The sequence below is a fragment of the Myodes glareolus genome, chromosome 20 (assembly GCF_982192425.1).
Source record: "Myodes glareolus chromosome 20, mMyoGla1.1, whole genome shotgun sequence".
In the NCBI taxonomy this organism is placed as follows: domain Eukaryota; kingdom Metazoa; phylum Chordata; class Mammalia; order Rodentia; family Cricetidae; genus Myodes; species Myodes glareolus.
Genome location: NC_142045.1, coordinates 30,265,183 through 30,336,271, shown reverse-complemented (window position 1 = coordinate 30,336,271; position 71,089 = coordinate 30,265,183). Strand labels below are relative to the sequence as shown.

The 71,089-nt window shown below is 41.3% G+C and overlaps 2 protein-coding genes and 1 long non-coding RNA gene across 12 annotated transcripts; 1 reads left to right on the top strand and 2 right to left on the bottom strand.

Annotated features, from left to right (window-relative positions):
* Positions 1-18,002: 18,002 nt before the first annotated feature.
* Supt20h (SPT20 homolog, SAGA complex component) lies at positions 18,003-52,030 on the top strand. Of its 9 annotated transcripts, none has more exons than XM_048424869.3 (26): positions 18,003-18,021; positions 19,993-20,079; positions 21,248-21,283; positions 21,786-21,844; positions 22,490-22,556; positions 23,679-23,808; positions 25,267-25,370; positions 29,673-29,789; positions 29,901-29,954; positions 31,133-31,272; positions 32,025-32,181; positions 32,269-32,325; positions 33,444-33,515; positions 35,082-35,239; positions 36,205-36,231; positions 36,680-36,712; positions 37,689-37,797; positions 38,174-38,276; positions 38,557-38,712; positions 40,354-40,660; positions 41,379-41,536; positions 44,526-44,581; positions 46,884-47,039; positions 49,240-49,345; positions 50,842-50,960; positions 51,582-52,030. In XM_048424869.3, the coding sequence occupies exons 2-26, from the start codon at positions 20,077-20,079 to the stop codon at positions 51,717-51,719; spliced, it is 2,622 nt and encodes an 873-aa protein (XP_048280826.3). In that variant the 5' UTR covers positions 18,003-18,021; positions 19,993-20,076; the 3' UTR covers positions 51,720-52,030. The 9 variants fall into 9 exon arrangements, with proteins under 9 accessions (XP_048280826.3, XP_048280827.3, XP_048280834.3 ...); XM_048424870.3 differs by lacking the exon at positions 18,003-18,021 and adding an exon at positions 18,032-18,054; XM_048424877.3 differs by lacking the exon at positions 18,003-18,021 and adding an exon at positions 18,220-18,360 and having other exon boundaries at positions 23,682-23,808; positions 38,177-38,276; positions 40,591-40,660.
* Positions 51,941-59,386, bottom strand: Exosc8 (exosome component 8). Of its 2 annotated transcripts, XM_048424879.3 has the most exons (11): positions 59,084-59,161; positions 58,377-58,413; positions 58,161-58,224; positions 57,666-57,739; positions 56,623-56,668; positions 55,483-55,588; positions 55,353-55,398; positions 54,424-54,520; positions 53,096-53,216; positions 52,421-52,527; positions 51,941-52,157 (listed from the first exon to the last, which is right to left on the bottom strand). In XM_048424879.3, the coding sequence occupies exons 1-11, from the start codon at positions 59,098-59,100 to the stop codon at positions 52,042-52,044; spliced, it is 831 nt and encodes a 276-aa protein (XP_048280836.1). In that variant the 5' UTR covers positions 59,101-59,161; the 3' UTR covers positions 51,941-52,041. The 2 variants fall into 2 exon arrangements, with proteins under 2 accessions (XP_048280836.1, XP_087755633.1); XM_087899507.1 differs by lacking the exon at positions 58,161-58,224 and having other exon boundaries at positions 59,084-59,386.
* Positions 59,387-66,610: 7,224 nt separating this feature from the next.
* Positions 66,611-69,832, bottom strand: LOC146890070 (uncharacterized). The gene is made up of 3 exons (XR_015735729.1): positions 69,591-69,832; positions 69,057-69,194; positions 66,611-68,205 (listed from the first exon to the last, which is right to left on the bottom strand). It is a non-coding gene; the product is annotated as an uncharacterized LOC146890070 (long non-coding RNA).
* Positions 69,833-71,089: the final 1,257 nt, after the last annotated feature.

The following is a 71,089-nucleotide window of genomic DNA, read 5'->3' as shown; positions in this document are numbered from 1 at the left end:
ATAGAACAATGTCATTTATTTCAATTAAAAACAACACTGACTGCCTATCTGCTGGCAGAAAGGTATTAAGCCGAAAGATTCGGAGGGCGATGAAGTGCAAGAAAAAGCTTTACTTGAGTTTAAACCAACAGCTGGTATTTGATTGATGAGATTAGGAAAAGGGCCCTCTGGGACAGAAACGCTTGGCGATGAAGCCCTGATGCATGGCTGGGGTTAGAACATGAGGCATGGGGCAGACCCAGTAATAAAGTGAGGAGGAACACTCTGGGACAGCTAGTGGCCCTGACTTGTGATACAGAGAGCTCACTGGAAGCAGTTCAGGTCCTTGTCAGCACTTCCCTCACTGATCCCCATCTGGAGACACTCCCAGAAGTCATAAGTGAACGGTCATACACCCGCCATTAGAAATCACATTTGCCTCTGTGCAGACAACACCCTTAACTGCCATAGAGAAACACACGGGTCTGCACAAACTTTTAACGAAGTACAATTAAGCTGCTTTAGTTTCAGAGTTGAGAAGCAAATTTACTTTTTGATTCAAGCTTTCCCCCAAGGACACATGATCTGTGACTTGGTGGAACATTGACTTCTTTGACACAAAGGTCACTTGAGTTTCAAGGCCATTTGTTAAAGCTGTATGCTAAGGCCACAAGGAAAGGGTTATACGGTCAGGTCATGAGAAGATGGTTCCTGAAGCAGATGCCAACGGAGACAGATGGGTAAATGTACTCTTGCTGGGAGTCAGATGGCCAGATCCACTTACCAATCACATGACCTGGGTGGCTGCTCTAACTTCCACAAGCTCTGGTTTCCTCCTTTGTGAAATGAGAAGACAGTCCATGATGGTACTGCATTGCCACCTGCCCGTGCAAAGAACTGTCCCCCACGTCTTTGGGCCTGACGATGGATGTGTTCTGTTAACTGAAATATGACATTTACCATATGTCCTGTTGGAAAGGTCAGCAAGCCCCTTGGAGGCTGCTCTGTAAGCCTGGCCTACAGGACCAACAGGACACAAGAAACAGAGCTATAAGGTGGCCTATAACTATATAAAATGTAAGTAGGTATTGCTATTGTGAGGCTTGGGCGCTTGGGCACCTGTTCCCACTTCAGTACCAAGCACTGCACCATGCAGGCAAGTGGTATCATGATAGGCATACAGTGGCACACTGGGTACATGGTGCCACATTGTGCAGGTGGTACCACCCTGAGCACAGGGTACTTTTGCTACATGTTAAATAAAACATTTCCCCTTAGATGTGTTGATACGTATCTATAATCCCGGGCTCCAGGAGCCTAGGTCAAGCTCAAGGCTAGCCTGAGTTATGTAATGAAGCCATGTTCAATCTCCAGCACTGCCAATACTACCACTAATAATAACTTCCAGTTACTTTATGTAGTTTTGTAGCTACACTTTTACCAAACTAGCTCCTTCTCAGTTGGCTGTGGTGACACGTGCCTGTAGTCCCAGATGCTGGGAAGACTAAAGCAAGGGACCACAAGTTCAAGGCACTGGGGGGCAATAGCCATGAAGCTGCTAACGTATTTTTTAAGTGTGCATGTTGTATATTGAGAAAAAGTCTTCTTAATATATACCTATTGCTTCTCATGGCACACATGCAGACATGTAGAAATCAAATCACATTTTTTTCAAATGTGTTACATCATCTTTTGTGTTTCTCCGGCCTCCAATTCTAAGTCCCTAGGAACTACCAAGAAGAAAAAGGGTTCCCCACCCAACAAGGAGTCATGTCGAGCGATTCCAAGGAACAGTAGAAACCCCGACTGCGTCCAAGTTTTAACTGCCACGTTTTAAATCTAAGCTCCTGTTCTCTACGTGTGACATCACTTAGAAACTTGCTTCAGGCACAGAGAATCACAGGTCTTAAAACATCTTGTCCCCAACATGTAAAATATTAATGGAAAAATCCAGGCATGTCATAAACAGCATAGAAATCACGTGAAGAAAAAGAGGGATTTGCAGAGTAGTATCTGCATCCTTCCAACCCTAAAGAGAAAAAGAAGGAATGGAACCTAACGGAGAACGGAGCAGCCAGTTCAGTGCTCTTCCCTCTCCAAGATGACAACAGACATTCAGACATCCAGTTCTCACAGCCTAGCAGGACCAGCAACATGTCCACACATCTGGATTTGCCCTCGCACATGTGCGCACACACACACATATATGCTTAAAATTTTTTTTAAGAACTCTCCACTGCATTTTAAAGATGGAATCTCGGGGGCTGGAGAGATGTGACTCAGAGGTTAAGAGCATTGCCTGTTCTTCCAAAGGTTCTGAGTTCAATTCCCAGCAACCACACGGTGGCTCACAACCATCTGTGAATGAGGTCTGGTGCCCTCTTCTGGCCTGCAGGCATACACACAGACAGAATATTGTATACATAATAAATAAATAAATAGAAATAAAGCTGGAATCTCACTCTCTAGCCCAGGCTGTCCCCAGTTCATTGTCCTTCTGCCACAGCCTCTGAGTGCCAGGAATGCAAGTCTGCACCTGTGACAAGCAGAGAAGAACGAAGCAACACTTTATTATTACTGATTTCTCTAGCAAGTCGTACAAGATGAGTTTCATCTGCTTACAGTAGCATGTGAACATGTTTTGATAAGCAAATCCCATCTGGGCATGGCTGTCATTCTCCACATGAGAAAACCAGAGGAAGCGAGTTTGCTTCAAGTGCCAGGTGGATTTCCTCCACTGACGCTGCCCGCCCTCCCTTCCCCTGTGGAGCTACACTGCTTCCAGCAGTGTCATTACACAACAGGGCAAGCAGGTTTTATGATTAGTTAGGTTTTATGTCTAGAAAAGGAAATTCTAGAGTCTGAACTGTCTGGTGTAGATTCCCAGAGGAGAGTTATGTTCAGACAACCTCTCCATTTGCGGTTAATGCATCACGGGTCTTTCTTCCCTTCCGAATGAGTAATGAGGGAGAAACCACGTTCACTGCTTCCATAATCCTGGAGCAGGGGGGTGGCGCCTAAGGGCTCAGGATCTGTGGTTGCAATTCCACTCCAGGCCAGCTCTGCTTCTGAGGAGCAGAAGAGACTCAGTCCCCTGATTCATTTCTGGAAAATTGGGTCAGAAATAGGACCGATCCGTGGGCTGCTGTGTGGACCAAATGACAAATGGCGCTAGGCATTCTGACCGGTGAACTATAAATGCTGAACACAACATTTGCAGAGCCTGGAGCAAAAGTACAGGTGGTAACATATATCAATAGACTAAATTTTCCAAAGGGAAAGAGCCAAGTCAATAACCCGGCAATTATAGTAGGTACTATCTGTGTCTATTCTATATTGCTGATTAGATTGTACCACAAAGGTCTAGGATCCCCCAGTTCTGAGTCTTGACATGGTAGTTAAGAGACAGGAAGTGCTCTTCTCAGGTAACCACCACTTGGCCTGGGTGACACAGGAGACACTCGGGAGAATGGACATGCACAGGAGGCCTAAAGAGGCCCTGCAGCCAGGCTCAAAGATATTTTGGGCTACATTTCCAGGGTCCCAGTGACTCCCAAGTGTTCTTGTCTCTAAAGAGAGCTCACTCATAGGCAAGGGGTCTTGAGGAGACCTCTGAAGCATGGTCCCCGGAAGAACCTCTTGAGGCAATGTCTGGAAGTTTTAGGTACTATTTTGAGTGAGTAAATTTTGTTTGTTATAGAGAAATAAAGTTCTATTAAAAGTTAAAACAAAACATTCAGAAAGTAAAAGATTAAAACGTGTCTGATTACCCATTTGTATTATTCTGTCCAAAATTAGAAGGTTAATCATCATGTTATTTTCAAATGATATATGTGGATTGTTGATGTATATAGACATAGAAATTTAATGGATGTATAGATAGATATATCTTGAACTAAAGAATGTCCTCCCTGAGTTCATGTGGAATCCCTAAACATCAACAGGGCTTCTATTTGGAGATAAGATCTCACTTTTAGTTCAATTTAGTTGAAATTTGTCTCAAACTCTGTATTTAGCTGAACCTGGGCTCAGACTCATGATCTTCCTGCCTTAAGCTCACCTGTGCTGACATTACCATGAAGCTGGCTAGAGCCAGGACCTTGAAGGAGTTGGCGGGGTTAATCAGGGTGAGATGAGGTCATAAGGGCAGAGGTCTTATAAGTGTCACTGGGATCCTTGCAAAAGGAAGTGGCACCAGGGATGGGCACATGCAAAGAAAACGCCGTGTGAGAACACAGCAGGAAGGTTCCTGTATGCCAGCCAAGAAGAGACACAGAAGAAAGGCCTACAGCTCTTCATCTGGAGCTTCCGGGATCCAGAACCATGGGAGATAATCTTAATTGTTAAGTGACTCACCAGGTGTTATTCCTATCACAGTCCTTGGCGAAATAGGGTGCTAGAGAGGCCACTGGGGGCTATGTGAGACCCTGTTGAAGAGGAAGAGGAGGGGAAGGAGGAGGAGGAATCAGAGTTCACTAGTTTCATTTTACAAACAAGGAATCTTCATAGTTAGTGTTGCTGTCATTTAAAATAATCATTACTTCTGTCCTCCCACAGAAACTGTAGAACAAAGAACTATCCTCTTAGATGAAAGTAAGATCCCCCTCGAGTCCTTCTGCATGAGGTCATCTAGAATTTACCATCCGCACTGGAACAGCTTTGTGAAGAGAGATGGTTAGCAATCAGACAAGGAGAAAGATAAAACGCGGGGCTGGTCCCCAGCTAGAATAGTGCGGCCCTGTTCTTACCTGCTCACTCGTGTTAGAGAGTATACCAGTTCCCACAGTGACAACTGAAAGGAAGCCAAATGTAGCCCACATTTGTTAACCCCTGGTCTTGAGGAGGAGTATGCAAGAAGACCCTACATTTAAGGTCAGCCTGGAAAATTTGGCAGATCCTGTCAAAAGAAAGGGAGGATAAAAGGAAAGCCATTTCTCTTACACCCAAGGAACTCATCAGCTACTAAATGAAAGCAGGACCACCTCCTGCATGTTTTAATCACACTGCAGTAACTTAGGTAGAGACATGTGTTCTTTTCATAGAACAGAAAGCTCAGCTAAGACACAGAGTGAAGTCTGGGAATATGGGAAAAGAAATATCCGGGAGAAACTTCTAGAAGGTGGCATCTCCGCAGAGAAATATGAGCATGAGGCTGTGTGGCCTTTAAGAGCTGAATAGTCTAATCAGAGCAAGCAGCATGGTCAAGAAGGTGTAGGGCATTCAGTCTCCAAACGAACAGTTCTCCGTACTGGAGAGGAGAGCTGCACCAACGTACAAGATTAACAGGACTAAAGGCCTTACAAGGCGGAAGCCCGTGCAACTCTTTGAGAAACACGGTTCTTTTCTGAAATGTCAGTAAACTGCCTGTGGTAGAATCAGGGAGTATTATCCGTCCCTCCTTGTTTGCTAACAAGTGAAGGTCCTACTCACACTAGAATCCAGCAGGACGTTTTTCATACCACACCCCTTCCCCCCAGACTCTGAATCAATTACGCATTACAGAAAAGGGCCTGGAGTATAATTCGGGGAGAGCACGCATGACGGCATGAATTCCGGTCTCCACAAAAGAGAGAGAAGGTTGGAGGCTTAGACGGGCATCAAATTGAGGCTTTATTGTTGGGAGAGAACTAGATGGGCCTCCATTGGAAAGACGAGAGAATGAAACTTTGTGTTTTAACTATACTACCAACACGAAGAAAACTCTGGACGCAAGATTGTTTCCTATCTAGAGAATTTAGCATGGGTAAGGTTGAGTTCAGAGGAAAAAAAAAAATCAATGAGGACAAGGTCAGTGGTTAATTATCACAAAGCTGGTGAGCAAATTCAATTTCCTATAGCAAATAAAATATTTAAGTTTAGCGAGCTGAGACAATTTCCTACGACAAACATTTGAATAAGCCTTGAGGTTACAAAGTCTTGCTATAGGTTATAACACAAGAGGATTACAGATAAAGTTACATTTCTTTAATCTTCCTCATCTGGAATGAGATTGTAAATACAAGTCTTAACCCTCGGAATTCTTAAAGCACTGTGTCAATGTTTGCCCTAACTTTGTATTGATTTAATGTTAAACAAGGTTGAAGTTATTATTCAAGGCAAACAAAACGGGCAGATAATCCATACAGAAGAGGCAGGGAGATGGTAGGAGGAAGGGAGGGGAGCAAAGGAGAGAGAGCGACTAGGGCAAGGAGAGGAGAAAGAAGAGGGGCAAGGGAGAGAAAATATCAAGGCTGAGTTTTACATTCAACCTCCCCAAAGGTTGGCGCCAGTTAAACAGACAAGTTAAGGCGTGCAGTTCTAGGGGAAGACGGGCTAGAACTGTGTGTGTGTTGGTTGTCACTGTCAACCTGAAAGGCTCCAGAATTATCTGGGAGATGGGCCTTTGGGCATGAGTGGGGGATGATTGAAATTATCTTGATTTTTGTTACCTGACGGAGAAGGACTAGCCCACTGTTGGTGGCACCATTCCCTGACAAGGACTGCAGACTGCAGAAATGAAGAAAGGGAGCTGAGAGACAGCGTGCATTCACTGCTGCTTCTGGGCACGGCTGTGATATAACCAGCTGTTTCAAGTTCCTGTTGCCTTCGCTCCCCTACTGTGATGTAACACACTGTACTCGTGACCTGGGACCCATAATAAACCTTTTCTCTCAAACAAACCAAAAGTTGGGGTTTTTTGTTTTTGTTGTTTTGTTTTGTTTTTGTTTTTGTTTTTGTTTTGTCATGGTATTTTTATCACAGCAACACATCTCAGAAAAGAAACCAAGACAGCGATCGAGTAAAACTTGCTCCCATGTGAATACTTCTAACTGGGGTAGAGGTACTGGTTTCCGCTTTGTGAGCAGTGGGTACTTAAAAAACAGGATGGCTTGATTCTCTTGTGGATACTATAGAGCTCAGTAAGGTAGAGCTTATAACACATTTTCCTTCTTTCCTGAAACAGTTTCACTATGTAGCCCAGGCTGGTCTTGAACTCCTAACCTTCCTGTCTGCACTCTGGAGTACTGGGATTATAAACTATGGCCACTAAGCCCAGTTCAATGCACAATCTTCATTAAGGGACTACAGAATCTATGGTATTTGGTGATCGAGATTCCTTCCATTTAATGTCTTTCTGATAGAAATGTACTTGACTTGGAGCTTCTGGGGAGAAACCTGTCTCTTCTACTGTCTTCCTGGCCATTCCTTCTCCTTCTGCTGCCTTTTTATTTCCTCCCAGGTCCCATCACTTGGCTCTTCTCATTCTTTATATTTGATGAAAATCAGAAAACAAATAATGCATTAATAGATAAGGTCAGGCATGCTGTACAAACTTCCAGCATTCCCATGGCTGAGACAGGAAGGTCAATCTTGGGACACAAAACAAGACAAAGTTTTAAAAATCCTTGTGCTGGAGGGATGGCTGAGTGGTTAAGAGTGTATACTGCTCTAACAGATGATATAAGTTCAGGTCTCAGCATTGAGTATAGTGTAACTGCCTATAACCCTACCTCCAGGGAATCCTTGTGAACCTACACTCAGATGAACATGTCATACACATATTTTTTTTTTTAATCTTACTCCAGGCCAGCCAGATGTTTTGTCCCTTAGAATCAGGGTCAGGTATTCGGTACACAGAGCTAAACAATCAATGACTTTCCAATCACTCTAAGCTCTGATCTTTTCAGAGACCTACTGTCCAGGGAAATCAAAATTAGACGTCGGCCTTCCTTAAAGTTTTGGCTCAGTCCTTAGAGGTCCTGAACTTTCCCCAAGTTCTCTTTGCTGGTGTATTAATAAGACCCTCTCTTTGTCTGTCTCCTACCTACCACTATGCCTCCAGGAATTAGGAGCCCTCCTGTGACTGAGGTTAGTCTTTCCCTTCTTCTCACAAGTCCTAGTCTCTCCACCTCACGTGATTCAATGAGGACTGACATCATCAGACAGCAGCCCTCCCACCCTAACAGGCACAAGACCCAGACTTGACTGTCAGCTCTTCCCATTCCTCAGTCTCAGTGACCATGTGATTGTTCCAGGATAAGCGTATGCAATGAACAAGATCAGTCGGACATGTATTACTTTGAGGGGGAAGAGAGAGAGAGAGAGAGAGAGAGAGAGAGAGAGAGAGAGAGAGAGAAGCCTGAGTAGAAGTATAGACAATTTTTGGTCTTAGTATACTTAGACCATCTTTCCTATAATTTTAAAGAGAACCTGGAAGAAAAATGAAGTCAACAAAAAGAAGAATCTATAGATGAAAAAGAGAGACCAAGTCACTGACAACATCATGTTAGTGTCTAGGTAGAAGCTTCTCTGAAGCAGCAATCCTGGGCTTTTCATTTACATAAACCAGTTAATCTCTTTTGCCTGAACCTTTTCAAACTAGGTAGCAGTCACTTGTCATAAAGAATCCTAACCAATCTACCTCTGCTCTCGCACATTGATCCTTCAAACACTTTAGGAGAAGGGACATTTCCTCCCTCCCTCCTCCCCTCTCTCCCTCCCTCCTTTTCTCTCACCTTCCCTCTTTCCCTCCCTCCCTCCTTCCTCCCCTCTCTCCCTCCCTCTTTTCCTCTCACCTTCCCTCTTTCTCTCCCTCCCTCCCTCCCTCCCTTCCTGTAACTAAATAACTTCAACAGGATTCTCAATTATCAAAAATTTGGCAGCTTTTTACATCATTGTTTTAATTTCAGGCTTGGGGGTTGAACCTAGACTCTTAGTACGGGCCAAGCAAGCACTAAGTGAGCTGGATGTGGTAGGGACTGGGCTGCAAAGAAAACTGACGGCCAGTGTAGGAAACATAACAAGGCTCTGTCTCAAAATGAGAAGTTTAAGAAATAGGGATGGCGGATGTGATTCAACAGCAGAAGGCTTACCTAGTACATACAAGGCTCTAGCTGGGCTCAGTTCCCAGCACCATATGCAACACTTGGAGGTGGGGGATAGCTCTGTATCTTCAAGTAATTGTAGAGGTTTGATCACATAGTGTAAAAACCCTGGTTCCAGTAGAGAGTCAAGGCCACCTTGCGTCTTTGTACACCATTCTTCAGTTTGCTTGATTTTTGCCTGTTTACTTGAAAGAAGGTATTTATTGCAAGGGCTGGCCTTGGATGACTAGGTGACTAAGAATGGCGAAGACTAACTCCTGACCCTCCTCAGCTTTGACTGACCATGCCCTGGGGTTACACCACCAGCAGGCCAGCATCATTCTTCTTGGTCTTTCATGACACTATATTTTAGTCAGTGGCCTGGAACTCAAAGGATGGCAACACATCACCGATCTCAACCTCTAATTCATCCCATCTGGGTTTTGCCATTTCCAGTGATGCTGGTCTTTGTCCTTGGCCAGGTGTGCTTGTCATGTGACTTGTTACTTCTTTGCTGCCCGTCTTGGGTCTGTTTGGAGTCACACTGTGCTTTCAGCTGCTCTTCACTGTGTGTTTGCTCACAATATGCTAAAATGTGCCTTGCTCCACGGTCCTCTGTGCTCTACCTAGGACCTTCTACTTGCTCATATCATCTGAATGTTGGTGACCCCCGTGCTAGCTCCCAATTTAGCGCTGGTAAGAAGCAAGACTTATCTGTTATGGTAGTGCCTTTCCCGTAACCCCAGCTCTCAGGAGGATCTTAAGTTCCAGGACAGCTTAGCTGACATAGTGAGACCATGTCTCAAAAATAAATGAATTAAAGAAAGAAATCATATCATAGTGTAACTCCTGAGAGATTTTATGATAAAGGAAAACAGAAAGCTATGCGGCTTGACATTTTTCATAAAAATGCTTTCTAGGATTCACCGTTCCAATTTATTAGTTATATAACACACTTAAATGCTCCCATCTGACGGTGACTTCATTTCTATGAACCAATAAAATTACTTAAACACATGCCAGGAGAGATTAGCCAGCTAAATCTGTGACTGTTGGATAGAAGAGTAAGTGTTGGCAGAGAGAGCAGAAGCCCCCAGCAGAAAGGTCAGAGAGGACGCAGTGAATTCCCAAATTCTCTTTAGACCCTTTAGCAGCAGTAAATGATGAGGTGACCAACTGAAAGATTCATTCTACAATTGCAAGCTTTTATCCTTCAAGCTCACTGAATCAGGAATATATGTTGGACAGGGATCCGAGAAAACATTTTCCAGATTTTTGTGCAAAATATCCCTAAAAATATGCACCCTACTACATTTGATTCAGCCACATGCTTGGATTCAGCTTTCTTGGGACAATTGTATCAACATTGTATTGCATCGTGTCAAGCATCTCTCTGTGAAAACTAACTGTTATAAGTCGTCTCTAACCACTTAGTCATTCTTGTCTTTATATAGTTATGTATTAATAGCAGAAAGTGTTAACCCTGCTAACTAAGAAGTGAATCAAAAATTATTTGAGGGGCAGGCATGGTGGTGAGTGCCTTTTAACCCCAGCACTTTGGAAGCAAAGACAGGCAGATCTCTCTGAGGTTGAGACCAATCTGTCCTACATAGTGAGTTCTAGGTTAGGCAGGGCCACTCAGGGAGACGCTGTCTCTACATGGTCCCAGGAACTCTAGACAAAGGATACTTCTTATGTCAGAGTTTCAGAGGTCTCTAAAACAGGCATAGAAGGAAGGGCAGGCATGGGCTCTACCTTTACATAGTTACCAAGTAGCTGAGCAGGCATGAAGCAGCATGCTTTCAAAATAAAACAAAAATCGGTAAACAAATGTCCAAGGAAGAGTGTCCGGCAAACCTTTAATCTACTTGGGCACTCTGTGAAGGAAAGGAAACATTTTTGAACTTGCAACCATGCATGAAGTTATACAGAGAACAGGAGGGTGACTTCCAACCTAAGAGCAATGTATGATCGATCACAAGACAGGGGAAGGTACATTTCAATGTCCTAGCATGATGTAGGAACAATTTCACTAGAACTGAAGAGCCATGGGGTTGATTTGATCCTGATCTTCTACTTTTTGGGGCTGTCTTATACAGGCCTGTGTTACAAGCTTCAAAGTTTACGAGAGCCCTTTGATAGCCAATTGTCATAATCAACATAGCCTTTTCCACCTCATAAAGTTCCATTTTCTTACTTCTTAGACATCTCACCATAGCATATTTTGTAACTTTTAGTCATTTCCCATGTTCATATTAATTATTTTTGTGTGGGGAAATTTAAAAAGGAAATATACGCTGTTTAAATCTCAACATAGTTGTTTAATTTGAAGTGCTGACACCAAACACATGTGACTCAGCCTCCTTCGTTGGCAGTCCATCTTTGTTTGGCTTCCTGGGGTAGCTATGCTAATATGGAGAACATTACTGCTTTGGGAAACGGGATTAGCTGAAGTCCAGGTGCTTAAAATATTCCCCAGCCCGAATACAAACATGTCCAAGTGTTTATCCATCAATCACTCTTGAGTGCTCCTGATGGGCTATTCTGCTCCCCTCTGTAGTTTACTCTTAGCAATCACCCTCTAATGCCCTAGTAAACTAGAGCAAAGATCTCCTTCTGGATGTTCTCTCACCATTAGCAAGCTATAAACACACTCCAATAGCTTTCTTTCTTTTTAATTTTTATTTTTGTTTTGAGACAGGGTCTTACCATGTAGACCTGGCTGATCTGGAACTCACTATGCAGGCGGGACTGTCCTCAGACTCAGAGACCTGCCTCCCTCTGCCTCCTGAGTGCTGAAACCCAGCTTTCATTCTCCTCTCTGCAGTCTGACTTCTAGTGCTATAGGAATGGTTACTGAATAAATTATAGAAGCAAATGAATGGATCCCTGTCGGAGTGCTTAACACTATGTGAGCGCCTAGTGTAGTGCTGTGTGCTTGTCACGGCAGTTCTAAGAGACTGGGTCTGAGACCATCCTCTACTACATAGTAAGACTGTCTCAAAATGCAAAACAGACAAAACCCCTAATGTTCCGTGAGTTTCATATTTCTATATTACACCTAATTCTAGAATTTTGAACTTTTTCTAAAAGGTGACCAAAAGAGAAAACATTAAATTTCATTTTGGAAGATAAGAGAATCTAGCAAAAGAGGGAGGAAATATGTGATAACTCATTAACTATACTGGGTAGCTATTTTATGTTTAGACAAAATGATTTACTTAATAAATTGTGATGCTGAGTCATTTGTCAGTAATCAGATACACCAAGGGAGGTAGATGAGTGGTGTGCACATCTCACTCCAGCACTCAGGAGGCTGGAGCTGCAGCCTCATGAAGTCTGAGCTAGCCTGACTACAGAGAGTCTGCAACAAAAATTAACTACTTAAAAAATACTAGAGCTATAGCTCAGTGGCAGATCCGCTTCTATGTAGTAGGACCTAGGTTCAATCTCCAGTACTGGAAAAAAGATGTCATACAAGATTTTTTTGAGTTGGGCAGGGTCTTTCAGCTTTGCAGGCTAGCCTGGAACATATATAGATCCTGATCCTCCTGATCCTCCAATCTCCAACGCCTAAGTGCTGGGATTACAAGTGTGTGCTACAACACCCTGGTCAAAACCCATAATCTATAAAAGTGCCCCGGGGCCAGGAAATGTAGCACACACATTGGTAGCCCCAAATATTATGGAGGTTGAGGAAGGATGGCCAGAAATTCAAGTCTGCAGTCCCAGTTCCTGCCGACTAAAGTAGAAGGAGCAAACCTTGACAGCCTGCTCACTGCAGAGTAAGTTCAGGGTCAGTCTGCTTAACTGGACAAGACCTCACCTCAAAACAATCTAAACAGGGATGGGTATACAAACCATGACAGGGTATGTTTGAGACCCTGGGTGTGATCCTCAGAATGTGATAGCTATTCTTGGTTGTCAACTTGACTACAATCCTGTAGTGTTTTTATTTTTTAACTTCTTGGGCATCCATCACACAGCTCCCAAATAAATACGTAGAAACTTATTCTTACTTGTGAATGTTCAGTCTTAGCTTGATTTATTCCTAGCCAGCTTTTCTAACTTAAATTATCCCATCCCTTTAACCACAGTTTTCCTCTGGGCTTTGTATCTTCCTTTATTTTGTATATCTTTTGGCTCCATGGCTGGCTGAGTGGCTAGGTGACTGCCCTTAGCATCCTTTTCTTCTTCTCCTTTTCTCACTCCTCCCCATTCCCTAGATTTCTCCTCCTATTTATTCTCTCTGCTTGCCAATCCTTCCTATTTCTCTCCCCTGAGTTACTACTGGGCATTCAGCTCTTTATTAGATCAATCGGGAGTTTTAGACAAGCATAGTAACAGTTTTATAGCGTTAAACAAATGTAGCTTAAAAGAATGTAATACATCTTTGCATCATTAAACAAATATTCCACAGAATAAATGAATGTAACACATCTTAAACTAATATTCCACAACAGCATCCAGAATTAACTAAAACCTCAAAATGGAGGACACAATTGTGAAATTTGTTGTTGTTGTTTTGTTTTTTTTTTCAAGACAGGGTTTCTGTAGCTATGGAGGCAGTCCTGGAACTTGCTCTATAGACTAGGTTGGCAGCAAACCACAGAGATCCACCCGCCTCTGCCTCTGCCTCCTGAGAGCTGGGATCAAAGGCATTCACCATTTAGATTAATCTGTAATAGTAAATTCCACTTCTAATCTGGATCTTTAAAATAGCAGAGACACCTTCACTCCAGATCTTTGAGCTGGAAAACCCACCTCTAATCTGGGTCACACCTTCTGCTGGAAGCCATATAAGGACGTGGAAGGAAGCTTTTGCTTTGCTTGCTTACTCTTGCCTTGCTAGCAGCAAGTCCATCCCTTCACTAACATCAGAACCTTCTTCAGGATTCCAGCATCTACTGGAGACCTGCTGAGACATTCAGCCTTCTGGATTCTTAGAACTTCCATTCAGAGACAGCCATTGTTGAACTAGCGGGCCTAGAGCTTGTATATCGTTCTAATAAATCCCTTTTCTATATAGAGAGAGATTCATTCATTAAGTTCTGTTACTCCAGAGAACCCTGACAAACACAAGGAACTATCAAAACCACGATTTTTGTGCCAACCCTTCATAAGACAAAAGTCGAAACTTATGAAAACCAGGGCAGTACTTATTTTAAAGTGAAGTTCTGACCTCTAGTGGCTAAACAGAATTAATAACGGAATCTATTAAATAATTTAATGTCACTATCTTAGTTGTGGTTTCTATTGCTGTGAAGAGACACCATGACTATGGCAACTCCAATAAAAGGAAATATTTAATTCAGTTGGCTTATAGCTTCTGAGGGTTAGTCCATTATTTTCATGACGAGAAGCATGGCAGGCATGCAGGCAGACATGGTGCTGGAGAAGGATGGAGAGTTCTTGGCCCATTGGTGACAGGAAGTGAACTACTTACCACATTGAGCATAGCTTAAGCAAAGAACACCTCAGAGCCCACCCCCACAGTGGCACACTTCCTCCAACAAGGCCATATCTACTCCAGCAAAGTCACACCTACTAATAGTGCCACTTCCTTTGGGGGATGTTTTCTTTCAAACTATCACAGTCACAGAGAGAAAATGACACTGTAACTTTCCTAATGCGAAGCCACGAGTAAAATTCAGATCCACCTGAAATACCCTTGAAACCAATCAAACTTATCGATTTAAAAAAATATCGACTTTGAGGTCAGGTGAGATGGCAAATCTCTGAAGTGACAGCAATTTGGGAGTTGGAGGCAGGAGGATCAGGAGTTCAAGGGCATCTTCAGCTACGTAGCGTTTGTTGGAGTTGGAGGACACCCTGGGAGATCCCATCTGGAAAGTAAAGAAAAAGCAGGTTTGTGACAAGATAAGGTGCTAATATAACAAAAGGCCAGTGTATAAATGGAGCAACTGTGGAAGACTCAGTCAGGAATCACGGGGGACCAGAGTACACAGGGCCTTAATGTCCTATGGGAACAGGGCCCAGATCTTAGCAGGCACCATCTATACAATAATGGAAGTACCTACCATTCAGGTCATAAAGCCAGCATGGAGCGCCACCTGCCAAAAACAAGAACAAAGACCTGATCATCCAAATCCATAGTTCTGGCAAAGTCTCTGAATGACTAGCTTTGCTTTTGGCTTTTGTGGCTTCATTTCTGGCTAACTGTTCTTGTTAATCGAAGTAAGTCAGTCCAGGACATGGTTTTTGTGCTTAAAATCAAGCCTGATAAAATGTGGAGCTACCCTGGGATCCTGAACACTGAGTGTAGTCGCTGGCTGGCTGACAAAGACTTTCTATTGGCTTAACCCCGTGTCTGAGAAGTTTTCTCTGGTGGGTAATCCGCAACAATAACAAAGACGAAGAGTTTATTTTGTGCACACCAGGGGCTCAGCAAAAGTATTTAACAGAGAAGATACAAGATGATCTGGGCATAAGAAGTGTGGAGGGCCTCTCACTAGGGAGAAACAGGCGGGAAAGACGGTCTCGTCCATCTACCCTTACGTTTACCACCTGACATCCACACATGACCCAAATCAGCCTCATTTGGGCTCCAGACAAGGTCCCAAGAAAAAGACCAAGTATGAAAGTGAAAGGAAGAGATAACAAATGGAAAGAAGCAGAAGCTGGGGCCAGGAGGGCTGCAAGGGGTGATGACCCAGGGCACCAAGTTTAGCAGCTGCAGAGCTTTTCTTACATCCCTCTAACGGGGAAGCGGGAAACACACCAGTAAGGAGCATCAGACAGCAGAACTGCACAGTGCTCAGAATGTCTCGTTTGCCCGTAGCAAGGTACTTTATGGAACAACAAATCAAGCACTTTACATCCCAGGGTCTGGAACATTTGACCACATGCATATGGTGGGTGCCAAGTGCCAGTTTCTGGACTACAGCCCCTCAAGCCCTGGTGCCAGTCCATGGGCCTTTCCTGGCATGACCCTGGATAGGTGAAGGGCAAAATGTGCACGTCCCATTAAGGCCTCCAGCCAATTTTCAATTCAGTCTGGGCCTCAACCCACAAAGGTGATACTCTATCTCTCCCAGCCTTCGCTCCCCACCTGTAGTGAGAGAGGCTTGAACTCAGTAACAAGGAGGGAACAAGGGAGAAAATGAAACTTAAGAAAACATCATTTTCCCAGGTTAGAGATGGGAAGCCACGCCTTCGACTTCAAAACAAAGCACCCACTAGTGTGTGGGCACTTAGGCACACTCAGGGTCAGAGAGGGTGGATCTCTGTTAGAACTGCTTTCTGTCTGATACTGTTAGATGCTGCTCTTTAAAAGCTCAATGTATAGCGCACACCTTTAATCCAGCACCCAGGAGACAGAGGAAGGTGGACTTCTGTGAGTTCGAGGCCAGTCTGGTCTGTACATTAAGTTTCAGGTCAGCCAGAGTCACATGTATAATACTAACTATAATACTGTCGAGGGCTTATGCTGGAACTTTGGTCTCTCTTTATTGCAACACCAGCTCAGTGCAGGCGGAACACAGGTACACTGTGAAACAAGGGCAAAGAGGTACAAGGATGCTAATGGTCCCCTCGCTTTCCAGAAAAAGCATGACTATCAAATCCTCACTCACAGAATAAAATGTGTATATATTCTACCAGTGCAGTAACAGTCTGCCAGCGTCTCCTTTTCCAACTACCCTGTCTGTGATGTAGTCTTTTGTGCTGTTTTGCTTCAGCTTCAGAACTAGGCTGTTTGATTTCTGACCCAAGACCAATGCTCACCTAGAAGCAGGGACAAAATCCCCTGGAGACAAATATCTGTCTTTGGGTGTGGTTTTTTTATTGGTTGTTTGTTTGAGGCAGTGTCTAGTTCTGTAATGCCAAGTCTGCAAGTCACTCACTACACAACACACAGGCCTTAGATTTGTGGCTGTACTGACGCAGTCTCCAGAGTGCTGGGATTATAGGCATGAACCACCATATCAGTCAAGGGCTGGCTTTGAATAAAACTCGGCTACCAATTCTGTCTCCTGAGTTCTAGGTGAGCCAAACGTTTGACTCCAGTAGTACAGAGACCCAAATACTTGTACGTAAGTGTTTCAGCAGCTTCAATACAGCAGCACGAAGGTAGAAAACAACCAAATGCCCACCAATAGAAGGTGGATAAAATTATGCTATCTGTATATACAACGGAATCTTAGCCCAAAACCGAATTAAGTGTGGGCACATGGTAGAAGAGTCCTAGGGCAGAAGCCCAGCTCTGGGGGTCCCCACAAACAACTGTAACGGCGAAAAGGGAGACTGGGGCAGGTGGAGGCAGATGCCAATCTTTACCACGACTCACTTAACATTTGCAGGCAAAAGTAACTGTCGCTGCTTTTAGTAAACACTGCTTCTACTTTTTTGACATGCATTTATGTGTGTGTGTGTGTGTGTGTGTGTGTGTGTGTGTGTGTAGGTCAGAGAACTCTGGTGTGGCGAAAATAAAGCTGGTATTGGGAGATGGATTAGCTGATAAAGGCGCCGCAAGCATACACATACACATACATATACACACACAGACGTAAAAACGTTCGGTGACCTCCGCATGCGCCGCATGCACACACATGCACACGTTCAGTGACCTCGCGCCGCATGTACACACATGTACACACACACACACACGTAAACCGGTGAAGGAGAAAACCGACTCCAGAAAGTTGTTCGGTGACCGCCACATGCGCCGCATGCATACACGCACACATCCCAAATAGGTGTAAAAAAGCTAAGGAAGACAGTGTAAAAAGGACTAAGGACTTTACTGAACTCCACAGGCACCGCGTGCATACACATACCAAAAATGTGTAAAGAACACTAAGGAATTCGCTAGCACTCCCAAAACTCACACCCATGCGCTCCCGCGCCACCCAAACAGGCCTGAGAACTTGCTCCAGGATTCCGCACACTCCTGAAGCTCCGCTAAAGCTATTGAAAAACCGCGGCACTCCCCAGCCCTCCCAGCCCATTCCAAAACTTCCGGCCACCGTCCCGCCTCCAACCCCGCCCGCCCGGCTCAGCCTGCCAATCAGAAGAACGGCCGCCGGAACCCGCTGGTGGAGGTGTGCGTGAGAGTCGCGTCGGGCCTCGCACCGCCTCAAGCCCCGCCCCTTCCACGCTCAACTCGCCAATCGGAAGCGCTACCGCCGGAAGTGGTGGTTGAAGGTTCGGGTAGGCGTTACGACAGGTCTGAGGCCAGGTCTGAGGCCAGAGGCCGCGGCAGGCGGTGGAGGTGGGCGGGTCGGCCGTGCTCGGGGTGTGGGTCAGGTGTCCCGGAGCTGCCGGGGTCGGAGGTGAAGGGGCGGAGGTCGATTCGCGTCTGGGAAGAGTCCCGGTTCGGGCGGGCCCTGCGTGAACGCCCCTCGGCTCCTCTCGGCCCGCTAGGCCTGCGCTGCAGCTGCCGCTGGTCCTTCGGGCTCCGCCACTGGTATTTCTGGAAACTCTCGGCGGGCTTGGAGGAGCACTTCTTCGGAGGCGGGGTCCTTGGGGAGGATTGAAGAAAAGCCGCTTGCTTCTCTGTGGAGTTGGCGTTCTGAGGGTAAAGCCTGGGTTAGAGACAAAAACCAAAAACCGAAAACGCAAGAAAGTGCAGTTGAGATCCAAGTTCACCGGGGAAAGCAGTGTAGCTAATGGATGGCTACCCTGGAAGCCATCTTTTATCGCTGTCAGAGTCCCTAGTTAGGACTTAACTAACTACTAACTCTACGCTTTTTGCCAAGTGCAAAAGCGTAGAGGAGCGCAGACTTAAGTTAGATTGAGTACGGATACTGTGATTGGCGTAAACTTAACATCAACATTAAGGGGGAACTACGTGAGCGTTGTCCACAAGTCAAGTCGTAATGCTTTGCTTAAGAAACCACGGGTGCGGGAGTGAGTGGTGTGGGCTGGAATAGTAACTATAACCAAAGCTGACACACTGAAATGGACAGGGAGTCTGTGATACTTTGGAGCGTCGCTTGCATCGAGTTCTCTATAAAATAGAGCTGTCGATAATGTTTATAATAGTTTTCACACGGGGCCTCGTAGATTATATTTACAAGCAGAATGTAAGAGATAACACGAAGTGTATGCTCGTTCTTCTGTGCAATAAAATAGTTTAAAAATACCCCTCCCTTCTAATTCAGTAAAAAAGAAGAAACTAATTTGAGCTACCGAATTGTGCTTGTAAGTCCATAGTATAGCTTCATATATAGATTTAGTGGTCAGAAGGCTTTCATATAAGTTCAACTTAGGCTTCCTCTAGCAATGCAAAGAGAGGATTAATGTCCTTCTTAAAAAGATTATTTCTAGAATCCACATTTAGGCTTTTAAAAATTAATACTGCCAGATAATATTTCTTTAGCCTTGTACTGACTTAAGCTTTGGGGTCCTTCCCTCCGAAAAAGAGTTTGGCCCATGAAATCTTGGTTTTTCATTCCTGGAATTTGTATTTATCAGAGTCGCATAGATAGGTGGCAGTAAGTACAAATGATGGGGGAAGAAGAGTAGTGAAACAGTCTTCATTATCTTCAGAGCACAGGGTATCACTCTGGTAGACAGGAAGAAGTAGAATAGTGGGCTTCCACTGTGGGTTCTTCAAATTTCTGGACCCTTACCCCATTCCAGTCTTTGACCAGAGTCCAGAGACAGGTGTGAGCATCCATCTTAACGCTGAGCGAGTATCCCTCCCTGCCATAGAGGAAAAGTTCTTCAGGGATGTGTCTCCTTTTCTTAAGGAAAAGGCTCAAAGCCTTCTGGGAAATGTAGCCTGGGGCTTGGGCGTGGGGAACAGAGGTTTTTTTGTTTTTGTTTTGTTTTGCTTTTGGATTTGCTTCAGGTGTGGTTAAAAACCGATTTGTAAAGTGACCTACCTAGCTGTCAAAGCCAGAGGGCAGGCTGTAGAAAGTGTAGGGAAAGGTACTGATGCTTGAAACCCCGTTTTAGAAGTGTTTTCTCAGTGTGCTCCATTTGGTGGTGGGGTTAGTGATTTGAACTTTGAGACCGGTTAGCCCTTCTTAATGAGAGCTGCTTTTCTCAGTGTGTGTGTGGGGGGGGGGGGGGTAGACCGTTTTCTTGTGGTTTGTTTTAAAAATGTGTTAGAAATATATGTGCCTTGAGGAATTTTCCTGATAATGACAGCCTTTCTTTTTGTGGTCTTAGGCTAAGAGTCTTACATTTTTGTTTTTTGCAGCATATGAGAAAGACATGATTTCCACTCCACTTCCACAACACATCTAAGTTTTATCTTCTTTTTGGATCTGTATCTTATGCCGCAATGGTAAGCTGTGACACAGCATGCTAAAATTTGTATTTTACAGGTATTCTCTTCCTTTAGCTCCATAAAGATAATAGTATACAAAAACACTGAAATAACTTAGCAGTCATGTCAAAATATTGTTTATAAAATAAATGGCTGGTATCTTATCAATCAGTGGTAGGATTATCACATCTGAATCACACAGATAAAAAGTTGATTTTGCCTTGATTTTGCCTTTCCATTTTTCTAAATCTTTAGCAAGGAGGTTGATATAAATGCAAATTATGTGGGAGGAGGGTTGAGTTTCTTGTGTTTTAAGTTCCCTCTTGCATCGTTTTTGTACATATTCTGTACATGTGAGTATATATCTTTGTAAAGAAAATGAGAATAACTTTAATATTCCTCCTTCAGCTCTGTCCACCTTTTATTTTCAGATAGTCTCTTAGGTATAGAACTGGCTGCGTAGGTCAGGCTGATCCCTGAGGTCTACTTCCCATCGCTGGGATCCCAGCTGTGTGCCAGCCAGTCTAGCTTGCTTCTATGGATTCTGGAGATTGAACTAGCTCATGTTTGTGTGGCTGGCAGTCAGAACTATTTCCCCAAACTCCTTTACTTGCATGCTTTAAAATTAATAAATGTAGACAGGTTTAGTTTGTCATACCTGTAATCTCAGTACTTGGGATACTCAGGTCCTTAGGGTCCCTGTGAGTCAGAGGCTAGCCTGGGCTACAAAGTGAACTAAGGATGTGGCCCCATCTCTAACCTCTGTAGTGAATAGAGTTGTGATGTGCATCATCTTCCTGCTCTGGAGGCCTTGCCTGTTTATATCTCCACTGTCAGAGAAAAGTGGGAATTTTCACTGTGGGACTCTTAACCTTTTATGTGTGTGTATTAATGATACCCATTAGTATTTGGAGGAATATCAATATGTGATACAGGCATGTCAGGCTGCCAGATACTGACTATAGATGCCATTTTAGCATTTTTTATTTGCTTAATGATCAAATACCCAAAACAGTTATAAAAAACAAAACAAAATCCCAGTAATGCTTTGGAGGATGGAGGAGAGAAATAAAGCATTGTCCTTGTTTCAGGGAGGGAAACAAGCACTTAGTGAAAAGTGTCAAGTACGTATTCATTTTTTCTGAAAATAACTAATATTGCCAAATATGTGATTTGTTTTTTATAGCAGCAAGCTCTGGAGCAAGCTTTGGATCGTGCGGAGGTGAGACATGACTGATTGTAACTGACAAATTTCATAAGAAAGAAATTTTTGTAATCTTCAAGAGAATATAGTATTTTAGGCTAAGTGTGCTAAAAATTTTACTATGCATGTGTGAAACTGAATGATGTCTGGATTATCAGTCATGTGAAATTCTTGTTAAGCTATCGAATAGTTATTTAAACAAGACCATAGAATTTCTAAAGTTGTTTTTCTATCCTGATAAGTTTCTCTAAAATATCTTAAAATATGGGCCGTTGCAGTCTGATGTGCAATTTAAAAATAAATGTAGCTATAAGACATTTAGAATACATTTTTCCTGTGAAATTGCAATTTACTGTACTGAAATGTTAGGTGAGTCTTAGTGAAATTTAAATTTTGATTATGACCTGTGTACAAGGTGTAAGTTTACGCTTTCAGCCTGACCTGTTGTAGATGTAAGCACAACTACAGTTGTTCATGTAAAAGCTGGATACAAAGTGTTTGACCAGTTCCTCTCTTTCAGTATATTGTTGAAAGTGCGCGGCAGAGACCTCCTAGAAGGAAATACCTATCTAGTGGAAGGTATGACTATTTAATTGATAACGTCTTTGCATCAGTGAAATGAGATAACTACCACTTACTATTTTCTTTCTAGGCATTTTACATGCTGTCAGTTCTTCAGACAGGTTGGGCATCCTTGACCTAGAAATGTGAGACACTCCAAGATTTGGAACTTAGGACTCATGATGGAATATCACAAATGGACCTTTTCATATCTAATTTATGTGACAGATTATAATTAAAATGCTTTCACAGAAAAAAAGTAGTATATAAAATTGTCTTTTGTCTTTCTGTAAATGTATATGAGCCTACCCTATAACCTCTATTTCAAAAAACCAAAGAAATACAAAACAGTGCAGATCTCAAGCATTTTAGATAGTCCTGAGATGATCAGTTTGTATTATGAATTCTTAGATTGAGCCCTACAATGTAACACTCATGCCTTTACCATGTTGAATTGGCATTATATAGGAATTAACAGCCATATGGATGTAGAAACACTGGAATTAATATCTTGTCATATATATAGGGGTAATATAATATATTAACTAAAATCTTATCTATGGGGTTTCATTACAGAACTGAAATATTTAAATTAATGAAAAACAAGCAAAATCATTTCATGATGATTATTTTACCTTGTATATTTATTACTTTTTTTCCTAGAAAATCTATATTCCAAAAACTGTATGACTTGTATGTTGAAGAATGTGAAAAAGAACCTGAGGTTAAGGTAAATAAATATAAATTCTCTTTATTATTGGGCTTTGGAATTGTAGTAGAAGGGGGAAATGTAGAACATTATGTTTGAAGCAGCTAATTAGACTTGCTGAACTTCTTTATGTCTAAGTAGATTATAAGTTGTTGAACACTTTTGGCCTTACTGCTGTGCAGGAAAAGAGGTTCCCAGCTCTTCATATCTGTAGTAAGTGTTTTTGTTATAGAGGTTTCATTTCTTTCCCTCCTCTTATTCTTTCTTTCTTCTGTTTGTTTCTGTCTTTGAGATGGCGCCTCACTGTGTAGCTCTGGCTAGCCTTCAAGTGTGGTGATGATTTTTTTGCCTTAGCTTGCCATGTGCTGGGCTTGGAGACATTAGCTGCCATGCCTCTTTTTGTTGTTTGTTTAGAACAGTGTTTCTCAGCCTTCCTGATGGCTAATATTCCCTCATGTTGTGGTGATCCCCAACTGTAAATTTTTTTCTTTTTTAAAAAATTTTTTTAACTTTATTTATTTATATTTATTTAGTATACAGTGTTCTGTCTACATGTGTGCGTACAGGCCAGAATCAAACTATGGATGGTTGTGAGCCATCATGTGGTTTCTGGGAATTGAACTCAAGACCTCTGGAAGAGCAGTCAGTGCTCTTAACTGCTGAGCCATCTCTCCAGCCCCTAAATTTTTTTTTACTGCTACTTCATACTGTAATTTTGCTACTCTTAGGAAACGTAATGTAAATATCTGTGTTTTCCAATGGTCTTAGGTGACAACTCCCCCAAAAAGGGACAGTCTGTCTATCCTCCCCCCCTCAAAAGGTTGTGACTCACAGGTTGAGAATCACTAGTTTAAAAGGTGGTATTGCAGTGTAACATGGTCCAGGCTGTCCTGGAACTCAAGTCTTTTTGCCTTGGCCTCTTCTAAATGCTGATACTACAGGTGCACATCCATGCATAGCCAGTTTATGATGTGAGTTAATTTGCATAAAGCCTGCTAGTGGATAAATATTTAGTTGACATTACTGTCCTGTGAATTGTACCGGTTCCCCAGTGTTTGGGATTGCCGTATGGAAGGAACACCAATAGTAAGTGAATTGTTTTTCAAGGTTATACTGTTTAATGAACTTTGTTTCTTTTTAAAGCAGAAATTAAGACGAAATGTGAACTTGTTAGAGAAGCTTGTTATGCAAGAAACTTTGTCATGTTTAGTGGTCAATCTGTATCCAGGAAATGAAGGGTATTCTTTGATGCTCAGGGGGAAAAATGGATCAGGTAAGGCCTTCCAAAGTATACTTCACATAAAATATCTCTGCTTTTAAGGGTAGTTCTTTAACCTTTAATCAGAGATTGTCCTGACTAAAAGACAAATTCTTACCCTCTGTTTTTTCTTCTCTTGACTTTTGCCAGAATGTTTAGCATTATAATGTGTAGATTATCCTTCCTGAACTCACATTTGAAAAGTATTATAATTTATAGTATATCTTTAGATTTTTAAATTTATTTTGTTTTATGTGTATGAATGTTTTGCCTTCACCTGTATGTGTTGCATGCCTGGTACCTTCAAAGGCAGAAGAAAGGGTTGGATTCCATGAATAAGTTAAAAATGATTTTGAGTCACCATGTGGGTGCTGGGAATTGAAACAGGTCCTGTAGAAAGTAAGTCTGAGATCTTCACTGCTGAGCTATCTCTCCAGGCCCTATCTCTTCTTTTATATTTTATTTTATTTAGTGGGGAGATGGAGATAGGATCATGGCACCTTTATAGTCCCAGGATGACTCAAGGAAGTCAGTTCTCTTCTAGCGTATGAGTCTCAGGGATAGAACTCAGGTTTTCAGTCTTGTCTCCAAATGCCTTTATCCACTGAGTTATTTTGCCAGCCTGATTATTTCTTTATAGTTAATTGAACAGGTGATTTTTAACAATGACTTTTTTATTGCTATTTATATTTTAAGGTAACATAAGGTACTTTGACTGCACTTTATAGTGACTATAAAAGCTGGGAAGTTAAGCATTTATTTCCTGTTGAATAATTTTATTGAGATGTCAAAAATAGTAAACATTAAAAATAATTTTAACAAGATTTCTAATACTGTGGATGTGAAGAGCATTAAAACATAAGTAAGTATACTTAGATTTCATTTAAAGAGACATCTCTGAATTTAACAATATGATCGCTACAAGGAACTTAGCTAGTGAAGCATTTTATTTATGGCGATAAGAATATAGTTTAACTGGTGGAATACTTGCCCAGCGTGCACAGAGCTTGGAGTTTAGTTCATAGCATCACATAGATGTGATGTCAAAGTCCTATATCCTAGCATTCAGTGTGTAGAGGCAGGAGGATCAGAAGTGCTTATTTTCCTGTTCTTGTTTAAAATCTTTTGTAGTAAACAATTTTCCAGCAGTGTGGTATAATTGATTTATAAGACTTAGCCTCTGAGCTGTATTTTAAGATTTTATTAATTTTAATTATGTGTATGTGTATATTTGGCGGGGGTGGGGCCGGAGTATGTACATATGAATGCCAGTGCCCACAGAGCTGACAGTTCCAGTCAGCTATAAGCTGCCATGTGGGATCTAGGTACAGAACCCAAGTCCTCTGCGAGAGTGGCAAGTGCTCTTAACCACTGACATCTATCACGCTCTATGTATTTTATTTTTAAAAGTCATTTAAATTATAATTCTAACTTTTATGAACCTGTTTTTATAACTTTTGTTTTAAAATTAAGATTCTGAGACCATTCGATTGCCTTATGAAGAAGGAGAATTGCTTGAATACTTAGATGCAGAAGAATTACCTCCTATTTTGGTTGATCTCCTTGAAAAATCACAGGTAAAAAAGAACAAACAAAATATCTGTTTGAATAAAATATCATGTATATAGTAACATGTGACATACCAGCTGCTTAGAAGGCTGAAACAGGAACATCTCAAGGAAGTCTGAGGCAGGCCTGGGCAACACAGTAAAACGCCATTTCTAAAACATATGTGTTTGCATGTGTGTGTGTATTTCATATGCACCTACACACACACACAGACACACACACACATTAAATGTCTTATTCCCCCTTCTTTTTGACACTGGGTAGTGAACTCAAGGCCATATATGTTAGGCTACCAGTCTACAGCTAAACTACACTCAACCCCCAGAAAAATGTTTTGTATTGTGTGTGTGTGTTACATTTTAGTATGTACATATCCTTTGTGTTGTGGTTTTGTTGTTTTCTTTCTTTTTTTTAAGATGTGAGCTCATTTGTATCCTGTCTGGCTAGTTAGAACTGGTGAATAGTTGAATTCCTTGTCTCAGCCCTTGAGTGCTACAATTGTAGACATGAGCTGCTGTACACACAAGTATTATCAGTAGTGTTGAGAGCATAAAAGGAGACATTGCACAGTGCTCGTTAAAAATGGTTTATTGTGGCGTACTTGGTTGCTGCACTGCCATGTGCTGATTGATTGCTTCTAAAATTGCTGTAGTTATCCTGGAAATTTCCCAAAGTTAAAATTAAGAAAATAAGAAAAGAATAATTTCCACTGTTTATGAAGCTTACTTAGAAACAGTGACCTACAAGTGACTCGCTTGCTCTTCCTGCTGCCTTGACCTGACTCCCATCCCTTCATGAGTTAGTGGAGCCACTTGACCAGTGTTCCTGCGTCTTTCTCCATACTTTTTCTTTTCTTAGGAATGAATCCAATTCCTAAGGCCTGATTCCCATTTCTCTTCTAGATCTTTCCCTTTTCAGTGGCTTACAACCACTAAATGCACAATACAAATATGCTGTATTCACAACTTTAAAACCTTCTGATCTCACTGTGTTTTCAGCCATCGATTAGGAGTTTTCCTTATCACTACAAAAGCACTGGAAAACTTGTCTGCAATCTCTTTATCACACTTTCTCCACTCACATATCTAGCATTGTAACAAGCATTTCTTAGATGATTTTGTAAAGTCACTGATCTCATGGCATGGCATTGCTAGTCACTTTTCTGTTTGAATCGGAATTGTCCTATGAAAATGTCAGTATAGCCAGGCATAATGGCACATGCCTTTCATCCCTTCATTGGTCAGAGTCAGAAGTTCAAGACCATCTTCAGCTTCATGTTGATTTGATAGTTAAATAAATTGGAAAATGATTACAGAGAGAGCAGTAAGTATTGTTGTTGGGTAATATTTACTGAATAGATAGAAGATACTGCCAACAGCCAGGTGTTTAACTGAATTGATTCAAAGAAGGTTGCTTTATTTAATCCTAATTAGAGATACAGCTAGATGTTGTCCTTTGATAACAAATCGTGTGCTATATACAGCTGTAAGGATGGTAGTGATAAGTGTAGTTAGGAAGGTATTGCTATAAGTTGTTAATAACAAAGTGATAAAAAAATACAGCTTTGATCAAATGTAATATTTTAAATATTTATTGTTAAAACTGTGATTAATAGATAAGTATTAATTAATAAGTATTGCTTTAAAGAAAGCATGCACATAAGGAAGGAAGCTAAGTCGGGTTCATAATTCCTAGACTAGCTATTAGTATTAGCCTGGTTGACCTAAGATAAAGACTATTCGGATTTTGATTATAGATATATCAGTTGTATTTATCAGTTTGTATTTGATCACAGATAGCTGTAATGGTATAAAGTGCCCGGACATACTATGAGAGAGTAGGCAAGTCATAGTGAACTGAGTGTTTAGGTTTCTTAAACTTGTAATACAACATAGATGTGAGTTAAATTCATGGTTATTTCCTGCTTATTAATACAGTCTAAAAAGTCTAGAAAATTTAGGAAGGGAAATATGGAAGTTATATCCAGAAGCTGAAATTCTGGCACAGTTGTTTGACAGTGTATTGCAGTGACAAACTATATAACCATTACAGTGTGAAATGAGTCAACGAGCTTCAGAAGAACCTCATTCTTTTATATATATATATATATTATTGATTTTTATTGAGCTCTACATTTTTCTCTGCTCCCCTCCTACTTCTCCCCTCCCGCCTTCAATTCCCCTCCCAAGGTCCCCATGCTCACAATTTATTCAGGAGATCTTGTCTTTTTCTACTTTCTGCTTCCGATGTAGATTAGATCTATATAAGTCTCTCTTAGTATCCGCATTACTGTCTAAGTTCTCTGGGATTGTGGTTTGTAGGCTGGCTTTCTTTGCTTTATAAGAGAGTACATGTAATAATTGTCTTTTCGTCTTGTGTCTGGGTTACCTCACTCAAAATAATGTTTTCTAGCTCCATCCATTTTCCTGCAAAAATCAATATGTCATTATTTTTTTCTGCTGTGTAGTACTCCATTTTGAAAATGAACCACATTTTTCTTATCCATTCTTTGGTCGAGGGGCATTTAGGTTGTTTCTAGGTTCTGGCTGTGACAAACAAAGCTGCTATGAACATAGATGCGCACATGTCCTTGTGGCACGATTGAGCATCCTTTGGATATACACCCAAAAGTAGTATTACTGGGTCTTGAGGAAGGTTCTTTCCTAATTTTCTGAGAAATCGTTACACTGACATCCAAAGGAGTTGTACTAGCTTGCACTTGCACCAGCAATGCAGGAGTGTTCCCTTTACCCCACAACCTCTCCAGCATAAGTTGTTATCAGTGTTTTTGATCTTGGCCATTCTTTCAGGTGTAAGATGGAATCTCAGAGTTGTTTTGATTTGCATTTCTCTGATGACTAAGGATGTTGAACATCTCCTTAAGTGTCTTTCAGCCATTTAGATTCCTCTGAGAGTTCTCTGTTTAGGTCTATACTCCATTTTTTTTTATTGGATTATGTGTTCTTTTGGTGTCCAATTTCTTGAGTTCTTTTTATATTTTGGAGATCAGACCTCTGTCTGTGGGGTTAGTGACGATTTTGTCCCATTCTGTAGGCTGTCATTTTGTCTTGTTGACCATGTCCTTTGCTTTACAGAAGCTTTTCAGTTTCAGGGGGTCCCATTTATTAATTGTTTCTCTCAGTGTCTGCTGGTAGGGTTATATTTAGGAAGTGGTTCCCTGTGTCAGTGCATTCAAGTGTTCTTCCCACTTTTTCTTCTATAAGGTTCAGTGTGGCTGGCTTTATGTTGAGGTCTTTGATCCATTTGAACTTGAGTTTTGTGCATGGTGATAGATATGGGTCTATTTTCATTCTTCTACATGTTGATATTCAGTTATGCCAGCACCACTTGTTAAATATGCTTTCTTTTTTCCATTTGATTTTTTTTTAATTATTATGATTTATTTATCTTTTATTTTATGTGCATTGGTGTGAAAGTGTCAGATCCCCTGGAACTGGATTTTCAGACAGTTGTGAGCTGCCATGTGGGTGCTGGGAATTGAACCCAGGTCCTCTGGAAGAGCAGTCAGTGCTCTTAACCACTGAGCCATTTCTCCAGCCCCTCCATTTGATATTTTTTGCTTCTTTATCAAGTATCAGGTGTTTGAAGATGTGTGAATTGATATCCGGGTCTTCTATTTGGTTCCATTGGTCCTCCTGTCTGTTCTTATTGCCAATACCAGGCTGTTTTCTGTACTGTAGCTCTGTAGTAGAGTTTGAAGTCAGGGATTGTGATGCCTCCAGAAGTTCTTTTATTGTACAGAATTGTTTTGGCTATCCTGGGTTTTTTGCTTTTCCATATGAAGTTGAGTATCATTCTTTCAAGGTCTCTGAAGAATTTTGCTGGGCTTTTGATGGTCATTGCATTGAATCTGTAGATTGCTTTTAGTAGCATTGCCATTTTTACTATGATAATTCTTCCTATCCAAGAGCGTGGGAAATCTTTTCACTTTCTGGTGTCTTCTTCAATTTCTTTCTTCAAAGATTTAAAGTTCTTGTCATACAAGTCTTCCACTTGTTTGGAAGAACCTCATCCTTAAAGGAACTGCAGTAATGTCTGTCACAGGTGAATGCGAAAGCCATCCTGGATGTCAGTAGATGCAGTCAATCTACTAGTAACAGTTTTAAATTGCTTTCTATAGTGATGCACATAAAAATAAATGATCCTCTTTAGTAGTTTATATAGTGGTGTATCCACTAAGGTATCTATTGAAGGTATAGAATTTTAAGATTGAAACATTAAGTATAATTTTGCTTATTTTGACTTTTGGAAAATGACATTTACCCAATTTTTTTTTTAACTTAAAACAGGTTAATATTTTTCATTGTGGATGTGTGATAGCAGAAATACGTGACTATAGGCAGTCCAGTAATATGAAGTCTCCTGGTTACCAGAGCAGGCACATTCTCTTACGTCCAACAATGCAGGTATGGAATGTTTACTTAGGAAGTACTGGGTGTTGTTTTAGTTGGATTTTTGTTTAATGTCCATATATTTGTATGAACATACATAATTTTAAAATGTTTTGTTTCTTCCAGACTTTAGTTTGTGATGTTCATTCTATAACAAGTGACAACCATAAATGGACCCAGGTTAGTTTTCTGTCTAATCCCAGGTAGGCCCCCCACAGTGTGAAGCATCCATGAGAGCTTCCTTTTACTCACATTTGATTGGTTTGTTGGGTTGAACATTTGGACAAAACCAAGATTCCCTTAGGAGCTTTAGGATTTTAAAGTCTCTGTACATTTGGAAATCTCTCAAGGAACTTTATAGTGCAGTCCCAAATTGCTTCCATCCTTGCTGATAAACTACACTTAAGTTAATTTATGAAGCCTAATGTGAAATTTGTTTTGTTTTGTTTTGATTTTGCTTTATTTTATTTTATTGTTATTAACAATTCTGGCTGTCCTTAAACTCGCTCTATAGGCCAGGCTTGAGCTCAGACTCACAGAGATCCTCCTGCCTCTGCCTCCTAAGTGCTGGGTTTAAAGGTGTGTGGCACCATCGTCCGGCTCTTCCTATCAAACAAAAACTTTATTCTTACCATTGAATACAGATAGATTGTGATTTTTCTTTCATTCAGGATTCTAAAATTCTACAAGAAGCCTATCTTTTCTCCCTCCCTCCCTTCTTTCCTTTCTCCCTTTCTTTCTTTTCTTTTTCTTTTTGAGGTAAGATATCTAGCCCAGGCTGGCTTGGAACTTGAGATTTTGCTGCCTCAGCTTCCTGAATTCTGAGAGTAAAGATCTATATCACCATACCTGGTAAAAGGATTTCTTAGCAATGACAACAGCTAATTGATCCTCCAGTTCTGTCTCTTGTTTATCTATTACTGTGAAGAGAAAAATGTCAGCAATGAAATAGCCCTCTATGAAATGTGGTTATAAAGTATGATGAGCTTTACTCTGGGCTGTGATTTTTCCCATCTATAAGAATGTGGAAGGTTCTTCACATCAAAGACAGAATTGCAGTCAGTGTGGGAGAGCAGTAAAGCATCCGTTTCTTAAGCTGAGGACTGGTAAACTTACTGTGTCCCCAACAAACTGTATTTTAGGCAGCCAAATAAATATTCAACTCTTTTGAATTTGACTATTTTATACAGTATACAAATAACTGAATTTTCATTAGAAGTTTGTTTATCTTGGCAGGTTTACACATTAATGTGCAAATGAGTTACTACAGTTACTTTGATCTTTAGCAAACTTCCCAGGAATATTTCTGGGTTAAATGATGTATATTTGAAGCTGACATATACTCCTGTGTATTTCAGGAAGACAAACTTTTGCTTGAGAGCCAACTGATTCTAGCTACAGCAGAACCACTGTGTCTTGACCCGTCTGTGGCAGTAGCTTGTACCGCAAATAGGCTGCTCTATAACCGGCAAAAAATGAACACTCGCCCAATGAAACGGTAATTGCCTGCACTTAAGTGACACAAACTCCTAAATGTTGCTAACCACAGTACCCTTTCCATCAGCATGGCACTGCTGCACTTTTAAATTTGAAAATGGGATTTTTAATGGCCTTGTATTATGCTTTTGTGTGGTAGAATTTTTTTAAAAAAAATATTTCCTGCATTATTGTAAAGTAGTATTGTCTGCAGTCTTTCAACAAAGGAATTTCTGTAAATTATGGTCTGTTCACAAAGCTTGTGAGGCTGAAAAAAGACCAGTAGGAGCAGGACAGTGGCTTCATTGGAAACAGTTAGCAAGGAAACAGAATGTAACTTGCAAGTTTCAAGAAAATACAATCGCAGTTTTAGAGAGTTTTTTGTTGTTGTTTTGTTTTTCTGAGACAGAGTTTCTCTGTAGCTTTGGAGGCTGTCCTGGAACTAGCTCTTCTATACCAGGCTGGCCTTGAACTCACATAGGTCCACCTGCCTCTGCCTCCCAAGTATTGGGATTAAAGGCTTGTGCCACCACCACTACTGCCTGGCTTAGAGATTAGTTTATAATGACTGCTTCTCCATTTTTGGGATTCTAATCAGCTTGGCTACATGGTCAGGAGAATTTTGTCTTGTTCTTTTTTGTTTCTTCTGTACCTACAGCTTGCTGGTGTGAGAGTGTTATATAGATGTTTGTGATTTAATCTATAATTAATTCACGCTGCTGCTTTCCCATATAGATTATGAGTTGTTGCTTTGTGTGTTCTAATTTGTGTTAGGTGTTTAAAGAGGTATTCCAGGTCTTCCCTGAACCGGCAGCAGGACCTGTCTCATTGTCCTACTCCTCCTCAGCTGAGATTACTTGATTTCTTACAAAAGCGGAAGGAAAGGAAAGCAGGTCAGCATTATGACCTCAAGATCTCTAAAGCAGGAAATGTAAGTAGTTCTTCAGGAGCTCAGTGTTCTGACAGACTAGCTTTGTTTTAGGTATTTTGGTGTAATTATACTGCTTTAAACTTTCAGTGTGTGGACATGTGGAAACGGAGCCCCTGTAACCTGGCTGTGCCTTCTGAAGTAGACGTGAGTGCTGCCCTCTAGCACAGGGCCAAAGTTCATTAGGTAGCTAATGCTGTGCGAAAATAAACCAGAAAACTTGCTTTTGAAAGTCTCATTTTAAGAAGCTGTGTGTTTACATCATCCATGTAAGTTTGATGTGTTTTTGAATCTGGGTCTTGCTGTGTAGCCAAGCTGTCCTCAAATGTGGGATGATCCTCCTCTTAGTCAGTTTCACAGCTCCAGACATTCTGAGTGGGGGCCACCAATACAGCCTCATTTTCATAAGGACATTTAGAGTTCTGTGTTAGGAGCAGGAATAATGATAAGGTTTCAAAAGAGTGGCATATTTTATATAATGCAATGCTCAGAAAATGGTCTAGTGTCTTTCTGTAGTGTTTCTTCATAATTAACTCATAATGCTTATGTACTTAAACTGATAACATTTAAAGATTAGTAATATTAGAGCTATGGCTGAAATTAGGAGCTCCCAGCGCTATTCTTTACTAATAATCTTGAAGACACACAAATTCTAAGTGACTAGGGGTGTTAATGAAGGACAGCATTTTATTTCATTTCCTGTGTCTTCTAGAGTTTATTTTTATTATTTACTCAGCTATCTTTTATATATGTACTTTGTGTATGTGTGTGTGCATGTGCATACCATAACCTGTGTGGAAGATCAAAGTTTATTCTTTGCTTCTACCACAATGCTTCTAGGCATCAAATCGGGTCTTCAGTTTCAGTAGCAAGCACCTTTATCTACTAAGCCATCTCACCAGCCCTTACTCAATTTATTATGATTCATATTTGAAAGTTATTTATTTCAATAATACTTTTTGTATTATTGTTATAATAATCGAAACACAAGGCCAAAGCATTAACAGACCATGTCTACAAACCAACAAAGAAAGCCATACTGTCGTCTTGTGTCACATGTGGCCCTCAGGCAGGTAGTGCTCTTAACTGCTTAATCATCTGTAGCTCCACATACTAGACCTTTAATTAAACACATCATTAAATACAAGTGTTCAGTGATACTGGTAGTTAAAACCCTTATGCTCACTCTGTTCTTATTGAATTTTGCAGGTTCTTCTCTTTGTTCAGGTACTGATTCCATTTTTTTCCATGTCTTTATCATTTAGGTGGAGAAATATGCTAAAGTGGAAAAATCCATCAAATCTGATGACTCTCAACCAACAGTCTGGCCGGCCCATGTAAGTAATTAGGCTAGTTTTCTTCATTAACAATGCAGTTTGCTTGCTTGTTTTCTTTTTTTGTTTTGTTTTGTTTTGAAACAGTGTCTCCTGTAGCACAGATTAGCCTCTAGTTTGCAGTGTAGGCATGACTGACCTCAAACATACTGATCCTCTTGCTTTTATTGCCCAAGTGTCAGGTGTGTTCCCACCATATTTCGCTAACAATATTGTTTATAAACTGGTTTCTGAATTTATTAAACAGAAAATTACTTGTATAACTTTTTAAAACTACATTTAGAGCTCTTGTGGACTTCAAGAAAGATATTTTTTAAAGTGTGTTTTTCATTTTACAGAGCAATTTTAATGTAACAATAAATTTTATGAGTGGGGTGTGATAGCCCATGCCTGTGGTCGCTGCTCTTGGAGGTCAGCCTGGAGTACAAACCGAAATAAGTGTCAAGCCTAGTGGTACATAACTGGAAGTCCAGAATAGGGAAGCTCCTATTGGAAACGGACATATTTGAGATCATCCTGGGATACCTAGTGAGACTGTCTTACAGAAAACAAAATTGCATTTTTGTTTTTGATGCATGTTGGTGGTTTTCACTTTTGTTTCAAACTAGTGTGTTCTGTTAAAGATGTCTTTGTTTGAGACATGGTTCTCTGTGTGACCAGGCTTGCCTGGAATTTTGGTATATTCATCAGCTGGTCTCACACTTGTTGCCATTTTGCTGCCTTTGCCTCCTCTTAGTGCTGGGATTAAAGGTGTGCACCACCACTGCCAGGCTTCGTTGTAGTTATTTCTTAAAGGGAGACATTGGAATAATGGGTGCAAAATAATATGGTTTTATGGGCACTGGATGTTTTATTTGAATGGCCAATGACAAAAACATTGCCACCTTCAGACTTTATTTTCAGATTGTTAAAATTACAGTTGTATGTGCAGTCTATGAAGCTCTATGCATGTCTGTCAGGCTTGATGAGATGCAGCATTGGGACACTTAGCATAAAGACCTGTGTGAAGAAAGGGTCCTATACAGTAATTCTCTATGAGGATTTGGGCTGTGAAATTCCTTTTCATTCATCCATTTGTTTGTTTGTTGATTATTTATGAGATAGGGTCTTATTTTATAGTTCTTGGTGGCCTGGAGCTCACTGGGTAGACCAGGCTGGTTTTGAACTCAAAGACATCCACCTGCCTCTGTTTCCCAAGTGCTGGAGTTAAAAGACATGTGCCACTATACCCGACCAATTCTTTTACCTATGATGTGGAAATGGCCATGCCAGCCGTGAGTTGGTGGTGTTTGACAGTTGAATGGGATATCACTTGTTAAGTGCTGTGGCAATATTCAGTTAATGTTTGCTGTGATTTTCATTATGCTTGTAGAAATGTTTAGTAATTTCCTAGTGAATGACTCAATAGCATGTGTAATCATCATGAACTTGATGTTTTTATACTACCTTAAATATTTCTTTAGTGCCATGTATATACCAGACATAATTAGTTTTACTTATTTATTTATTTACTTATTTATTTTCTTGCCACTTGAGAAGATACTATTTGGGTTTCTCTGTCCTTTTCAGGATGTAAAAGACGATTATGTATTTGAATGTGAAGGTGGTACTCAGTATCAGAAAACAAAACTGACCATCTTGCAGTCTCTTGGTGATCCACTCTACTATGGTAAAATACAGCCATGGAAAGCAGATGAAGAAAATGACAGTCAGATGTCTCCATCCCAGTGAGTCCTGTTGAGTATCTGTAACACAGAGAGACATCCAGAACTTATTTAGAACTACCAGGGAACTGCCAACTAGTAAATACCATTTTCCTTTAGGGGTTTGGTATTTAATCTGTATAACAGTACATTTTGACAGTGGATGTGAATAAGTGAAAATGCAGTTGCTATGATCTCTAAGTTATTCATAATCATTTTTTTTAAAAGTGTAGCTAGTTGTTTTTGTGGTAGCTCTGAAGGACATTAGAATTTTGTTGTTGGCAGTTTATGTAGTTGATTTTCTTAATGGTACATCATAAGTACAGGATACTAATACTTAGTTTTGATTTTGGGGTTGGGAGTGTGAGCAGGGCCTGTGTATCCCTGGCTGGATCGGAGCATGCTCTGGAGACTAGGCTGCCTCTGCGTCTGTTTCTTGAGGACAGGGTAATTTGGATTGTATGGTTACTTTTATTATTAGTTAGGTTTTTTTTTTTTTAAAATCACATTCATACTGTTTTAAAAAATGGAAAAGAGTTCAGGAAAATGAAAAATTGTTAAGGTCAGTTGTATGTCAAATTATTGTTTAAACTTTTACCAAAATTGATTTGAAATTTGGGATGAATGATGGGTTTTAGCATTATTTCACCCATACCTAGGTAAAAATCTGCAAGAAGAAAAGCAGGAATTCCTCAATTAACAACTAGTAGCCATTTTGATTATGCATACTTCTGAGATTCTACCACTAAGACACATCCAACATTGTAAATGTGCCAGCATGTCAATAGTGTGATGACACAGTTGCTACTCCTTTGTGAAAATTCAGTTTCCATCCTGGGAACTGCTTCCAGGAGACAACTGCTCTCTCTGCCGTTACTCTGGAGGCTCTGTGCTCTTCCACATCCTTCCATGTTCAGAACCTAAGAGCTGGGAAACTTAAGTTTGGCTTGCCCTAACTGAGTGCTTTTCTTTTATGTTTTATGTTACAGCTCCTCTGCAGATGATCATTCAAATTGGTAATTAAAAAATAAGACTCACTTCTTTTTATATGTTGTTATAATGTCAAAATTAAAAAAAAAAAGCTTAGACAAGGTTTTTGTTTGAGTTGAGAATAAGCTTTCGTCCTTGTCTAAAATAATTGTACGAATGACTTCTAGAGTCAAATTAAATGAATAAAAAGCCACAGGCCTTTCTGTAGTAGTACAGTGTTTGTAAATGTGTATAGTGGTACTTGGTAATTTTATTCCAGATTGTATAATAATAAACAAACATTAAATTTCTCATAAAGCAAATCAGCCAAATTGATTATTTTAGGATGAATGTAAAACTTGAGCATTATTTCTCAAGTTTAATTAATTTTTTAATGAAATGATACATTGTTATATATTAAAGACATTATAAAGGTTAACCTAAGATGTTTTAAGACATTCTTACTAATACATCTTTTTCTTGGTGACCTTTTAGGTTCATCATTGGGTCCAAGACTGATGCAGAGAGGTAAAGTGCATTTGCCCCTTTAATTGGTCAGACTGGATGTGACTACATCTTTGTGGGCCAAGTGTTCTGTGTCTGAGTCACAGATGTTGATTCTGTTACTCATGTCACTGCACATCACTTCATTACTCTTAGGTCGTGGGTTAAATCACTTAATATTAAAATCTCATAGGCCATTTTCATGGTATTTTAATACCCTGGATATTTTTTCATCGAATTAAGAAAATAAAGACCATGTTTAAAGTACAGTTTGTTTTAGGTAAGAAAATTTAGACATCTGAGAAAGACGATTTTAAGGGGGAAGTTTATAATCTAAGTCAAAGGGAAGGGAATGAAAAATTTTATTTTCTGTTCATTGGTTTATTTATATTGTAATCAAGGATGATATTAAACTTATAATTACCTTTATAATTTCTATATTTGAAGTAAGATCTTAAAAGGTGCCTTTATATGCCTTTATCTTGATTAGCAGAAAAGATTTAAACATTACTTTGTTGTTGGAAAGATTAGAATACGCTTCTCTTCATTCCATTTATTTAGTGTGTGAGCTTGTGTTGTCAGTGTGCAGTTGGCCAGTGTGCAGGAGCTGGTTCTCCTTCCGCCGTGTAGGTTCAGGGGAGTAAACACAGGTTGTGAGGCTTGGTGGCAAGCACCTTTATCCGGCTCCATAGCCCAGAATACACTTTTTAAGATGGGAATTCCTCATGTAGCTCAGTCTGGCCTTGAACTCTTGACAAGACTAGTTGCCTTTCTCCTGTGAAACAGTAGGTCTTTGGTACATACTGATGAGAATTTACTTTTAGGTCCCAGGTTTGTCTCAGCACTTGTGGTTGGGCAGTTAGGGAACACTTGTAACTCAATGGTGGAGTGCCTCATTTTGATTTTTCTATTTTCCAGTAATAGCATTACTTATTTCCTGTATGATTTGTCTTTAAGACAAATTTTGTTAATTCTTACCTATTTTTTCCTACTATTTCAGGGTAGTCAATCAGTACCAGGAGTTGGTCCAGAATGAAGCCAAATGCCCAGTGAAGATGTCACATAGCTCTAGTGGTTCAGCCAATCTCAGTCCAGGAGAGGAGACAGAGGTACGTTCGCGCCATTGGTGCCTTGTACCTTGTTGTTTCTCAAGGAGCCTGAGAAATGTGAAGGGCAAGGGAGTTGCTTTTACTTTTAACTTTTTAATAATTCAGCTTTATGGTTGAAAGCTTCAAAAGTACTCAGTGATAGGTACAAGTTGTTATTCCTGTTAAAGGAAGGTAGACAGGGGTGACAGGTTTTCTTTCACTTTTGCTTTTCCCTGGGTCTCATATCACATCATCATGTATGTTACAGTTTGTGGATGTCATGGGAAACTGAGACAGTTCTCATACTGAGTACTTTGCAGTTGTAACTTGTTTTCATGTGGGAAATATAATGATACTAGCTTTAATATTAACAGTTGTGTTTAATGTCACTCCTCAGCAGCCCGAGACTGTGTCTGTTCAGTCTTCAGTTTTGGGGAAGGGAGTAAAACATCGACCCCCACCCATCAAACTTCCCTCAAGCTCAGGAAATAGTTCCTCAGGTATTATCCTCAACTATATTACCTAATAGTCATCTCTTTCCTAAAATGTTACTTATTTTACTCTGATAATTCACAGAATTTTTGAATTATGAATATAGGAAAAGACTTAATTTTATTTGTGTGTGTGTGTGTGTGTGTGTGTGTGTGTGTGTGTATACCTTTGCTTCTGGAGGTAGCTGGCTTGGGTGTGTGGTGGGGTCTGAACTTTGATCTTTAAGATTGCTTAGCAAGTGCTCTGAGCCATCTTTCCAGCCCTAGGAAATAACTTATGTTCTTCCAGGTAACTATTTTACAGCACAACAGGCCAGCAGCTTCCTTAAATCTCCAACTCCTCCTCCATCATCTAAGCCAAGTCTCTCTCGAAAATCATCTGTGGAGCTCAGTCAAGTCAGCATGCTTTCTCCTGCCACCCTGTCACCTGCCAGTTCTTCACAGAGTGAGTCATGATTTAAACTCTTGCAAAAATTTTCATAAAGCTTTGCAGTGGTGTTTCTTGAAGGCAGCTTTTATTCAGTCTGTGAAGTGTACCCAAAATGTATATAAGTTGCATGAAACTCCAGGTAGAATTCTTGTTGGCTGTGTATATTACATGCTTAATGTAATTATATTTGCTTTTCTGTGTCTATGTATGCACTCAGTGTATACCTTTCTTTCAGGCTTGTTGCCTATAAGCTTGTTGTCTTCTTTAAAATATACTTGGCAGTAAGGTTGCAGAGTATTATTTTCAGTGCCCCCTAGTATCTTTTTCTTACTATATAAGAAACTGTGTCTGATACCAAAAAGAAAATATGAGAGTGAATTATTGGAGATACTACCTTTGTATGTGTAAGACACCAGCAGGTTCAAGGTTATATGCAGTAAACTGAAGAGTAGTATTTGAAAGCATGCACTTCCACACTTTTGCAAGCTGTCACTAAAACGTGATCATCTGAACATAGGAAAGTAGAACTCTCACTTTTGGATACCCTTTTTAACAACAAGTAGAGGCAATATAGGAGTGCTAGGTTTAATGTGGAAGAATTTCTTCAAATGACTATCTGGATATATTAGGTACTAATTTGCGGGGGGAAATTCCAGTTTTTTAGCTTTTTTGGTTTTGTTTTTGTTTTTTTTTCTTGGTTGCTAATGTGTGCTGTCAGTGTACTGCACAGTGCTAGGATGGTCCTAGATATTAACATCTGCATCCTGATAGCTCAAAAGGTGTAATTTTTCTGCCTTCTTGTTTTGCACAAAGAAAAATAAATACATCTTCTGAAAGTCTTATTCATACTTCTCATGTTGTGGGTGTGGATTGTGGTGATCTGCTGCACACAGTTGTGTTAAGTCAGGGTGGGGTGACAGCTTCTGGACATTCACATCTCTCTCCTTTCTTTCTGCAGGACATGAAAGCTAAAAAGGAAACACCTCAAGAGCTTTTGCTTTACTTTTTTGGTTTCATTTTTTGTTTTTATTTTTTTAAAGTTGATAAACTGTGCATACTTCATTCACAACAGATTTTTCTATACATTCTACATTTAAACAGAAGTACACAGTTACTGTTAAAGATGCAGTATTATCTACACAGTACTTGCTTTACTCTTTGTAAATTTGTCAGGGTAAACTTGGTATGTTGGGAAGTAAACATGTATATCTTGGTGCCAAATATAGCTGATAACCTTGTGTAGCTTACTAAAAATGTCCAGTTTATCTCAGTTAAACTAAGTAAGCAGTATTAAGGAAGTCTTGAACTATTGAAATCATAAATAACAAAAATTAACTTTTCAACCTTGTAGACAAAAGACGGCATGTAGGAGACTAACTTTTCAGTGGGTGTTGTGGTAGAGTGTAAGTGTACTTCCACTGTTTCTGTGATAGCATCTGGAGTGGGATTTTAGGTGATATACTGCATCCTTAATTGTAATTGAGTGTAACAACACTCATGGATCTTGTAGAGAGTTAACACTTTTAAAAAGAGTTCACTGCTTTTAAAAAAATTGGAACAAATTTATCAGTGCTAAGTAAAATTCCATTAACCTTATTTTAAAAAGGACCGGCCATTTATAACAAACTAGCAATTTTTATTTTTCTCAATGAGCAGGATCTGGAACTCCTAAGCCATCTACTCCTACACCAACCCCTTCATCGGCCCCACACCCTCCTGATGCTCAGAACTCAACTCCTAGTACCCCTTCAGCCACCCCATCTCCCCAAGATTCAGGCTTCACCCCTCAGCCCACTTTGTTCACTCAGTTTGCTCAGCAGCAAAGGGCTCTGAGCCAGGCAATGCCTGTGACAACCATTCCTCTTTCCACCATGGTAACATCTATAACAACAGGAAGCACGGTCTCCCCGATCATGGCCGACTCTGCTGGGCTTAACTCCGTCAGTGTAGTGAGCTCTGCTGGGTAAGTTGACAATGTTAAAGACTGTTTTATTTGTGAGATTAAGAACAAATTTTACATTACACTGAAAGGTGGTATTCTGATATAGTTAGGAGCTGCTTCATGTGAATGGTATAATTTAATAACTGTTACCTATACACAGGTGTATTTCACAGTTGCCCAGATTTTGTCATTTGACTGTTGTTATTGTCTTTGAATCACTAGGGCAGGACTTTTACTTCTCCTCACTCTGAAATGTCTAAGGATGTGCTCATTATGTAAGCTAGGCTTGTCACACTTTAGCACTAAAATGAAACTTAGCCTAGAAATTGAATTTTTTGAAAAAAAAATTTATTATATTTCTTGGGGGTGTATATGCCACAGTGCACATGTAGAGGTCAGAGGATGACTTGCAGGTTTTGGTTGGTTTTCTACCACCATCTTCATCTTCAGACTCGGCAGATGCCTGCTGAGAGCCATGTCACCTGCCCTAGGAATTAATTTTTTTTTATTGTTTTGGTTTTTTGAGGCAGGGTTTTTTGTGTAATAGTCTTAGGTGTCCCGGTAGTAGCTCTGTAGAACTCACAGAGATCCACCTGCCTCTGGGATTAAAGGCGAGCGCCACCAGTGCCTGGTGAAGTTAATTTTTAAGACAGAATTTGTTTTATAGTTTTTTAATCTGAAGAACTGTGAGACTGTATTTGTGTTTCTAGTGTGTAATGCTCTGCTCCTTACCCTGCAGTGGAGCCCAGGCTCTGAAGAGTGCCTCAAACTCCATGCTGGGCTGTGACACTGGCACCATAACTCCTGCAGGAAAAAGCCTGGGCAGCGACCTTCTTCCCTCAGGATGTCTCTTAAGTAATGCATTGCCCAGCGCATTGCCCACAACTTCTCAGACAGGTTAGAATAAGTGCATGTGAAAGTTTATTGTGTATGTGTGTGTTTATTTGTATTTAGTGATTTTTTTTTTAAAGATAGGGTGTTATTGGTGTTTTTACTCTTTGGTCTTTAGGAGGCCCGCCACTTAACTCCCAAATAAATACACACAAAGTCTTATTCTTACTTACAAATGCTCAGCCTTAGCTTGGCTTATTTCTTTTATTAAATTATCCTTTCTATCTCTTGTTTCTGGGCTTTTAGCTTTCTCTATTTCTGTATACCTTTCTTTACTTTCTACTCCATGGCTTGCTGTGTAGCAGATGTCCTCCTCCTTTGCCTCTCTGCCCTCTCCTCCTAGATTTTCTCCTATTTATTCTTTCTGCTGACAGCCCTGCCTATCCTTTTTCCTGTCTTGCTATTAGCCATTCAACTAAAAATAATAAATAGACCAATCAGGTGTTGTAGACAGGCAAAGTAACACAGCTTCAGGGAGTTAAACAAATGTAACATGAAAGAATGCAACACATCTTTGCATCATTCAACAAATATTCCACAGCATGAACAAATGCAACACATTTTAAAATAATATTTCACAACAACAGGATCTCAAAAACTGACTTCCTGCTTGGTATGTGCTGATCTTCCTATTTTTACCTACCAGAGCTGGGATGACTGGTTTGTGTCTCTATACCCAGACTTAAAAGCTGTTATTTTAAGGACATACATTACTAAAAACATTTAGTTTTTTTATTTCATAGTTTTATTTCTCAGATACTTAAAAGGCCTTTTTTAGTTCTAATATACCTAGCAAACAGCTTCTGGGAAGAAACCTGGTAAATCTATGAGTTTGTACACATGTCTTCTGCTGTGTATAAATAATAATAATAATAAATAAGTAACCTTATTCTTGTCAGTAGTAATGACAATAAAAATATATATGTTCTACCGCTTTTGGCATGGTAGCTAAAAACCTAAATTCTTACTTGTATAATTTTTGGAAGTTGCTTTTTTATATTATTTTTCCCAGAAATAAAATAGTGATAGTAATAATAATTTTTCTCATAGGAGAATAAATACATGTCAAACATTATTTATATTGTACCTGTGCCATTAGGAACATTCTTGTTGCCATCCTTTATAGTAGTAGTAGGTCTTGGATAGTTATTACCTTGTGGCCCAAAGCAGTGGGAACAAGTGTGCTGGTTATGATGCCCTTTAATGAATGTGTATAATGCCTAGAACCAATTCCTTTTCTTACCAGTGTTGGGAGTAGATGGGCAGCTCAGAGATAAACCGACCAAAAGCTTTCTCGGCTATGGAAAAAATCTAGAAAGTATAACATGAATATGTTGTTATTTTCTAATTCTAGTTGTGCTTATTTTGATGAGAAGGAGCCATGGATATTAAAGTCACATCCAGAATTTTAGATATTTAGATTTATGTGTAAGTGGCTTCTAGGGTACTAGGTTTACATTGTTCCAGTGCTGTCCTTAGAGAAGCCATTTAATTCTTTCCCCAGACTCAGTATCATTTTCATTCTGACTTGACTTGTTCCTTAGGAGAAAGAGGAAGTCTACTAGTGCCTTTGATAAGCTGGAAAGCTGCATGCAGGAGTCATGTTCCTTTGTATGCAGTGCCACAGTGAGACACTAAGTGGATGCCAGGACAGCAGTGATAGCACAAGCCATTTCTCCTCAGGGACCGTTTTCTGAATGGGACATATCTGAGACTTCTTCAGGTTCTTGTACAAAGCTTTGATGACATCACGTATCAATTTTCTATATCTTTTCTATAAATAACATCTGATAGAGGACTACATATATTTTTGTTAATTTTTTAAGTGCTTCCCATGTCTTCCTCCCAAATGTTTGATTACAGGCACAAACCACTGTACCTAGAGTAGATAATTTTTAATCTGTATTTATTTTGATGTGAACAAAATTTGCGCTTATTTTTATGTTTTGTGGGGCACACCATTTGAGACTGGGTCTCACTATGTACCCGTGACTGTTTTGGAACTTACTATGTAGATCAGACTGGCCTTGAACTCACAGAGATCCTCCACCTCTTCCTCCTGAGTGCTTGGTTAAAATGTGTGCACCATCACACTAATTTGCACACACTTAGAGACCAGGGTCAACAGACTGTAGCTATACAGTCTGCCAAGAATGTTGTTTTATATCTGTATGTGTGAGCATCCTGTGGCTCAAATTCAGAATCAGGACAGCCTGCAGTCATCTGTTCTGTCCTTCACCATGTGAGTCCTGGGGTTGAACTCAGGTCATCAGGGCTTGGCGGCAAGTGCCACTACCCATGAGTTATCTTGCTAGTACTTTGTTTTGTCTTTCCTTAAATTTGGAATTAATAAGCCATTATATCATAACTTTGGTTTTTATCTTTACAAAAGTTAAGTGTTCTTTTAACATTTTGGTGATTGGTATTTGTTTTTTTGAGTTTGTTTTTTTTTTTCTTTGTTTGTTTGTTTTGAGACAGGGTTCTGCTGTAGTTTTAGAGCTTGTCCTAGAACTAGCTCTTGTAGACCAGGCTGGCCTCAAACTCACAGAGATCCACCTACTTCTCCTTCCCAAGTGCTGGGATTAAAGGTGTGCGCCACCACCGCCCAGCGGTGATTGGTATTTGGAACGCAATTTAGTATTTATTGTATATCACTGAGGAATGTAAACAAGTGGCAGTTAAAATGTGTTTGCACAATGGCAGCAGTTTTGTTCCTTTCACGATGTGTAGGTAATTCTAGATGACTTACTTCAGCAGTATGAGAAGTGAAGAAGTCTGAAATGTAGAATATAGTTTCTATCTAGTACCCCGCAACTTTGAATAAAATGTCAATAGTGATAATACTAAAACAGTTCTTTTGTTGTAGAAGGGTTTTTAAATTATGTGTAAATTAATCATTTGGAGAAAGGACAGTGATGTATTTTCATATGTTGAAGTCTAAATTTTTATTTGTAATGCTTTCAGTTCTATTATAACCATTACTTTTATTTAACAGGTATCCCATTTGGTTTAAAAAATACTTCAAGTCTCAGGCCTTTAAATCTACTCCAGGTAAACATAAAAGAGTGCTTTTGACTTAAATTTTTATATTTTGTTTTTTTAAAACAGCGTATATTTATACATGTTAGCATATGAAAATTTGAGGTCTATCTGGAATATTCTAAGGGTATATGTATTGCTACCTTTATGTAGTTAAGTGCAAATAAAAATAATGGGTGTTCTATAGATGCAGCGTTCGTTGGCTTTAGTCCCTGTCTGATCAAGAGCTTGTTACCCCAGTGAGGTGGTCCTGGAAAAGCTCCAGTCTACAGTAGTGGCAGTATGAACACTTGCAGACATGCATGTGCTGTTAGCTCACCTTGAGTTTTTGTGCTTAGAGGTTTCAAAACTTTGGTATGCATTATTTCCCCCAAGGAAGATTATACTTTCTTTTTTTTTTTTAGATTTATTTATTTATTGTGTACACAGTGTTTAACCTCCATGTATGCCTGCAGGCCAGAATTGGGCATCAGATCTCATTACAGATGGTTGTGAGCCACCATGTGGGTTGCTGGGAATTGAACTCAGGACCTCTGGAAGAGCAGTCAGTGTTCTTAACCTCTGAGCCATCTCTCCAGCCCCGATTATACTTTCTTAATACAGTGGTAGATAACTACTAGTCGTTCTATAAATGTTTGTTGGGTCTAATATATACCGAATGATGTGGCCGCCTTACCTTTTTTCCATTACAATATCACTGTACTCTAAAGCGATAGAACATGGAGACTGAGTGCTCGGACCACCTGCTTCACATGGGCACGGCCTCAGGTTGAAGACCTAGCAGTGCATGAGAGAGGAGACGAGGACTAAAGACTAGAGCACTCTGAGTCCCATGCTAGCTCCTTTACTTCCTGGTCCCTCTGTGTGCTCCAAGTTCCTTATCCCATTACCCTCTCTTGTTCTACTTCCCCTTCTTGATGTATAATTCTTTTAGTTAGCATATAAAATAATGGCTTTCATTATAGTATGTCCTTTTCCTTACTTATATTCACTTATCTTCATTTCCTGCTCCTTCACACTGGTCTCCTTTTTTCCTCCACAGAGTGTCCCCTCTCCTTTCAGTGTGCATGTGACTGTTTAAAATGTAGACTCTACATACTATTAGATGCTTGATACTTCTTTTTGTGTTTTTCTGCTGTTACCCTCAACTTGCTTTACTCTTTTCCCCACGGTTCTTTAATAGTCACATATTAAACTAGTAATTTGGAAAATAGATAGTTGTCTATGGAGAACTTAAAGGTAGACTTGAAGATAAAGATCTGATGATAATACAGAACTGTGGATATTATTGAGAAATAGCAATACCGGACAAATCAGCCAACCTCATATATAACTGATAGGGAAGTCTGGATTGAACTAAAACTGTTTATGTGGTAGAAATACACTGTCAGTATGTGCAGGCCAGTGGCAGAGCTGTGCACTGGTGATGTGGGCACAGCTAGAGCATACTGCTTCATGTTAGCATATGTCTTGAGAAGTCTTTCGTGACGGATAAAAAGGAATGAGAACAAAGCCGCTCTGTCTGCTAGTAAAAAGGAAATACTGAGCCTGGACTGTGTCAGATTTAGTGGGTTTGGTTTTCTTAACCAAAGGATTGCTTTTTTAATTTAATTTGGGTTCAGAATAAGAGCAAGATAAAGGTCTCTACAGTAAAGGCACTTTCTTAATCAACCCTAGGATTCCTTACCCTGTTCTATTAAAATGGTTATTTTTAGGGTTATTGCTAAAAGACTAGAACAAATTTGGGAGATGGGTTGTCTTACACAAATTTCTGAATCATAACTTTGGTTTTTGAGGACAGATTGTGAAGTTCAGGTTGGCTTTGAACTCTCCCTTCTCAGCCTGCCAGGTGTTAGGAATGAATATAGGCAGGCATTCCAGTGTGCCACGATGCCCGTTACTTTGTTCAGTTTCTTAGTGTATGTGATGGTTTTTGTGGGGATGGGAGAAGAAGTGATAAATATTTGAAAATTGTAAATTTGGATAGCTGACTATTAACTAGAAGCAAGAAATTTATATTTGAAAATAATATGGGGGGTGAGAAAGCAGTAGGACTTAAAAATAATGCCTGGTTGTAGCCTGATGAAGCGCAGGTAGCTTATTTTGCTTCTGTGTGGTGTATGTGGCAGTTTAAAAGCTGGCCCAGCAGTTGCTGAGGTCCATCTCCAGTCCTTCTCTTGCTGTCTTCATCTGTTTCAAGCACCTAGGAGAGTGCTTGACCCCTAGCTAATTATCTATGGATATTTGTAAGGGAATTTAAATATTTTACATGGGAAAAATGGAAATAGCTAATTCTTGTTTAAATTCTGAATAGCTTCCTGGTGGTTCACCGATGTTTAACACTCAGCAGCAGCAGCAACAGCAGCAACAGCTCCCTCAGTTTGTACAACAGCCCCAACAGCAGCAGCTACAACTCTCTCAGTTTGTACAACAGCCTTCAGCTTCAAATCCCCAGCAGTCAGAGGAGCAGGTATGGGATTTTTAGCATCTTTCTGTATTTGCTTCCATCCTTTCATCCTTTCACTTTTAAAAAATAAATTTTGTTTTCTTTATGTCTGTGTATGGGTAATGGTGCACATGAGTCCAAAGGACTGGTAGGTTCTGTCCTCCTTCCACTGTTGGGTTCTGTGATCATCCTTGGGAAAAAGTGCCTTTACTGAAATACAGTGTTGGAGCTTTTTGTTGTTGCTGTTTTTGAGGCAGACTTTTACTCCGGCTTAGCTGGGAACTCAGCATTCATTCTGCCCCAGCACCGAGTGCTGGGATAACACGTGTGAACAGTGCCAGCTGTTTGCCATTTAAGTAGTATTGAGTACATTCACACTGTTGCACAAAGTATTTTTCATCTTGCAAAATTGAAATTCTATAAGCAACTGATAACGTCCTCAGTCCAAACACCACCATTGTGCTGTGTTTTTGATCTTAACCATCCTGAGTGCCTCATGTAGGGAGATGGAATAATGGTCCATGTGTCCTTTTGCATCTCTTGCTGTCTCCGCAGACAGATCATCATTTGGATATGTGTCAAGAACTTGTTGGGTCTTACAGTGCTTCTCTTACTTCCCTGAGACACTACAGTGTTCTACTGTTGTGCTGCACTGTCTTACACTCCCAGCAGCAGTGTGAACAAGGGTCAGTCTTTCTACATCCTCACAGATGGCTGCCTAACTTCTGTTCTTGGGGGTTTTTACTTTCTGCTATACTTTTGCATTCATATTGAAGAGATATGATTGACAAATTCAACTGATGAAACTTTTCACCTTTATTTTCCTCTTAAGAGTTTGGCAGTTTTACTTGCCTTTCTTACAATTTATCAGAATATCTCTCTCTCTCTCTCTCTCTCCCTCTCTCTCTCTCTCTCTCTCTCTCTCCCTCTCTCTCTCTTTGACTTTATATGATCTTGAGAGGGATGAAAAGACAAAGATGACAATCTTGTTAAAATTTTATTATTTTTATATGTATGGGTGTTTTGTTTGCATGTCTATGCACCATGGGCACTGTGTCCTATTGTTATGCATGGTACCTGTGGAGGCCAGAAGAGGTTATAAGTTCCCTTGGAACTGGAATTACAAATGATTGTGAGTCACTGGGTGCTGAAAATCAAACCTTGATTCTCCAGAAGAGCACCTAATGCTCTTAATCACTGAACCATCTCTCCAGCCCAAATTATTTTAACTCTTATAATCTTAATTTATTTAGTTATTTCACCTAAGATCCCGAAGAGTGGCCTTTATCCTTTATTGTGATGAAACCTATTATATTTAGCGTGTGTGAATATTGTTTTTTTTGCAACAGGCCCTTACTCTGTAGCGCAGGGTAGCATCAAATCTAGCATTAGTTCCAAGCACTGGGATTGCAGCAGGAGCCTGACAGGCACAAGTGCTTTCTCAATTATTGAGTTGAGTAATTCTATCCATTCATTTCCTCCTCAGCTCTGCTTAGGCTGCTTTCCACAAGTTTTGATACATTATATTTCTATTTTAATTCTACAAAATACTCTCACTTGATTTTAACAGTAATTTTTTTCTGTCCTCCTTCTAAGTACTGGATTACAAGCTTGAACCACCACAGCTGGTTTTGAAGCTTTAAATGTAGACATTTAGAATCAGTATGGCCTAATTGACCTCTATAATTAGTAAGTGACCCTCTATATCTCAAATTTTGCTTTCTTTTATTAATACTGATTGTGTACCTTTCCTATTCGTTTTTTGCTGAATGCTTTAGTAGTTGATAGTTAATTTTTATTCATGGTTTTTAGTTATTATTCTAGCTTGCTGGTAAATATCTCATTCTATTTGTGATATATATATATATATATACATATATATATATATATATATATATATATATATATATATATATATAGTCTTTGTGGTCATTTTAGGAAAGAAATTGTATCAAATGCATTGCTTTTGTGAATTTTTGGGGTTTCCTTTTGTTTTATAATAGCACTGTTCTGGAAGTGATGTGAGGTTTTAATTTAGCATTTGTTTTTTGTTCATTCCAAGCCTGCTACTTCTACATGTGTTCATAATTTCATAATTTATATTTCTATGAAACCCAAGTTTATTCTTCCTCAAACATCAAAGAGATGCTGTCTTTTCACTGGCTCAATTTGTTTTGCCCTTTTTGCACAAGTCACATACTTTTTTTCTTTTTTTTAAATTCAGGGATCTGAACAAGTTTTAACTGCTCAAGAACAGGCCTTAACTGCTCAGCAAGCTGCTATTATTAATCTTACTGCAGTAGGAGGCTTTCCACAGTCACAGGCAGCTGGTGGGTATCATCCTGACTTCCTTCTGATCTCACTGTGTAAATTATTTCCCTTTTCTTCCTTGTAAGCATTAATCAGAAAAAGACTGAAGTGTTTAATCTGTGAACTACAAGATTAACAAACAGCTGACCAAGAATTTTTTCCTTAAAAATTACTTTGACGGCTTTGAATCAAATACATATATGTTCTCTTTACAGTGGTTAGGTGGCAAACTTTGACATGTCCATCTCAGTTCATAGAAAGCTGTCAAAGCAGTTTTCAGTGGTTAATTCTGTTTTCTTAATTACCTGGGCCCACATTGTCCTAGACTGCATCATTTTTCTCAGTTTGTATTGTATGAGTTAAATCTTTATAATTAGCAAAACTTATGTGAGCTACTTGTTTATAAAAATGAAACTAATGTGAATGCTCCCACTTGAAAGTAGGGAATGAATGAAAGTAGGAAATGGTAAACAAAAGGTATTGAATTCTGACTTCACATTTGAATAAGCCAAGAGATAGAATTTTAATAAAAATAATTAACAAAGCTATAATGGAATTAGAAGATTCAGTAAATTGTCCCTGTGTGCTGGCTGTGCCTTTAGATTTCTGTAACTTTGTTTTCAAGTTTAGCTGTCCCTTAGTGGGAGTAATTCACAGTTATGTTTTGAAACTAATTCTTACAAAGAGCTGTAATTTAGAATTTGTGAATTTCCAAATGCAGATTTGTAACTAATGTACCTTTACCACACAAGTCATTTTTCTAAAATAGCCATAGTAAATTTGTGAAAAGAATTGTAGACAGATCATAAGACTTTGTCTGGTTTCAGACAAACTGCAGTTACTTAAGCCTGGTCAGCCTTTTCACCTCTCTTTGAGAATGTGGAATGATGGATGGCCCGATCAGCTGTAATTAGTTCATCTCTGCGAGCTCACTAGATGTTGTATTTTAAAAGAACGTACATCATATAAGGGTGGCTTTCAGACAAAGGTCCAGTATCAAGTTCCATTGGGATGCAACGAGGATGTTATGGAGACAGAATGTAGTTGAGGTGCTAGAGTGTTTCAGCTTCAGAACACTGGGTACAATGCATAAACCTATAACCAAAGCGTTCTTCATGTGGAGAAAAGAGAATCAGGAATTAGCCGTTTCTACATAGTGGAGGCCAGCCTGGGATGAGACGAGAGAGAGAGAGAGAGAGAGGGAGAGAGGGAGGGAGGGAGGGAGGGAGGGAGGGAGGGAGGAAGGAAGGAAGGAAGGAAGGAAGGAAGGAAGGAAGGAAGGAAGGAAGGAAGGAAGGAAGGAAGGAATGCAGTACTTTAGTCTGTGTACTCCCTTCCCTCTGTATAACCAGAATTTTCTGGAATCAGTGATACCCTTAATTAGCAAGAGACAAAATTTATTTTGAAATTGGTATAATTTGTTACTTAAGGTAATTTCTATTTTTCTCATTTTCTATGCTGTTTTCTAACCCTGGTCGCCTTCAAACTTTTTAACTATCTTCCCCTTCTCCTGTAGTCTTGTCTCAGCTTGGCTCTGCCGAGAACAGACCTGAACAAAGCCTTCCTCAGCAGAGACTCCAGCTCTCCTCTGCCTTACAGCAGCAGCAGCAGCAGCAGCAGCAACAGCAGATTCAAGTAATCTAGCACCTTCATTTGATTAATTAAAACCCTTAAGTTTCAAAATACTGCCTTGCAGTGGGGCTTTCCTGCTAAAGCAATTGGTCAGTAACTTAGTTTTATTTTTAGAAATCTGACATGCTATTCAGCTTGGAGCACTAAGTGTAAATTATAATACTGCATACTTTAAATTATAATACTGCATACTTTAAATTCTTTTTAAGGGCTTGGTAGCACATTTCACACATCTCTTTAATGTGCATTGTACTTTGTAATAGTTTTAAGTGCCAATTATTAACTTGATGATTCTATGCTGTGGGAGTGTTCCCGTTGGTTTAGAAAAGTGTTGCAAATTACTTTAGGAAAGGGTGTCAGCACACTATGATCAACTCTTGATAGTTTATTTTGCTATGAATTATCATTATACAACAAAATGGTAACTGAAGTTGCTGCATTACTGCAGTATGGACTGCCAGGGCTAAGTAACAGATAATTGTATCATTTTTAAGACTCGTATTTAAAGCTTTTGTTCCCCCATGCTTCCTCTCTGAGGCTTATTTCCATGACTCCTGGGAAGCAACTGGCCACACCTGTGCATTTAACATAACGTGATCTCTTTTCTCCCCCTCCGTTTTGCAGCAGTTGCGATTCTTGCAACATCAGATGGCTATGGCAGCAGCAGCCGCACAGACAGCCCAGCTACATCGTCACCGGCATACAGGTGGCCAGTCCAAGAGTAAAGTGAAGCGAGGCATGCCAACCACTCCAAAATTCTGAGCAATTTTTCTTTCCTTTTGTCTTTTCTTTCTTGTTTTTTACAAACACAAGACCATTGAATGAATTTCTGCTTCATTTTCCTCCTAAGATGTCAGTATTTTACATTGATAGATGGTGCATAGTTTATACAAAAGCACAACTCTGTGGTTCTTACATGGAGACGTGGTTAAATGTTTTTTTGTATATACCATCTACAGAAATAATCTAAGAACTACTAGAGATATCTTCCAAAAGAATGTAGTTTGGTATTTATTTAGTATAAAAAGCCTGTGCACAGTGTAATAAATACAATTTTTACATCTGTTTTGCAATTGTGGCGGCTTCATTTGTGTTTCATACTCTGAATGACTTCATCCAGTAGCTTGTTCACTTCTTTGTGTCTTGTGACTGCTCGACTCATGCAGTCCTGAAGTTTAGCTCCAGTAAGTCCACTCCCACCTGAAAAATTAGGCCAGTTTTCAGTGTTCCCATTATTTTGTGAAAGTTGAAGATCATGTCAAGTGTTTGTTTTGAAATCAAACAACATCTAAATCAAGTGGTGTGGTCTCAAGACTCTAGAAGACAAATATGTCCTAAGTTTAGGATGACACACAACACTGAAACAGCAAAGACCATCATAAACTTCCGTCAGCTAAGCAGCCAAACATCCCATACTCCACTTGACACCCCAGCTATTCCCCACTGCAGTGGAAAGGACATACCTGGCTTGTGAAGACAGCACAGTTTGCCTTCCTCATCCATTACTATTGTTAAGGTTCCTGTTGACAGATGTTCTTCCTCTCCAGTAGGATCAACTATCAGCAAAGTGCTACATTAACAACAACAAAAAGGTATTAAAACAATGTGCATTGAGGGGGGTAGGGTATCATTTCTAGGAAGAGACTAATTTCAAACAGTATTAAAAGACCTGCTTTGATTTCAGCCTATGGAAGAGCTAATCCAGGACTGAAGGAAGCCAGAGTGGCAGCACCCTGCAGCCCAGTACGTAGGAACTCCTTGCTGTTCAGCTTTGGGAATTTCTTAGATTCTGCAGCAAATACTGGAGGCAGTTTCAGAAGTTTATAGAGTAGTAGCTTGGAGCATAGCTCAGCAATGGAGCACTTGCCTGGTATGAACCAGCCCCATACAATCCCTGTCATCATAAAGGAAAAAGGGCATAAAGAAACATAGGGAATTGGTGAGCATAGAATTATCCTGTACATCAGGATGCCAAGCAGATGGAAGCTCCGACTAAAGGAACTGCAGGGCAGGGCTCAGATGTCCACGGCAAATTCGGGTTGGTGATCAACTGGAGGACATTTCTTGTAAAGAGAGCTAAATGACAAGGTAACAAGCTATTAGCTTAGAACCCAGAATGGTACATTTGGTTAACTTACTCATCAAACACAGCAAAGGAAGTTGCAACTGGGGTTGTTCTAACATTCAAATAACTTTTCTTCTTTAAATTAACTTCTGCTAAAGCAGTTTCTTCATTTATAGTTACTTCAGGCAAGTGTACTAGAAAAAAGGCAAGTAAACATATAAAATGAATATGGTACATAGCTTCATTTTAATTCTTTCTTAACTTTTCCCCCTATTTAGCTTATCCAGAACAATTACTGATTTGAGGGGATCTCACGATGTAGTGTAGCCCATTTAGCTTGGAATTCACTCTGGAATTAAGAGTTGTGTGCTATTCACCTGTTACCAGTATAGTTTTATTTTGTTTAAATATCTCATAACAATTGAGGTAACTATGGTGGATGAAAACTGCTTTTCAGAACATCTTATGTTCCAGCCAAGCTGGTTTTTGTTTTTATTTTCCCCCAAAAAAGGGTTTCTCTTATGTAGTCCTATCTTTCCTAGAACTCGCTCTGTGGACCAGGCTGGCCCAGATCCCCCTGCCTTTCCTCCCAAATGCTGAGATTAAAGGCATGCACCGCTGCCCAGCTCAAAGTATCTATAACACTCATTTAGTCATCTACCCTCCTAAAGTAGTAGGTGCTGCTCTTCAGTATCATTTTATTACAAAGGAAGCAAGCAGGCTAGACGGGTATTTAACTAGGACTATACTAGTTACTATTAACTGTATCTTCCACTCTAAGTTGGATGTTTTAGATAGAGGATCCTGTTTTGCAGTCTGAACTGGCTTCAAATTGCTGTCCTCACCTGTGTGCTGAGGTTACAGACACAGACAACCATGCCTGGCTTTTATTATCGATTGCAGGTCATGTAGAATGACCTGGAATATGCACAAGTGATAGTCAAAGACATTACCAAACTACCCAGACCCTTACTAAGAAACATCACTATCAGGTGATATTTATGTCTGCCTGTATGAGCTACCTGGATTACAGTGAGAATTCCCTATCCTAGTCAGTAGATTCTAGGAAGGATGGCTGTCCTAATGACTACATGTGGAAACAGTCAAAGCAGTTCTAAAACACTACAGAATATAAAACTAGGATGTCCACTTTGAGAAAACCCTGTAAATTTAACTAACTTAGGAGCACAAGCTGGGCAAGGTAGTTCATACTTAAAATATTATCAGCCTCTGAGAAGCTGAGGTAGAAGGATAAGTTCAAGGCCAGCCTGGGTTATGGGATACTGTCTCACAACACAAACGTGAATGACGATTACATCTCAAGAAAACCCTGCCAAAGGTTTTTGACCAGCTGGACTCTGACAGGATTAGCAAGAAAATGTTTTCATTTAGGCTGCTTACCATTCTTTAAAGCTGCTAACAAAGCAAACGTGCAGGCATCCAAAATATTTCCATCGTAGTCTAGGCAAATAAGGTCACAGTATAGGACCCAAGCAAGCTAAAATAGTTCACACAAAATAAGTTAGACCTGATAATAGAATACTGCTATTTCCTTAGGCTTAAGAATTACAGAACCGCTGACTAGATAAGTAAGATTTGAAAGCCTAAATTTTTCCCCCTTTTATAAAGTACGAAGCCAAAGTGGTCAGGTTGGGCAAGCCAGGCTTTTGACAAACCAACCAACAAGTGATAAACTTGTCCATTTCCCTAAGTAGAGCTATAGGTGCAAAGAGGAAGGTTTATTCTTGCTGCTAGGTTAGTAAATGAAAGGCCCAGCTATAATCTGTGCTCTTGATGTACAATGTAGGTTTTACGTGCTAGTTAGCACTATAAATTAGTAAAGGAGGGCACTATAGGAAGCTTCCACATGGGTTCACCGTAAATATCAACACAAGTAAAACCTGATCTAAGGGATAATAAAAGCCTTTTTTAAAGAGGAAAATGTGTGTGTGTGTGTGTGTGTGTGTGTGTGTGTTAACCTTGGCTTGAACGTTAGCTCCCAGACAGGTAATTTATTACTTGTTAGTTGGACACGATGGCAGAAACCTGTAATCCCAGCATTTGGGAGATTAGGGAAAAGGACCAAGAGGTAAAAATCAGCCAAGATACACAATGTGACCCTAGCTCATCAAACTAAAAAATCCCAGTTGGAAAGGATTTATTAAGCAATGGTTTATTTAGACAATTATGGAATAATGATCTTTTACAAAATCCCTTCTAAACTCTAGAATCTCAGGGTTTAAGGTTGTTGATTCATCCCCACTACCATATTAAATAAAGCACATGCACACAGCCACTTCAGAGTTCATAAGAGTTCAGTCTGTTCTTACCTTGCCTGGAGAGATGCATAAGTCCTCTTTCTTAATTATCTGTGAGCTTGATTTAATGATAAAGAACACAATAAATATTAAGGCAAAACATTTAATAATGCATGGTAAAAATTCTTCATAAAAGTCTTACTTTTCAATGACATCTGCAATGAACTGGCTGGCTACTTGGGCCTCTTCTCCAGGAGGTCCGGTCCGAAACCTCGACGAACACAGCGGTGGTAGGTCCACATTAGGAACTGAAAGAAACACTGCAGCTAGGAACTAAACTTCCCCCTGATAGCTGAGGTTCTGCTGTGGTCCAAAGGAACCATGCAGTGAGATTTCAGCAGACAGAGCAGAAGGCTGACCCACCAGAACGAGGGCAATGGAGATAAAATCAGTTTGCAAGGCGCTGGGCAGGCATCCAGGAAAGGAGTCTTTCATACAGATCACATTGGGACTTTCAGAGAGAAAAGGGAGGTCCAAAGCTCAGAGATTTGCCCTTGCTTTGCCTGGGTATATAAACTGAGAACTTTCCAGAATAGGAGAAGAGCAGGAGAAGAGTAATGAAACTGGTGCAGACAAGTAGAGTGGAGAGTTCATTTCACCCTCAGATCTAAGTCCCGCGCTTGCTGCAAATCTGAGCTCTGACAGGACACTGAGGCTGGCACTCAGAGGTCCCTGATAAGGTTCCTAGTACAGGGACTGCCCATAGCACAGGTGATGGCCATGGGTAATAGACTCTTCGGGTGGAAAGCACAGCAGTGTTAAAATTACTTTTTCTCAGATTGCCAAGCTCAGAGAAAAGGAAATTTATACTTGTCTAAAGTTTCCCACACTGCTTAAAGAGCTTATTATGCTTCAATCATAATTCTTTACAATTTTTCTGGTTTCTTCCCCCAAATACCTGTGTGTAGCAAGACAGTTCTCTGCTCACACCCAACTATTAAAGTTTTGAATGTTGGTTCCTACCTTAAAGAAAAGATAATCCAAGACAAAAATATTGCCGAGTCTAAACTGAGTGCAGACAGATTTCAGTCCGCACTGATGGCCTTTACCTACAACTAACTCTTGGATAAGGAATGTGTACAACTCAGTGTATAAACAGAGACAACCCACATGAGTTGGCAAAGTTCTGAGATGTACCTTACCTCTATTATCAAACAAGCAGAAAGCTTTGGGATGAGGGGACATTATTTCTGACCACTACCTCAATTATCAGAACTCCACTACAAGAGTTCACACGAGCTTACTCGTGTGTCTGTAAAAATTACAAGCGCATTTAACTCACCAACATATCCTCTATCAGGAGCATCTAGTGGTGGTGCTGCAAACTCCTACAAAAGCAAATAAATGTATTCCACTGAAAGGAGTCATTCAAAACCATGAAGACAGTCTAGGAGTTAGTTACAGACGCTGTACCGAAGACCTCCCCGGCCAGTAATCCCACGACGAGCATCTAGAATGCTTGGGGGATCGAGGACACTGGCACTGCCCTTCCCAATGGCTCACAGGGAAGTCAAAGAAGGGAGGCGTGAACAAACTGCTGCTTATTCTCATGACGAGGATCCGTGGGCTTCTGCCCCATCTGTGCACTTGTTCAGGAGCCGAGAATCTGAATTTAATCCCAAGTGACACAACATGGCTAGACTTAGTAACTAGTAGGAGTCACAAGTACGACAACTAATAGTAACTAGCCCAGCTCAGCTGTAGACACACACTTCCTAGGCTCAGAGGCTTGGGGCAAGTTATTTGACCTTATACGTTTCTCTGCTTTTATGAGGATAGGTGAACAGTACCTGCCTACTTGTAGGGGCTATTTCCAAGGTCCAAATGAGACAGCACCATTAAGTTCCAAGTATAAACCTGGCAAGGAGTACATGTTCTGATAGCTATCACTTCAGCGTGACCACAGAGCTCTGAAAGAGGAAAGTCGCTGAGTATAATGTCAGAAAGGACAGGCTTTGTCATCAGACCCTGTTATGAGCCTGACAAACCAGGGAAGCCACTGAACTTCATGGGCTGAGCAGGAGGTGGAGACCAGTCAATCAGCAAAGCTCCTAAGAAGGTGCTCCTAAGAGCAGGCAGCCAGCAGACAGCTACTGCTCCTTTAAGACTAACAAAGATTATGAACAGCTAAAAGCTAACACAAGCTAATTTCAAAACAATCTTACCAAAATTTTAAAGTACAAGGCGCTGAGATTCAGTTATTTGCCCTGGAAAGGGTTACACCCAGGTCGGGATAAATCTAAATTCCAAGCCCTAATTAACTACGACCTTGTGAGTCTGAAGCTAATTTGGAACTGGGCAGTCACCAGACACCAGCAAACCTACTGCTTTTACTCCGCAGACGACTGTGGTGTTCCCCAGCTTCACGAGAGCAGAACCATCCGCCGTGCTGATGGAGCCTGCAAAGGGAAACGTGGCACATATAAACAACCTTCTAAAAAAGCAAAGGAGAATGAATAAACGCATTTTATTTGACTATAAAGTCATTCAGATGCTTTAACCTGTATGGTTATCTGGCTCGACCTCTGCAGTTGCCTCTGGAACTTTGGACAGGTTCAGGTCAGTGATTTGAAAATGGTATGGCTACTTAATCTCTTTTCCTCTGTCCCCCAATCTGAGCTAATCAGCTTTAGATCAACTACAAAGATGATAATTATATATATATATACATATATATATATACATACATACATACACACACACAATCTTTAAACATCATCAAATACTTCAGGCATAGATAGTATAATTGGCTGGGGAAAAAGTGGCACACAGCATAAGGGGGCGGGGTGTCACAGTAACTGAAATGAAGTGTATCTTCACCTATGTTGACAGTTGTGGTTCTGAATTCCCCAAGTTCTCTTCCATCAGGACGGCAGTTTTCTTTCTAAATGTGTATAAGGAAATAGATTACATATGGATTTCACTGACGCAGGGGAGAACACATTAAGTCCCAATAATTTAAAGGAACGGAAAAAACTATGCCTAGAAGTATGATACTTATCAAAGGGCCTGATATGCGAAATCGCCTCTACTCACCAGAAATCTCCTGTAATACTCCAGGGGTTCCACAGTTCTGAAACATGGTTAAAAAAAAAAAGTGTTAAAGTCCGTCAGTGTGCATCCTAGAGTCTAAAGCCAGCACTTAAGGGTGTGACGCTGAGGCATCCATCTCCACACGCTCAGGTGTTAACCATAGTAATAAAAAGTCCTAACAGTAGCAACCCGTCTTCATCGGTCCGCTTTACTGTGCCCCAGTCAAGAGGACCGGAGTCCAAGGCCCTGGACACACTTAGAAGAGGATTCACTTGGGTGTCAGCAACGCAACTCTAGTTCTGAAGCTGGGGACTCAGCATCTGACGCCATGCGGTAATCTGCATAAGCGACCACCAAGGACTGTGTTTTTTGCAGTTACGGGAGGTTCCTGTGGCCTCATCAACTACACGCAGACAGAAGTAACAGCAGCTGTGAGTGCACGCCCTCGCAGACACACGAGATCGCGGTTTACACGCGTGGGCAGCCTGGCGCTCCATCAGAGCTCCCAAAGGTTTCAGGTCCTTCCGGAGGCGGCACTCCGGTTTCCCGTGGAGAGCGGCCTGGCGCTCGGATAAGAGGTCTGAGCCGTCCTGGCTGCGCTGTCGCTCAGCACCTCCCGTGGGCAGAGCCCTACCGCGGCCGCACGAGCACTCGGGTCCCCGCCGCCGCCACGCGCCACACCCGCGCCTCTTGTGCGCGCCACCACTCACTTGAACCCGGCCGCCATCTTCCCGCCTGCACCGCGCCTGCGCAGCCCGCCGCGCCTGCGCCCCGCCTTCTGCCGGCGTCTCCGGCGCAGGCGACTCGGAGGAGTCCTGGGTGGAGAAGGTGCTCCTTCTGTGGAGGCTGCTGTGCTCCCGGCTACGGGGCGTGAATAGCAGCTGGGGAGCCCGGGCGTCCCACGAGCGCCTTCTTACGACCAGGCCTGATGGGGAGGCCGGGTCGGTACGGTCACAACCGCCGTTGACGCCAACTCCGGCACGTGCACGCACAAACATACACGCGCGAAATTAACCGGGGAGACTCTAAAGCAGTCCGCGGCGCCAGGCACCCTTTGATGACTGCACTGCAGGGCACGGTGTGAGACTGGCAGCGCTGTCAGTTCGCACACGACCAGTGCATTGCACTCCGGGAGCGGCCGAGCAACCCTCGGTGGAGCCGTGCAAGAGCGCTGTGGGTGTCGCCGGGCTCCTGCAGTGGCGGGACGCGGGCCCCCGGGTGGCGCTGCGGGCGGCAGCCTTGGGCCAGCAAGGCCTCTCTCAGAAAAGGCTTGGCTGTTAGGCAAGTGACCTGCAGGATGGCTTAGCTGCTGCTGCCGGCTCACAAGGGTCAGCTAAATGTTGACTACCACGGTGCAAAAGATAATGTTTTTGCAGAGCAAATATAAAAAGAGATCGATGTAACCCGGTTTCTACGACTGCCTGTAGGTTCCTTTCACTGCATTTATAACTCCCACAGAAATGCCAACATGTCACCATGAAGAAGAGAAATTCTTCCTCAATGCCAGAGGCCAGAGGGAAACTTGACCCAGCACCTGGGACTCACCTACCAAACAGCTGTCTGTTCCCGTGCCTTCCTACAAGGAAGAGAAATTGTAATTCCTACTTGACTTCTTTCCCTGATGGGTCCTTGGGGGAGAAAGGAAATCCTGTAGTGTTTGCACTCAGAGAGGAGGGCACGGTTGGCAGCTGTGACTGGGAAGAGGGGAAGTGAGGTGGCAGGACTGGAACTTTCTAGAGAAGTCCTATGATGAGAACAAGGAACATTCTGGGTGAGGATAGATTGACATCCCCGAGGGTCTTGATAGATGACAGGCACATCTTCCCTATGTGAATAATATGCTGGGCTTGCTGACTCATTTTCAAAAGTAATCTATAACGTATTTCCCCTTTAGTGCCCGTGATGATGGATGAAGCCCTGAACTACCTAGAAAAGAGACAGGTATCACTTCTCTTTCAATGTCACATCTCTAGTTAAAGCTAAAGAAGGCCAGCAGTGGGGCTGTAGAGATGGCTCAGTGGTTAAGAGCACTGGCTGCTCTTCCAGAGGTCCTGAGTTCAATTCCCAGCAACCACATGGTGGCTCACAACCATCTGTAATAAGATCTGGTGCCCTCTTCTGGTGTGCGGGCATACATGGAGGCAGAATGTTGTACACATTTAAATAAATAAAAAGTCAGCAGTTGTAGCTAGGTGCTCTGTGGGAGGCAGGCCCAGCATGCAGCATGCTACCTCCAGAAGGAGACAAACGAGGGAGCTGCCATTTCTCCGATGTCTACTCCCCCTCCTAATTGTCTCTTGCTCAGTGATGTAGATTACGTACCAGTGAATGCGGGCAGGCTCACTTCTGTGACGTCTGCGTGTGCAGTATTCATGTACAGAGATCCACTGGGGCCCTTATAACAGAGACTGTAGAACATCTTTTCTCAAATGCGCTCATATTGATTATGTGATATGAAATTACAGCCTTAGAATTTTAAATGATAAACTAATCACACAAAATTGCAATATTGTAGTACAAACTTTCTTCAGCTACAGTCACCAGTACTGGGCTTCCTTACATCTAAACATGCATGCAGGTGCTCAAACATCCTAGGCAGGCATGCGGCAGGGGATGTATTTCCAATCCAAAAAAAATAATAAATGACTTTTTAAATGTCATTTAAATTCAGAATATATATATATATATATATATATATATATATATATTATGTCTCTTGGAGTCATCTTGGGACAGTTAATGATGAAGTGAGATTTATAGCTCATCTCTTTCCGTCTCTGTCTAGAAATTCCTTAGTTGGTTTGCTTTGGGTGTAAGGCACATTTCTTGGCAGAAAGGGGCTGTTACAAACTTGAGCTTAAGTGTGAAGTAAAGCAGAAGTGAACTGGGCTCCTCCTGTAAGACTTGAAGAGTTCTGCGCACAAAGAATCTCCCTCTAACCTCAGATCTCATACGCGCCGCTCCTCTCCAGCCTGCTGTAGCATCACATATGCCTGCTGCCTCCACTTGTGTGGTCCAGGGCAGATGTCTACCCATCATCTCTCCTGTTCCTTCCGAGCCCTTTATTCCATATGGTTTGTGTACTACTGCCTGCATCGGTCCCAACAACACTAGAGCAGCTCTTACTTACATGACAACTTTGTTGGTGATGGGAAGATGTCTTAGGGGTACAGGCTCTTGCCCTGCAAGCCTGATGTCCTGTGTTCAGTTCCTGAGAAGCCACGGTGGGAGGGGAAGACCAACTACAAGTCATCCTCTGCCCTCCATGCATGTGCACGCCCACGTGTGTGAGCACACACACACATGCACACAAACATCAAAAATGAATTTGAGCCGGGCGGTGGTGGCGCACGCCTTTAATCCCAGTACTTGGGAGGCAGAGGCAGGTGGTTGCAGAGGCAGAGGCAGGAACTCTTTGTGAGTTCGAGGCCAGCCTGGTCTACAAGAGCTAGTTCCAGGACAGGCTCCAAAGCTACAGAGAAACCCTGTCTCGAAAAACCAAAACCAAAAAAAAAAAAAATGAATTTGAGAGAATAATGGGTTTTTTTTGTTTTTTTTTTAATATTTTTTATGGTTTATTTAACTTTATTTTTATGTGCATTGGTGTGAAGGTGTCAGACCCCCTGCAACTGGATCTTCAGACAGTTGTGAGCTGCCATGTGGGTGCTGGGAATTGAACCCAGGTCCTCTGGAAGAGCAGTCAGGACTCTTAACCACTGAGCCATCTCTCCAGCCCCGAGAGAATAATGTTTTACAATACAGTTTTACACATTGCCAAGGTGGTGCACAGGGTAAAGACCCCGCTGCCAGGACTGACCATCTGAGTTTGATCCCTGAGGCTCGCATGGTAGGAGATAGTGGACACACTCAAGTTGTCCTCTGACCTCCATGTGTGTACCAGGGTCATGCCCCTCACATATACAGCTTCAACCGTTGGTCCTCTGCTCATACAAAGCTGGTAATGTAACACCGTAGCAAATGGCCTCAGGGATGGGGTATCTAGGAGAGAGCACAGGTGGGAGAGGAAGCCAGAATTAGTGAAAACAAGGTCGGCTCACTCTCTGACAGTTGCCATGGTGACAGGAACGAAGGGTTCCACTAAGACATTAATATCTCCAGAAGGCAGCACTTGCAATGGCAGAGTAGTTTCATTACTGACTTCTTAAAAGTGACACTACCTACCAATGCTGCAACACTTGAAACTAAATCACAGCAGATTAGTCCACTAGGACCAAATCACATCCAACCAAAGGACCAGGGTGTGAATCTTGATACAATGGAGAGTAGGAAATTCCCACTAATATAAGGTTCCTTAATACCGGTCATCGCTGAACACACTAGTTGATACCCATGTTCAGCACCTTTGAACATGGCAATCAAGTACTTTCCAGTTCTCCATGCTTGCTTGTTTTGTTTCAGTTTAAAGGAAGATTTATATTCAGGAATATAAGGAATATTCAATAATTTTTATTTTATTCCAGTAAACATACTGGGGGATCATTTAATCGTTCATATCATTGTCTGTTATGAAAGGCTCAGTCATAAATGTCACGTGCTTAAGGACATTCCTGGATGATACCTACAGTACTTCTGTTTAAACCATTTCCTAATTGATAAATTTATGGTTGCTTCCAGTTTAGAAATACAATTGGTGAAATTATTTTTGTAATTTTAAAGAGCATGAGATTTTAATTTTTAAACTTTAACCCAAAAAGAATGATGATGGGTGTGTATGTGATAATAGGTTTTCCCTTTCATGTTAACATATCCTATTCTAAATATTGAACTCATACAACCATACCAGGATTGTTAGAGAAAATCAGCATGACAGCCTTTTGTCTACATTCGGATAACTGATTTCAACCCCAGCAATTGTTGTGCCAGACTCTGTTGATTCCCTATGGGAGGCCTTACCTTGCTGAGATGTAGGTGAGAGGTGGGGTGGGGAGAGGTTGGAGTGAGTGGGAGGAGTAGAGAGGGGAAACTGTGGCTGGCATGGAAAAAGAACAATACATAATCAAATTTAAGTAAAATTATTATAACCTACAAAGAGCGCTAATAAAATGTGTATGTGCACATTCCCAATTTTTATCTCCATTTTTAATCAACATGTGAGATTATGTTTGAAAACAATGTGCTTGCTGGCATAGCTATATGTTTCTACTAGAAATTACATGATGTTCAATAGGTTTTAAGTATTTTAAGATATACAATCTTGAATAAACTCAAAATTATTACCTTTATAACTTAACCAATTAAATTATTTTATACAGAGTAAATGCTATTGATTAATAATTCAAATCATCTTGTCTTCTCATGACCTTCTGTCCACTTTGCTCTAATTCTCACTGTGAATTTAATCACCGTCTTTGCATTTGTGTTTCTATTACAAACCCAGGGAACTATGGCAAATCATGAGTGTGACTTCTCAGAACTAGAAGATGCTTTCATTACATGCGGACGTGTTTAGTCGCTAAATCCAAAAGCCACATTAGTTACCTGAGAGTCTTCTCTAAAGAGACTAATCTCTAGTGAGATTTAAATATTTCAAGGCATAATCTCTTTTGGTGTGTGTGTATGCATATGTGCATGTTTGTGTGTTTAAATTTAGTTGGTTTTCATATTTTTGATTGTGAGCATAGCCTGTAACAGCTGAGCCATCTAAAGACAAGATCTCCTGAGTAAATTGCGAGCATGGGGACCAAGGGAGAGGGTTGAATAGGAGAGGAGAGAAAGGGAGGGGAGCAGAGAAAGATGCATAGCGCAATACAAGAAAAAATTAGTTGATTTTGGATCATTCTAGACTCTATGGTCATTTGTGATTTTTATGATGATATAGTATACTCAACTAAATATTAGGGTTAAATGTCGAGTTGCTAGGTGTGCAGAGTATTACCAATACTACATTTTATTATTTTATTGAGCTCTACATTTCTTTCTGCTTCCCTCCTTGCCTCTTCCCTCCCCCTTTCTTTTTTTTAAAATATTTATTTATTATGTATACAATATTCTGTCTGTGTGTTTGCCTGCAGGCCAGAAGAAGGCATCAGATCTCATTTCAGATGGTTGTGAGCCACCATGTGGTTGCTGGGAATTGAACTCAGGACCTTTAGAAGAACAGGCAATGCTCTTAACCACTGAGTCATCTCTCCAGCCCCTTCCCTCCCCCTTTCAACCCTCCCCCAAGGTCCCCATGCTCACAATTTACTCAGGAGATCCTCTCTTTTTCTGCTTGGCATGTAGATTAGATCTATGTAAGTCTCTCTTAGTGTCCACATTGTTGTCTAAATTCTCTGGGATTGTGGTTTGTAGGCTGGCTTTCTTTGCTTTATGTTTGAAAAACACTTAGGAGTGAGTACATGTGATAATTGTCTTTCTGTGTCTGGGTTACCTCACTCAAAATTATGTTTTCTAGCTCCATCCATTTTCCTGCATAATTCAAGATGTCGGGGTTTTTTTGTTTGTTTGTTTGTTTGTTGCTGTGTAGTACTCCATTGCAAGGTATAAGCCTATGGGGAAAGTCTCATCCAAAACATCAGAAGTCTGTATCTTCAAAAGGCCTCATCTTAATTTTAATATTATTTTAGTGTGGTTTTGGCCATGCCTTCTCTGGGCTATTCAAGATTATCATGGCAGAAAGTAGTCTGAGAGGAAGATCTGTTCCACCATTTTAAGCAAGTGTTACAGCTCTGAAGAGAAAGGTATCCTGACATATCAGAAAGCCAGTCTATACGTCGAGTCACAATAGGACAGCTCTGGAGGCTGGAGCCCTAACAGGACAGCTCAGCTCTGGAAGGCAAGGTATCCTGAGTTGTCAGGAAGCCAGGACACACCTAGAGCTGCTGCTATAGGGACAGCTCTGGAAGGGCAGAGCCTCAATAGGGCAGCTGAGCCCTGAAGGGAGAATATCCTGACTTGTTGGGAAGATACCTGAAGCTGGGCTTCAGTGGGGAATGCTTTCCTGGCAGGAAATAGCAACCCTGCTCCTCTCCTAGAGAGAGCTCTAACAGCTGAGCTTTGCTTGGCCCCTCCTAGAGGGTTTCCCATCAGAGCTCCACTGCTCTCTGGCCCAAGATGTTACTTCTTCAGCTTCAATCTGCCAAAGGGGAAAGCCCTACAGAAATGTAAACAATCGCCTCAGGCTCCTAGGAAAAGTTGCTACTTTTTTCTACTCAGTCTTGCTCAACCCCCAAGGGACTATCTCAGCAAGGTATTTTTCTGCTCAGTACCCTAACCATTGGATGTCATTTTAGGTATGCATGTGCTCAAGGTCTTAGCTAGAACAACTAAGACAAGAAAAAGAAAAAGGACGTAGAAGTCAGACATCCCAGTGTTGTGATCCAGCTGCCCTCACTCCCCCTGAATGATAGTGGAATTCCTTGTGGTCTGTAATTGACAAGGATGTTTGTGTTCTTTCTGGCCAGTGGGTCTCCACAGAAGCATTAGAGGTATAAAAGGTTGCTGGGCAAAATAAAGGTTGCTGTTCTTCCTCGTGAAAAGAAGCCTCCGTGTCTCAAACCCCACCCACCCCCCCCCACCCCCCCCCACCCCCCACCCACCCCCACCCCCGCCAGTCTTGGCTATCCAGGCTGCGTTGGTTGCAACACCCGGTATCAGTTTTTGCAGATGGCATGATCATTAAAAGAGTCCAACACCTCCAGTAAAAAACTCTTAGTCTGATACACACTTTCAGCAAAGTAACGGGTACAAAACTGACCTACAAAAATTAACAGCCTTTCCATACCCTAACAATGAAGTCATGGAGAAAGAAATTAAGTGGAGAAAAAACAAAACAAAAAACTCCAGGAAATGGAACCAACCCAAATGATCATCAGTGGACGAATGGATAATCATTCATGTATTCATTCGATGCATACTTGGTTGGAACAAATACACATACACAAATGGAGGTTTCTAGCTATAAAGAGAAAAGAAAAATAAGATGAAATGTTCAGGGAAATGAGCAGAACAGGAGATCTTGCTAAACAAAATAAAGCAGACTCAGACGTACGGAAAGTGTCCCTCCACACATAGGAGAGGAGGGGAGGGGAGAGGAGAGGAGGGGAAGGGAGGAGAGAGAGAGAGAATATGAAAGTAGGAATCAGAGGGGCAACAGAGATCCTCAGAGTGGGGAGGGGAAAGAAGCTAATGGAATACACGTGGCAGGGAAGTAGAAGAAGATCTCTTTGCGGACAGAAAGAGATGTGTAATATAACAGGGAGAGAGGGATGTGGGAATGTAATGGTGGAGGGAAGTGACTTGAAAAAATATATGTTTATGAAAATGCCATAATGAAATCCATTACTTAGTCTACTACTCCGACAGTGAACACTGTAACAGTAATTTACACAACGAAGAACAACTTGTTAAAAGCAATATTTAAGCGAATGCAACATTGAAAACATCCAGAAGAAAAAAAAGGGAAGGGGAAGCAGGCTGTGGGTCTGGAAACACTCCTGGGCTGAAAAAAGGTGGTGATTCTGTGGGGAAAAATAGAACTGGTGCTGTCTGCAGAGCAGATAGATAAAGGACGCCTAGAGGAGCAAGTGGGCCGGGACAACCTCTGGACTTCCCTCCCCCCCAATGAAGTTGCACTGTCTGCTGGCAGGGTAAGAGGTTGAGCATCTGGAGCATCCACGACTTTGGGCAGGAATGTGGCCCCACTGCTATTTTAACTGTACACGTGACATAGGAATTTACATTGGATTATCTGATCTCCGGCTGCTCTGGTTCTTGGTTCTGGATTGAGGGTGGCTGTCTTCATTGCTGGTTAACAGACTTGGAACTCTAGATTTGGATGTGCAGCTCTGCCTGCAGCTCTCTGGATCTAAGGATGGAGACAGATGTGCTGCTGATGCAAGCATCTCTAGAAGGGGAAGTGATAGTGGAGGGACAGGAGACAACATGCCCAGGATGAGACCTCTTTCTCAGTCTTTCCAAACATAGGAGAGACCATGTCTGCCTCGAGTCCCAGATCCTACCCTCCAAAAGATCACGTGCCCAGGCTAGGGTCCGGAGACTGCTCCTGCAAAGAGGAGCCTCTGAAGGATCCCCCAATCATTCCTGAGACCCGAGATCAGGTCCTGAGACCTCCTCACAGTGTCAAGCACCTACCTGGCACTTTCTCAGTCGCTATCCTCTGAATCATTTGCCACTTCTCCCTGCAAATTGCTATTGAGCTCGTGGACAGAGACAAGGACATCTGAATAGGGCATGTTCACAATTAAGTAGGTCTTTCTTTACCCTCTTCAGAATGGACATGCCTGGTGTTTTGGCAAAGTCCTCATGGAACACACTAGTTCATGTGTTCAGGAGGGTGCAGATGGTGCTGGCGGAAAGGGACAGACAGGACACTTAGTGACCTGGACTTTCCTTTGCCATCCCGCCCAAGACTCCGTGCATGTGAGACTGCAAAGGAGGGGATATCCAACCCGTAGCCATACGAGGACAATGAGCAGGACTGAGAGGTCCATGGGAGCAGGGAGCTCCATGCGCCCCATGCTCAGGCTCTAATGGAGCACAGCTGAGCGAGCCTTCATGCCATGGACTGAGATGAGGGTAGAGTCTCAGAGGGCCACCGGAGGCCACAGGCTTTCCCCATATCCCCACTTGCAAGGACTGTGCTCATGCAATTCTTTTCACCCTCCAGTCAATGCTTAGACGTCAGGATGGTCGTAGAAACGTGGAGCGTGAGCCCCAACCATCGGTCATCCCTCACCCTTGGTACCCAAGGGAGCCCACCCTGCAGAGCCAAGGCCTTTCTCATGTTGTAAAACTCACTTACTTCTTTACTTCCTCATCCTCTTCACAGTCAGGACAGAAGCCTGCGTACCTGGAGGAGATCAGGAAGGATGTTACCTATGGAGTCGCAGTTCCCTACCTAAAAGACATCTGGGGGGGGGGCCTCCTGACTCCTGGAGCAGAATCAAAGTCCAGAGCCTAGAAGTCCTCTCTGCTCTTAGGTTATTAGTTCAGCTGCATTCTGTAGGTGCTTCAAATATGTCTGTGCAGTGGGTGATCACAAGTATGACTACCTGGACACTTTAGTGGACGCTGATTCCCTTGGATTACCCTCCACGGGTCTCTACTCAAGACCCATCTCTATCGGGTACTCCAATATGAATTCTGGAACCTCCTTTACAATGGGAGAAGGGCTTTGACCAATGCTTCAGAAAAACTGGCCAAGGATAGAGAGCTTCCTGAAGGTGCAGAGGACACCCACACTCATAGGGTCTCAGCTGTGGACACAGCAGTCCCAAGGGCACAACCTGGAGGAAGCAATGTCTGACTACATTCGGACAAGACTCTAGCAACTAGGTAGGCTCAGAGAAAGGCAGAGGCTTCCAATAAACAAGAGGATGTGAGGCTTCTGAGCTGGGAAGTGGCCACTCACTGCCTGAAGAGCACATCAAGCACCTGCTGGATGGTGGTATAAGCAGGGTATGTGCACAGGAAGGCAATGAAAGAGTTGCAGTTTCCTTTCTAAACGGAAGTCACCAGGTTTTTCACCACCTCATTCAGAGTTTTGAATCTGAACAACTTCTGGTGCTCAGGGGTGGTTTCCATTGGGTGCTCAGGTACGAACTTATCCTGGTCCCCAGAGATGGATTCTGTCGGGTCCTCAGGGATGGACTCTGTAGGGTTCTCTGGTGTGAACACTTTAGGGTCCTTTGGGGCAAACACCTTTTTATCCTGTGGAGAGATCAGGGTGGGCGGTTCAAACTGGCGCAGGACTGCAGTATCACAATAGGTTATCATCAATCCACGTTTGATAGGTTATCATCAATCCACGTTTCCTGACCCTTTTACTCTGCCAAACACCTAGAGTGAAATTTGGGAAAACCGAGATTTCACAATGGTTCCCTGGCCTACATGGTCCTGACTCTGACTGCCCTGCCTCAACTTTGTTCTCTCTTCATGGGTACTGAATACCTGCTCACTGGGTGTTTCAATGGGTTCAAAGTAAATTTAGAGAACTGTTGGTAACTTAGCGTTGTCTCTTAGAAATAATAATAATAATAAAAATATAATTAAATAATTAAAAATAACTTAAATAATAAAAGATAACCTTCAGGAAGGTTAGTGATACAGCCTTGCCAAGAGGCGCATGAAGTGCTGCATGTCCAGAGGTGACGAGGAGCAGGAGAGATGGATGATTGTGGATGGAAAGGGAATGCCAGTGTTTGGTGTTCACAGTCTGAGGTTCCACAGACTCACCCCAGTTACCCAGTGAAGTTGCTTCCCCGGGTACCCAGGCATGGACTCTTTCTTCTCCCTGGAGTCCGTGGTCTCAGTAAGGTCACTGGGCGCTGGATCCTTCAGATTCTCAGGGCCGTAGTCTTTTTAGTCTTCTGCCATGGGAGGATAGGTCAGGGTGGGCGGTTCAAACCGGCACAGGACTGCAATGTCATGACTGGTCATTATCATTCCACATTTTCCTGACCCTTTTATTCTGCCAAACACCAAGAGTAAATCTGGGAAAACCGAGATTTCACAGTGGTTCCCTGGCCTACATGGTCCTGACTCTGGCTCCCCTGCCTCAACTTTGTTCTTTCTTCATGGGTACTGAATACCTGCTCCCTGGGTGTCTCAATGGTCCACAGATCAGAACTTTCTCACACTTACTAGTGAGAGTACTGTGTTTGGACATTTAAGATTGACCACTAAAACTGGCTCCAATAAATCCTGGGTCCTTACATTGGACTTCTAAAGGAAAGGTCTTGAGTTACTACTTCTAAGCGTTAGAACACAGATTTAGAAAGCAGTTGCAGCCCTCCTGAAAAGGAGCATATGCAATGTGGGATCCTTTAATAGTAGTCTAAAGGCTAGATGGCCCCTGAGTGCTAATACATGCTCATGAGGCCTATGGGAGCTTCAGATTTTCAATAGAGTATTGGGAGGAGGGAACTTTGCAAATGAAGTAGAACAGATCATTGGGCCCCCAGCCAGAGAGAGGTGTGGTCCCCAGGGTGGGCCAGGCACTTGTTTCCTGCAGAGGACATAGGGAGGAACAGTTATGGCTAACCTCACGTTTCCAGGTCCTTTTCTTCCGGCTTTATGGGAGTCATTTCACTTCAAATCCTAAACGCTGGAGAGGTGGTGACATCTGCACATCTGTTTGGAGGGTTAGTATGAGAAAGCATAAGGGTGATTTGAACAAACTGACTGTTAGGCGTGGTTACACAGCTGTAATCTAGCACTAAGCGGGGAGTAGCAGGAGGATTGAAAGGTCTTGGCAGCCTGGGCTGCACAGTGAGTTTACATGAGGAGAAGCTGGATCACTAAAACAAAACAGAGAGAGAAAGAGAGAGAGAGAGAGAGAGAGAGAGAGAGAGAGAGAGAGAGAGAGATCATGATATTGTGACAGTATGTGATTAAGAACTGTTTAGTTGGAGATTGCTTATATTTATACAGAACTAGATAAACAATGGTCTATAAGTTGAGTATACAATAGCAAAATTAGAGTTCGGATGAGAAGAAAGAGCCTGAAGAAGCCCCGCAGACAGGTGTGGAGAGGAGTAACTTGTAGCTGTAGATGGGACAATAGCTGCAAGCTGTCATCATGTGTCGTCAAAGGAGAGTCCTCAATGATGGAAAAGATGAAAATTAATGCATAAGTTATTTGACAAATCTAGTGAAAAATCTCCTAGATGACAAAGTATCACCTTGAGAATATAAGAGTCTATAAAGCCTATGGTTCTATTAGGGTCTCAGAG

Coding starts and splice junctions, on each gene's coding strand:
- Supt20h (XM_048424869.3), top strand. Junction 23,809..25,266: donor CAGGGGGAAAAATGGATCAG/GTAAGGCCTTCC, acceptor TTTAAAATTAAG/ATTCTGAGACCATTCGATTG. Junction 49,346..50,841: donor TCCACAGTCACAGGCAGCTG/GTGGGTATCATC, acceptor CTTCTCCTGTAG/TCTTGTCTCAGCTTGGCTCT.
- Exosc8 (XM_087899507.1), bottom strand. CDS start 59,371: ATGTTTGTGCGTGCACGTGCCGGAGTTGGCGTCAACGGCGGTTGTGAC. Junction 55,589..56,622: donor TCCTGATAGAGGATATGTTG/GTGAGTTAAATG, acceptor TGTTTCTTTCAG/TTCCTAATGTGGACCTACCA. Junction 52,158..52,420: donor GTGCTGTCTTCACAAGCCAG/GTATGTCCTTTC, acceptor CTAATTTTTCAG/GTGGGAGTGGACTTACTGGA.